Source organism: Curcuma longa, chromosome 19 (genome assembly GCF_044706935.1).
Source record: "Curcuma longa cultivar G26 ecotype Majalengka, Jawa Barat chromosome 19, ITB_CL_G26_1.1, whole genome shotgun sequence".
Taxonomy (NCBI): Eukaryota; Viridiplantae; Streptophyta; class Magnoliopsida; order Zingiberales; family Zingiberaceae; genus Curcuma; species Curcuma longa.
In genome coordinates, this window is record NC_133879.1 from 3,472,347 (window position 1) to 3,544,435 (window position 72,089).

Below are 72,089 nucleotides of genomic sequence, written 5' to 3' on the forward strand. Positions count from 1 at the left end.
TCACAAGTCCAGAACTGACCTATGTCGACCTGACTACAAAAGCAAGACAGTCATGGAAGAAGAGGTAAGCCTATTTCGCACACCTTTTTCTAAGAAAATTCTGGAGCAAGAATTGCCTCGGCACTCTCACCAACCCTAGCTAGGAGAATACACAGGATCTTCAGATCTAGAAGATCATCTGTGCCGCTTTGAGAATGTTGTCTTACTTCACCAATACTCAGATGGAGTCAAGTGTCGAGTTTTTTTGACCACCTTATCAGGCTCTGCTTAGAGATGGTTCAGCCGTCTTCCTCCCTCATCCATACATTCTTTTGCTGATTTCAAGAATACCTTCCTCCATCAATTCGCTAGTAGCAAAAGATATTAGAAAACACCCCTGAATTTGTTTGCCATGAAGCAAAAACTTCGAGAAACTCTCAAGGAGTATATCCAGAGATTTGATCGGATCATTTGGGACGTTCCTTCCACGCCCACGGAGGTGTTGAACAATGCTTTCTCCCAAGGATTGATAGATGAAGAGTTCTTCCGATCTCTGGTGAAAAAGCCTTCAACCAATTATGCTAAGTTATTAGAAAGAGTTGAAAAGTACATACATCTAGAAGAAATTCAACTTGTCCGGCGAGATGACAGCTCGACCAACTATAGATCAGAGAAAAAGACTTCTCTACCTATACATCACAAGGGGGTCATCTAGGTACTGTCTCTGATAATAGACGTCAGTTTCAAGGACGCAAGATACAGGATTAGTGCAAAGAATTAGGAATTATCCAAGCCTTCACTTCTATGGCCTACCCACAGAGCAATGGACAAGCAGAGGTAGTTAACAGGGAGCTTGTCAAAGGTCTCAAAATAAAGTTGGATCAAGTACAATGAAATTGGGTAGATGAGCTGCCCGGTATATTGTGGGTTTACAGAACTACTCCAAGAGACAGTATCTAGATGATTCCTTTCCACCTGATATATGGAGGGGAAGCAGTGATACCTGTAGAGGTCGGAGAGGAATCAAGCTGAATCCTTGCTTATGGAAGTGACAACAATGATAAACGACGTACATAATTGGATCTCATTACGGAAACTAGAGAACTTGCAGCAATTAAGTTGGCAGCATACCGACGGAAGATGTGCCAGACTTACAACAAGAAGTTATATCTCGCTCTTTTCAGGTTGGAGACTTCGTCTGGAAGAAGATTAAACTAGTAGGTGATGTCAGAAAACTGGAACCTCAATGGGAAGGATCTTATAAAGTTACTCAGCGGCTTAGCAGTGAATCTTATTATTTGGAAGACGCCAAGGGAAAAAAGCTCGGTAGGCCTTGGAATGTCATTCATCTTCGACCCTATCGTATTTAAACTTATATAAATTTCTTTATCATTTTTTGTATGAACATTTTGTGATTATTTAATGGAAGTTTTTCTCTTCCAAGCCAAGCCCCAAGCTCAAAGAACTTGCCTTATGATAGGCCAAAACATCGAGCCCCAAGCTCGAAGAACTTGCCTTACGACAGGCCGGAACACTGAGCCCCAAGTGCAGCTTGGGATCGCTCCAGTGTAATGCGCATGTTCTCACATTTCAAAAACGTACGCAGCGGAAATAAAACAAACAATTAACAGTAATTATTACAACACACACATGCAAATAGGAAATAACAAGTGTACAAGGCATGACAAGAAATTAAAATTTTTACAGAATAATAAATTATTCTAAGCGTACCTTTCTGATGACGTTTGAGCAGGATTGATATCAATCGAGCGATTTTCGTCGAAGTCCCGCCTCTACTGGTGATACACGCCAAGCTCCCGTCTGAACGGCTTCGGAAGCCATGAGTCGTGTCATCGTCTTCGGTACTAGCCGATGATCGATGACAATCGAATCGAGAGAAGTCTTATTCCGAAAATCACGCAACAATATTTGTCGCGATCGTTCTGGGACTTTCTAACTATCACCGAGAATCGTATTCCCGATGTAATTCATCGGTGGTCAACCATTAACCGTCGATTAGGACAAATAACCAAAAACTCTTTTCGATAATGATGGTAGAATAATATTCCGGCAACGATTTCATAAACGCTTCGAGAAAAGAAAAACTAACTGGGTTTTTTTGTTCTCTCCCATGCAAGCACGGCCCAAAACAGATACAATTTTTCTCTCCTCTCCTACGCAACCAAAACAGAGGAACCAGCAGATCTCTGGTTTCTCCGGCCACCTCCTCCTCCTCTCCCGCACTACGGCCGAAACCAGCTGACCTTCTTCTCCTCTAGCGATAGCCATTGCAGCAAGAAGGAAAAAGGAGCAGCGATGACCAAAAGTGGCTTCTCACACGCGGTGGCCGAGCAGCAAAGAGAGGCAGTCAGCGGCGCATTGACGGGGAGGAAAACAGCTCTGTTCTAAATCACGATCACCTCTGTTCTTGAAAGAAATCGCGCGTTGCGATTGTCTTTGTCGCGTGCTGGGAAGAAGCGTGCGGCGGTGGCGCTGCTCCTCTCCCTCGGCCGGCGAAGTAGCCGTCAAATCCAGTGGCGCCATCACGCCGGTGGTCAGCCGCTGCAGCGCTGCAATTTTTCCAAGCTGTGCTCTCTGTTTTGTCACGCGGCTAGGAGAAGGGCGGCTGCAGGAAGAAGCTGCTGTCGGGAGGGGTGCTAGGGTTCTCCGGTTTGTTCCATCTCCGGCATATGGCCGGCCGGGCGGGTGGCGGCGTGTCGACTACAAAGAAGAACCCTCAGTTTTTCTCTCCGGTCGGTGCGCACACACAAGGAAGAAGCACAGATCCTAGAAATTTTGTACGAGAAGAGACGAAATTTCTTAGCGAAAATTCTTATAAAAAATTTCTTTCTTATTCGAATTTTTCCCAAAAAAATTCTAAATAAAATTTCAGAAATTTTCTTTTATAATTAGAATTTCCTATCCGAAATTTCACACAGAATTCTTTCAGATTTCTTTCGGAGGTCTTCCAAGGTCTTCTGAGGTCTTCAAGAATTCTTCCGAAGGTCTCCAAGAGGTCTTTAAGAATTCTTCCGAAGGTCTCCATGAATTCTTCCTGAGGTGGATTCGAGGATTTCCAGAGGCTACAGTAGGAACCTAGAGGAGGAATTGGTTTTGGTCTCCCGATGGGCTTAAGCTTCCCATGTTCCTCCTGAACACACAGCTTAAGTCTATCAATAATAATTCATTCCACTAGAGAGTTATTATTGCACTACTGCACCAATCACATATTACAATGTGAGCTCCTTCTTACTATAAGTACATTAATCTCCCTGTGTTTAAGATATCGTATGTCCGTCAATTAAATGAGTTACTGACAACTCAAATTTAATTAACTTCTAATCCAAGAGTAGTATCACTCAACCTTATTATCATGCGGACAAGATCCACCTACAGGGTTTACATGATAATCCTTATGAACTCCTCAAGGGGACATCATCAACCTATATTTAGGACACAGATTCCTTCTATAATCAACAACACATCATGTATATAATACTACTTTCCAACTCATCGGACCTTTTGATCTATCGCTCTAAATCTCACCCTTTGATGAATCAAAGAAGTACATACTAAGTACATGTGTTTGTTATTATATTGGGATTAAGAGCATGTACATCCATAGTAACAGAGGTTTAGTTCGATTATATAGTCAGTATAAATCGAACAATCCTCAAATGGTCCTGCTCAATACACACTGAATGTACTAGTGTAATTCTATAGTCAAGACAGACTAAGATCAAATTACACTACAACCAGTCTAATGATTTGTCCAATCCATCTTGGTTGTGAACACTGTTTATAATCTAAAAAGGAACTGATAACATGGTCTTCTGTGTGTGACTCCACACACCATGTTTATCTATAATATAGATTAAATGGACACTTGCATAAAAACTAAATGCAAATATTGACCAAAAGTAATTCTCATTTCAGAATATTTATTTACATAGATAGCTAGGATTCTTGTATACATCCCAATAATACCTCCTGCTCTGGTCTCGGCATATTCCCTGTAGTATGTGCTGACCTCCTTCTCCGGTCTCGGCATACTCCCTGCAGTATGTGCCGACCTCCTACTTCGATCTTGACATACTCCCTGCAGTATATGCTGACTTCCTGTTCTGGTCTCGACATACTCCCTGCAGTATGTGCTGACCTCCTGCTCCGGTCTCAGCATACTCCCTGTAGTATGTGTCGACCTCCTGTTTCGATCTCAACATACTTCCTACAGCATGTACCGACCTCATGCTCTGGTTTTGGCATGCTTCCTACAGCATATGCCAACCTACTGCTCCAGTCTTGGTATGCTTCCTACAGTATATGCCGACCTCCTGTTTCGGTCCTGATATGCTTCCTAAAGTATATGCCGACCTCCTGCTTCGGTCTCGGCATGCTTCCTACAGCATGTGCCGACCTCATGCTCAGGTCTCGGCATGCTTCCTACAGCATGTGTCGACCTCCTGCTCTGATCCTGGTATGCTTCCTACAGCATGTGCCGACCTCATGACTTAGTCTTGGCACACTTCTTGCATTACGTGCCGACCTCACAACTCGGTCTGGTTATGCTTCATACATTACGTGCTGACCTCACAACTCGGTATCGGCACGCTTCCTACATCCAGGGTCAACCTCCAACACGTGATTCTTATCTGGAGACATGGTCATTCCGTTTAAATCGGAGAGCACAGAATTGATTCTTCCGTAAAAGTGGGAACACATCTTCAAATATATATATAAACGGACAGAATCTTTTTAGAACAGAACAAGTATGTCAGAATATTTCTGAAACGGTTGCTAATATTTCGAAGATCAACTACTATAAAAAGGTAACTCATGCACATCGATACAGGTACGCATACATAAACCCTAACTTTCCCAAGTCACTAACTCCTTCCTCGCATCGAACCCTAACTTGAGCGTCGGAGTGGCTTGTCGAGACCCACCCCCGGCGCCATTCTAACCCTTTTTTTAGTGCTTTTCAGGTTTCTTCTTCTCCTTCCGCGACTTCACCTTAGGAGCGTGTACGTTGGCGATCCTTGAACCAATGTTGGAACTGTCCGTGGTGTATTGGCTAAAACGATATACATTAAAGCCTCAAAGGGAAATTAAAATATAATGGGAAACACAACCATGAAGGTTTAAGTATATATCTCATAAGTTTGGACAAGCACCAAATCAAGAGTGGCTTTGATTGGGTGATTTGCAATGGCAAGTTAAGTGAGCTAGCTAGATGCTAGGAAGACTAACTACTCTTGTTGTAACATGTAGAAATAGTTCACTAAACTAGCTAGCTAATAATGGCTTCTTGGAAGGGTGGAAAGGTATGTCAATATCTGAGATGTGCATTGTATTAGTAGTAGCCCTAGAGTCAATTATGTAATGATTGACTAGAGACTTTTATATCATATTCTATTGTTAATAAAGATAAAGTTTAATTATTATATTTATTTTATATTTATGCCAAATGACTAAATATAATAATATCCTTGAGTAGTATGTTCTAATCTATATCATATCAATTAGTTGAATTGATAGTGAGATGATGTAGATAACACTACTCTTAACTATTCCTAATCACGTATTAATATTCAAGGACAATATTAATGCATGAGACTAGCATGTAGGTCAATTGATGACTTGATCTCACAAGTCATGAATATGTGATATCACGTTAACACATAGGTATATATTAGAGAATATATACTGAATTAATCTGCCATGAGAAAGTTTCATAGATCGTTATATGAGTGCCAAAAATTTTCTCATATGACTATTGGTATGAATAGTTCTTAGATCTGAAGTCACTACGATTCCCTACATAAGAAGTTGTGTACTTTGGTATCGTCAAACGTCACCCGTAATAGACTGGACTATAAAAGTGATCACTGGGTATGCAACGACATATGCGGAGGGATGTGAGTGATGTAGATGTGATTTATCCCTCCCATATGACGGGAGTGATATCTGTGAGCCCCTTGATCGAGTAGGACTACTAAATGCATGATCATGCTCAAATGAGTGAATATAGAGATTGAACTCATTTACTTGAGTAAATCTACTCTGGGATCAAGAAACACAAAGATTGATATTGAGGATGGCATGGTCTATGCCTCATTGATCAATCTAGATATCGAGGATAGAAGGACATCATCATACATTATAGTAGTCATGGAAAGGTTAGGTCGAATCTTGACTTTCTCATCACTTGGGTATCAATGATGCATTGCTAGATGTCGCTCATTGCTTATATGTCTAAAGCGGTTTAGACACATTACCAACGTTACAAGAACATATTGGGTCACACACAAAGGATACGATGCTTTGGAGATTGATTGATTTTAGTTTGACTAAAATAAAATCCGAATTGGATTAATTGAGTTAGACTCAAGTAAATCTAATTAGATTATAGGATTGAGTCTAATTATAGGATTGAGTCTAATTTGAGTTAGATTCACTTAGATTAGACTTAACCAAATTTGAATGAGATATTAATTCATTAAAATGTTTAATGAATTAATAATAGAGGAAGATCAAGGGTTTTCTCTTCATTGGATGAAGAAAAGATGAAGAGCTAACACGAGAAACATGTGCTCTATTTGAGTTTTAATTAGCTTTAATATAGGGGAGCTAAAGAGGCAAAAACTCTTCATATTCATGAGATGAATATAAAAAGGTTTTTCTTACAATTTTTAAGAAGAACAATGCATTTTTGAGCTCTCTTCTTCCTCTTGGCCAAACACACATTTTCTTCCTCCTCTTTGTTTTGGTCGAATCTCCTTTTGTGGCTAGCACCACAAAGGTGATTCTTCTTTGAAGTTTGAGATCGTGTTCGTGTGGATACGCATAGAGGCACAGATGCTTGAATGTGCAAGAGATTTGACGAACCGATGACGAGTGGGATAAGCGAAGAGGACGCTTTAAAGGTATAGATCTATCAATAAATCGAACTTTATATGAGTTTTCTTTCTCATGGATCGCTCGTTGGGATCCTATTTCCGTTGCGAATTTTATTGTTTGTCGCATAGAATTCCCTACACACTGAAAGTGGTCAATGGCATTAGGATAGGTTTGAGAGTTATGAGCCAACCATAACAACTTCAAATTGGCACGACCAATTAAGAAATATAATTCACAAAGAAGATGATGCACTTATCAACTCCTTCAATCCTACTACAATATACTTAGAAAGCTAAATAACTATATATCTCTACCAAGATTCTAAGAACCTCTCTAAGGTGTGGAAACAAATTTGGAGCACGAAAGGCCTATAAAGAATGTAAAATTTGTTTAGAAGGTGCCTAAAAATGGTTACTAATGAACCTCGAGACATGCTTGTGGGGAATGGGGTATAGTGATGGATGCCTAAGATGTCTTAACACTTTGAAGTAGATCCGATCACAGTTTGGAAACGACAGTTCGATGATTCGAAATCGTTGGTTTGACGGTTCCAAGAATGCTGATCCTTAACTTTAACCTTCTGAGGTAGTTATGATTCATGGTTTGAAAACCATTGATTACGATTAGGTTTATAGTTCACGGTAATTCAAAATTATTATTATTTTATTTTAAAAATATAAATTAATAAAAATATAAAATATAAAAAAGAGTTTGTATTTATTTAAGTTGTCTATGTATCCTCTTAAGATATGAAGAATTAAAGTTACATAGTTCGTTAGTTATTTCGGTGTTAAATTTTCTACTTCACCCTTTGAAAGTTATATATTTTTATTTTTTTATGGCTTTCACTCAATCATTAATGTTTAAGCTTTCAAAATGTCGAAAGTAAAGTAGATCGAGAAGAATATTATATTAAACATTAAATCATTTTTTATTTTTTGAAACCAATAGCTTTGTTAATCCAATATTAATATTATTATATTTTAATATGATGAAATATACATCACATATATTTTTTAATTAATTTTTATATGTTCAATCATAGTCTTTACTATATATATATATATATAATTTTATCGTTAAATAAATTATGTTCTTTCATAAATTTATTATTGGATATATCAAACAGGGGTGCCTTCGAGGACACAGATATGAGTGATGTATGGTTGTCATCAGCTCGTGTCATAAGGTGTTGGGTTAAGTCCCGCAACAAGCACAACTCTTGTGTTTAGTTGCCACCATTAAGTTTAAAATCCTGAATAGACTGTTGGTGATAAGTTGAAGTAAGGTGAGGATGATGTCAAATCAAATAGTTTTTATAAACTTAATATTAACTGAATAAAATAATAAAATAAGACCAATGAATAATTAAGAGAGTTAAATGAGATTAATAAATTTAATGAGTTAAAGGTATAATTCAAGAAAAATCAATTATAAAATTTACTTTAATAGAAGGGTAAAATAGTTCCACATTAGAGAATTCAAGGTAAATAGATTGAAAATTTAACTATAGAAAGGTAGAATAGTCCCAGAATTAAGATAAATAAATTAAAATGTTAACTTTAATAGAAAGATATAATATGTTAATTAATATTGAACCATACCATTAATATTATTAAAATAATATAAATATTATTAAATAAAAAATTATAATTAAAAATTCTAAATAAAATTTAAAAATTTTAAATTTTTTAATTAATTGACGATTAATCTCACATTCAAATCGGCATTTGAACCACTAGTTTGTTAATTCATTGAGGGCCCAACTCGTAACTGACCCGTTGAATCTGACAAATTGGTAATTGATCCGTTGAACCCGATCAATGAGTAACCGACCCATTGACTCAGTTTAGATTCTGAAGTAATTATGGATTGGGCCAGTTGAACCAGATCAATAGATAACCGACCCATTGAGCTAGTTCAGTGAGGCACAACCTTACACGATCCTTTATGTCCTAAAATTGGAGGCAAAATATGAGAGAACGAGTGACTTATAACCAATTAAGAAATAATATGCATTAATAGAGAATAGAAAATAAAGTAGAGAGAGAGAGAGAGAGTAGGAACTAAAGAAGTTATTTATAGCATTTTTTTTATAAAAATGAATTGTTTCGTAAATAAAAATATTAAATTACTTTTTGATTTATTATTTCCAATTAAAAATTTAACAAATTTAGTGGGAAAAGGGAAATAAGCTACAACTTGGTCCATGCCTCACATGCAAATCAAACTCTTCCAAACATTAATCATGCATGCCTTATCCAATTCACGTGTTGAATTTTTCATAAGTTTATGTCAGACGTCTTAGACTAATTTATGGGCGAGTTTATGAGTTACGTTGTTGCCTACTATGAGCTCTAATAACCCCCTAGCACATGGTCAATACATGGAGGGGTATGATCATTGAATGACACCACAAAATGAATAGCAAGTTTTTCTTATTATAAATATAACTTTTATATGAACTACTCCGACTAGCATAACTATGACACGGGTGCCTTGATAACTTCTTAAATAGAGCAGTTTATAGTAACTAATTTATTTTAATAAACTCTTTATTGATTCCATTAGTTTCAAAAGTATAAATTGTTAGGATCTTATGAAGGGGAAGAGTTGAATAGCTCAACTCGTTCAGATTGGATCTATGTCGATGAAAACTTCTTGCTATCCAGTCACTCAATGAACACAATGCTAATTTGAACGATTTACTTGGTATCCGCCTTCTTGAGATGATTAATCTAAGGATCCACACTCAGCTTACTACTTCCACTATATCTTCTTCTTCTTGAACAAATCCCAAAGGTGGAAAAACCTCTTACAACAACAAGATTATAGTTGTATAAGAATAATAAAAAATCATCAAGAAGAAGAAGAAGAAAGGTTTTACAATGATCTTGATGAATTTGCTTCTTCTTCTTCTATGAATTGTTCCAAGTTGTGTAGTTGAACATCAGATGTGTTCTTCAGTACTGTAGCAAGAAGACTTGGAGCAAAATTACATGAATAGTATCCATCAACGACTAACTCTCATCATTTAAATAGGTTTAGCTTCTCTTGAGATCAATCAATTTATTTTTTTTATACCAATCGACTGATTTGGTCAGCGACAAATAATAGTCTCTGGACCTTCTGAAATCGTGTCTAATTTTATCGAATTTTAAATGATAGTCAACTGATTTTACTCATCAGTAGACTGTTATGGATGAATCGAGTCACCAGTCGAATCGATTCGCTTCTATTTGTTTTTGAAACAGAATCAGTCGGCTGATGTGAAAAATCAGTTAAGTTGATTCTATTTTGTTTACTTCCGAAATAGAATCAGTCGACTGATATAAAGAATCAATCGAGTTGATTCATAATCAGTCGATTGATGTGAAAAATCAGTCGAATCAATTCTATTCTGTTTGCTTTCGAAATAACATCAGTCGATTATAAAATTCATTCAATTGATATGAATATCAGTCGACTAGAATTTTGAATCTGGTTAAAAAATTTAGTATCAGTTGACTGATATTTCCTTCAGTCGATTGACATCAATATTAGTTGATTGAATATTACAATCAGTTAAGATTTTTACTGCATTCATCTAACTTACCTTTCACGCATCTAATCCGTGATGCACTCGTTCTTTTCTCTCTTGTTCAAAGTCTGATCGTCGATCTTCTTAGACTTCATTTGCTTTACATTCAACCTTCTGACTTGTAAAGACTTTCTTATACACTTAATGCATAAGTAATATTTTTATATTATACTCTAAGTTTTATTGATGTCAATCATTAAAATTATAACTAATGGACATGATTGCATCAATATAAATAACTAATAACTCAATTAATATTTTGTTGCTGTTACACTAAGCCATCAGACACATATAGTAAACTGATAGCTCGAGGGTTAAAAGCAAAATATGTAATAGTAAAATTTTACACATTTCCAACCATTAACATCTCAAAACATCTTACTATAGAAACTAAGGGGGCGTTTGGTTTGGAAAATATTTTCTATTTTCTATTTTCTATTTCTATTTTTCTATTTTCTGATCCAGTTTTTAGAAAACAGAAAATGTGTTTGGTATGTAATTTTCTAGTAACGTTTGGTTTGTTAATATTTAAACTAGGGTTTTCTTCGATTGTTCACGCGGCTAGGAGTGCACGGAGTAGCTCGGGCAGGATCGGCAGATGCCGCGTCGGAGGAGGAAGAGGAGAGGGGATGAGTACACGGTGGGGAGGAGGAAGAGGAGAGGAGGAGCACGCAGGAGCGTGCGGCGGGAGAGGAAGAGGAGGAGCCGCGCCGGAGGAGGAGCGCACAGCAGGGGAGAGGAGGAAGAGGAGAGGAGAAGCAGAGGAGGAGCCGCGCCGGAGGAGGAGCGCACAGCAGCGAGAGTACCGCACGGCTACGAGCACACGGCAGGTGCGACGGGAGAGGAAGAGGAGGAGCCGCGCGCCGGAGGAGGAGCGCACAACGGGGAGGAGGAAGAGGAAGAGGAGAGCACGCAGAGCAGCGGCGGAAGAAAGTCCGCGATTTTGGGGAAGGTCGCGATTTTGGAGGAAAAATACCGCATTTTCTATTTTCTACCGCCTTTTCCCATTCTCTAATCGGATGGAAAACGATGTTTCATCGTTTTCCAGTTTCTTAGAAAACAAATTTTCATTTTCCAGAAAATGAAATTGAAAACACAAACCAAACACTTATTTCTAAAAAACTGGAAAATGAAAATGAGAAAACACCCTGGAAAACACAAACCAAACGCAGCCTAATGTTTTACCGCTCCATGCGAGGTAGTTTTTTTTTTTTGAAAACACTTATAAAATTAGAAATATTTACAAGGGATGTTTAAAAAATAGAAATCCAGGGGCTAAACCAATAATTTCTTTATTTTTGTCGTTGTTATCGTCTCTGGCTCCCACGTAACAAAGCGAGAGGGAACAGATTGGTTCGGGTCGGTCCGGTTCCTGATTCGTGTCCAAGATCGGCAAAGCCGCGGCGGCTTTGGCTTCGAGTCGGGAGACGAAGGCGGCGGCGCTTCGTTCTGTTGCTCGAAATGGCTTTCCTCTTCCGAAAATTTCTGGAGGTACGAAACTTTCTCCTGCTCGCATCGAGTGGTCTAGACTTCGACGTCTGAAACCTTCGTCGGTTTATCGATTAAGATCTTATCATTGCGCTCTTTAAATTTGGTAGGCATTCGAGATCGTTGCGCCAAATAGAAGTCCAATTCTTCGAGTTCACGAACCATTATTTGATTTTTTTTTCACGATTTCAGTGTATTTGTGGAATCTCTATCAGTAAAATATTTAACAAGCATTCCCTTGGATTATTTTAGCGGAAGAGGCAAAATGGCGTTTTAGCTAAACAACAGATGTCTGTTCTCGAGTATAATCTCCTTCGGGTTTCTTAGAATTGGGATTAGGAGGTCACCTACTTGTGTAAAGATCGAATTTGGGGGCTGAAATCACGTGGATGTAAGTCAAAAAGACATTCATTTTTGTTATTTTGGCATCAAAGACACTCGTTGAGGAAATAAATAAACTTCTACTGGAATTTATCGTCCTTTAACTATCTGTATCTGATATTGTGGAGGTCATCAAATTGCCACTAATTTTTAATGTAAAAAGGTGGCGGCTTTGTGTGCAAAGCTGATGATTCTAGAAATAGTCTTAAATGCACGATTGCTAGCTTCAATAGAGTTAGTAACATTGACAATTCTGAGAGGGATTGGAAAGCTCTATTTCTGACATCTATATCAGAAAAGTTTCTGGACTTAAAATTGTCTTTGGTAAAAAATGGGTTGCAGCCATTACTTTTTTGGTTCGTTTTTCTCTATATTCATGAAATCTCCCAGTTCATGAAAGCGTACTAGTAAAAATGTTAAGCAACTATGTTCTTGGGCTAATGAGTTTTTTTTTTTTTTTTTTTTTTTTTTTTGTGGAAAAAAGCAGCTAAAGTTATTGTAAAAGTGTAAGAGGATGTGCCTATCCATGAGTTCATCTTCTTTGGGTTCCTTAGCTGTGGGATAAGGAGGTTACTTGTAGTAAAGACCAAATCTTGAATGACTGAGATCATGCGGATACAACTCAAAGATGCTCAATTGGGTATGTGAGATGATAATTTGAGATATATTTTTAAGCATACAATGACTACCTTGAGTTAGGAGCATAAGTTATGAGCATCCGCCTCGTGCATTATCGCTACCTAAATGGCTCCCTTCCATGGATGAGTGGGGACCACTTGTCAAATAAGTTCATTGATATTACCTGTACAATGTGTGCAGGTCCTTATGGCATGACATTACAAAATATATTCACCTTATTCAACCTAAAATTGAACACAGTATCGGCATATGGCTCAACAATCATAAAATAGCTGAATACCCGAATAATTATATTCATTGAACATTTGCCTTAGTTTAACGCTGCTGGCAACCTAATGCGACCCTCCTCTTTTATCCGGGCTTGGGACCAGCCATGACGAGGTTAATTTGTCATGGGCGGAGTTACCCGAATAATTATATACCAAATATAAATTATTTAAAATACACTGACGATTAAAAGAGAGACTGAATAGACAAACCAACTAACACTCACTGAAATACCTTTAACACTAAATGTTAACAAAAAATCTGGCTTTAAGACAATGAAAACTACAATAATTTGGACAACAGGCATATGCCTTAAGGTGACTGTAACATCACCCTAAGTAGTAGGATTGCTGAGTTGTGATGTTGGAGTTGCTTTGAGACAGGTTGCTACTGCCTCGATTATGAGAGATTTCATTGTCATGTGGTTGCTTGTTTTATTTTTCACATTTTGCTTTCTATGTACTGCTTTGTCTATTTAATCTCTCGTTTACTTGTTAGCATATTTTAAACAATTTACATTTTCTATATAATAGAGTTCCCATCTAATCTATGGAAAGGGAGCCATTGGGGTTGTGACATGGATTCTTTGAAGGATGTGAAAACCTCACTTCACAAGCAGTATTGGAAACTGTTACTGAACTTAAAGTTAACTTTGTTAACAATGAGATATCACTATATCTAAATCATGCGATTTTTTAGATTATTTTTTGTTTATTAGATTTGATTTCTATGGTGTACCTTATCCATTTTTTTTTGTGCCTATCAAGTTTCGATGTGCTTCTAAACAAAACTTAGATTGAGACATATGCATCTAGCATGAAAAGAACTTAGAAAACTACATATCTGTTAAATTATGTAACAGTTGGTTGATGTACCTTTGAATTGGAAAATAAAGAAAAGCGATAGTTCCCAATTATTTTAGGTCAACGTGGATTTTATCCTGCCATTGGCCACCAAGGCCATATATTGCTTATGATGATCCATCCTCATAACAAATATGGTTTAGGTCCCTTCTCTTTTATCTTATTCATCTGGACTTGGGATTGACATTGATGGTTTTAATATGGTTTGAAATAATTCAGAAATTATCAAATGCGGCTATGGATTTGCTTTGATATTCTGAATTTATGCTGAAAAGAATCTGTTAGCTTTCTTTGATGAACTGTATTTTCTGAACATTCGAGGACCATTTTCTGAATTTTGATGCTCCCACATAGTTCAATTTATGCTTGGTTCTCATTCAAATTAATACCAAATAATCACAGGCTGCCAATGTACTTGCAAAGAGTTCAATATTTGCTAGAGATCCAAGACATCTTCAGTTTGAAACTGACTTACATCGTCTCTTTCTTTATACCAGGTTAGTGCAACAAAAAAAAATTGTTTTAGTTTAGTATAATTAATAATTTATCAATCTCTACCATCTCATTGGTGAAGTAAACAAGACTTTCAGAAGGTTAGTTGATGTGATTAATTATTTTCCACATTTTCTTGTTGAAACAATCAATGTTCAGAGGATCAACATATTAAGAATGGAATCTTCAATGTGCTACTTTGTGTCTATTTTGAGCAATTGAACAGTCTTATCATCTTCAGTTTGTGCTTCAACTTTCATGATTTATTATTCATTCTGTTATTTCCATGCTGGAACCTTAACTGTGTTGATTAAATGTAAAGAATGAGGACAATACTTTTCCTTGATTTTGCAAATAGTTCCAACGATTTAATAAAAAATATTGTTCTCAGATAAACATTTTGTTTTGCAATATTGCACAAACTATGCATAGTGTTTATAGAGATAATTAGTTATTCTTTTCTCATTGAGAATCTTGGTAATGTCTCAAGATTTAAACTGTGATTTTAGCTAGATTTATAGTGCCTTGTGAGATTCTTTATATACTACTTTATGGAACTAATTTTCAAGCTTGCTGCCGACATCTTGATGATGAAGTTCAACTCTTGGCGGATTGGAGAAACTATATTTTGGGATTATAGAGATAATTAGTTATTCTTTTCTTATTGAGCATCTGTTCATAATAACTTAAGATTAAGGTAGTGTTACCATTGGACTTCTTATGAGAATCTGTTCATAATTGTTTGGACTGTTTGGAAGGATAAAAGGAAAATGATAAAGACTAATATACCATTTTTTCATCACTAACCACTAGTCACCATTGGCCGTCTGACCACCATCAAACCACTAGTGGTGGCTGTTGGTTGCCATCAAGCCTTTGCGTGCCATCACCTTCGATAATTATTGGTTCTTGTCTATCATCAAAGGAATATTACTTCTTGTTGGATTCAATTTTCCAGCTGCTGCAGGATGCCAAATGTCATGTCAGACCACTGTTAGCAATCACTCAGACCATGATGGCTATCAAATATTCAGATCTGTCTGCCATATCAACGTTGGCCATAGACCGTCTATGGCCAAACAATTGATGGACCAGCATCGACTCATGGCTGGGACATGGTGGGCCACCACACCATTGCCAAACCACACTTGAACGTCAACCACCGTCACCACCTTTACAAATGGAGTAGAGAAGTCAAATTTAGTCTCCTCCCCTTCCAAATAGACATCTTTTAATCACCCCTCTCCTCGCCCCTTCTCTCCCCCACTTCCTCCTATTCTCCACTTCCTCCTCTCCTCCCTTACCTTTCTCTCCAACCTCCCTTCCTCCAAGTAGCCACTCTATCATGAAACTGTGATTTAGCTATATCGATGCCGCCTCTTGAGATTCTTTATATACTATTTCTATGGAACTAATTTCAAGCTTGTCTACTACTTCTTGATGAAGAAGTTTAACTGTTGGTAGACTGCTAGAGGGGCTAATGGAGCTTTATCTGTTTTATTTGCTTGAAGTTTTCAGCTCTTACAGAAATTTATAATTTCACAGTTCATAATCGTTACTGTATGCCTTTCTCTTCTCAGTTTATTGAAGTTACTTGCTATCTGATTAGTATTGAGCTCGTTTTGTTCTGAAAATTCTTTGGTTTGAACCTGTCAATTATGAATCTCACAGTTGCTGATTCTAATTCCAGCTATAATCGTTTGGGAAAGAATGCCGATGAGAATGATATTGAAGAGATCATTGATATGGCAAACAAAGCCTCTGTTCAAGATCGATGGAGACAAGTCCAAGAAAATGTTCATTTTCAATTCAAAAACATGTGCCAGGTCATGGATGCAATTCTTCTTCCCGACACAAGAAGCATAAATGGTAAACCTTGTTCAAGTCCATCCTTCCAGAATGGTCCTCTACAAAGTGGATTGAGTTTTTCTGTCGGAAAAGGAATACCTAATAATGAACCTGGTTAGTGGCTTGTACAACTTGGTAATTACTAATTTCACTATTTTTTAAAATTTTCGTTATTATTTTATTATTTTTCTGTGGAAACAAAAATAAACTAAGATGAATCAAGGTTCATCTTAGTTTCAAATGCATTTACTAAGTTGCTTTTATATAAACTTTGTATATTGTTCTTATCTTAGTTTTAAATGCATTTACTATTAAAACGTCTTGCAAATAAAATTGTTGAAAACACATACTTGACCGCACAAGCTATATTTAAAACAAAACTCAAAATATCTTGCTCTGTAAAATGTAAATTTTGTGTACTCTAGTTTGAGTTGGATCGATTTTGTCTGTATCTGTTTCACAAATTATATGTATTAAAAGCTAGATAGAGAAAGTGTAATGAAAATGTCATGTGGACCTGATTTTAGAGAATTTTCTACTGCAATACTTGCACTCTTTCAACTTTGTAAGGAATATTATTGATGATATAGATTAAAACGATAATTTTTTTTGTTTCTCATTGGAATATAAACTCAGAATTGATAGTTGTATCAATACATGCAAGCAGCTCTAATGTCTGGATATACAAGTCTAAACCCTATGTTGTGTTAAGGAAGTCTAGCTTTGAAGCATTCTGAAGTTTGCTACATAACCAAGTGGGTAGCACCGCTATCTAAGAACCACGTCAGGAGAAAAACAGTCAATCAATATAGTCAGGATTATCCCACACATTTATTTCTGTCCCTGTTGATGTTTTCTCAACAGGAGATTGCCGGTTTTGGGATCGCTACCAGTGGCGGTCGGTTTCGATCGGGGAAGGACGGTAGAGGCGGCGTCGCCGATGAAGGTTATGGCTAGGGCATAGAGGAGAGGGAGAGGGAGGGAAGAGGGAGAGGAAGGCGGTGTCTAGGGCTACGCAAGGAGAAGAGATGGGGAAGAGAGCCGATCGACTTTCTCCTTTTCTGGCTGTAGGGGGTGCCGCTGGATAAACCGGGGGAGGTACCTCTGGTGGTGCACTCGGATGTGCTAGAGCCGGTACTGCTGCATAAGCAGGGGTAGGTATCGTAGGTGACACTATAGGATAAACATAGGCAGGAGCGAATGGAGTTACTGCAGGTGGAGGTGCCTGGTATGCAATAGCAGGCGCTGTCGGTGGGGGTGCCGGGTATGCAGCAGCAGGGGCTGCCTGGTATGCAGTAGGCACCGCTGGAGGAAGTATTGAACATGACAGAATTCGAGGCACCTTCAGGGACTAGCGGTGCGGCTCTCCAAATAGACATCATCCTAAAAAAGAATAAACCAATGGGATGAGTTCAATGAACTCAGCGGGTATCTAGCAAACATGCATAATAAGCTATTCCTAGTAGTAATAATCATGTCAGTATAGTCTCTTGAGAGGTAGTAAGAAATACAAAATTGAAACTACGGAAGAGTTGTACTTACCAGAATCACCTATCCTGACACAACGGCACGAACAATGCAAACAGATGCAAGGTTGCCAAACCAAATTCATAAGGCCTCCTGAATGTGCATGTCAAACATATGCAGCAACAAAAAATGCAGCAAGCATAAATAAATGCAATCCATGTAACATGCATGCACATGATGCAATGACATGGTCATCCCTGACGCCAATCAGCCACCGTCATCGATAATGGTGAGGTCAAGTGGGTAGGGCTACGACAACTATGCACTCTAACATCATTGCTCCTGCGAGATCGAATGGACAGGATGCTGGCATAGTATACCTATCCTCCTACCCCAAATAACATGGTGGAGCATCGCTCTCATCTCCTCGTCTCACAGTAAGGAGGAGGGATCCCTGTCTGCTATCACGCTGTAGCACCACTACCCCTGAGCGGCCGAGCGGAGCCTTGACAGAGCAACTATACACGCCCTCCTGATGTACCACTAATCCGTGAGTGGCAGTGTGTGCAGATCATGTAACGGGCGACGAGCTCAGACTACATAAGAGCTGATGATCGCTAGTATGCAATCATGCAAGGATGGTGCATGACACTAATGGATGCAACACCTACTAATCTATGCATCCATATAATACACACCAATTTAGGTATATCAAATGACCTTAGTATCATAAGTCTAGGTATACATGCAAGGTATATTTAGTAGCTAATCAATGCCCGGTAAAGAACAATATGTCACTACTCCAATGAATATATATATACATGGCAAGTATCAAGATGATATAGAACTAAACAAGTAACAGATAAAAAGGGCATACAACATGTACCAAGTAGTGTCATACCAAGGCAGATATAAAAGCATAAAAATTACTACTAGCTATAGCAAAATCATACATATCAAAATGACATATCTAAAAAGATAAGTCAAGATACCCCCTTCAGAAGGTAGTCCGTATCAGAAGAGGGCCTTTGTCCAGAAGTCCGATAGCAAGTCAATGTCCTGTACCATGGGGCTTAACCTTAGCTATTTACATATCAAGGTGATTAGCTAATGAGAAATTAAATCGTATCAAGTCCGATCCTAGACATTCCTATTCATTTAATTAACTCTTAATTAAATGACAAACTCCTAATTATAATACCTATTGAAACAAATACAAAGAGAACTATTATAACTGACCTTAGCACATTTTACTATTAATTTCATCCCAACATTAATTAAAAACCTAACCTAATTCGTCTTAAGCCACATACTTAACACATAGTTTCAAAAGAAGTCCTTAGCAGTAATAATCAAGCTAAGCTAAACTCATAGCAAATTTAAACTGACCAATAGCCATTCATGGCAGCTAATATCACAAGGGAACAGTGTTACCTCCTTGAAAATCGTAGACCACTTATCTGCGTAGGATTTTTATTCAAGAACCAACTAACCCACACTACAATGCATCACCAACATCAAACTCAAGAGATCAATTCCCAAAATCCTAAGAAGACAAATCAAAACATCACCAAGATTTTGGGATTGCTGGTAGTGGATGTTGGTTTCGATCGAGAAAGGAAGGTAGAGGTGGCGTCACGGGTGAAGGTTGCCGAAAGGGCACGGAGGAGAGGGAGAGGAAGAGGAAGAGGAAGGTGGTGTCGAGCTTCATCCTTCCTTGGCAGTGACTAGGGCCATGCAAGGAGAAGAGAAGGGGAAGAGAGAGAAGGGGGAGAAGAGAGGGCGTTAGTTCATGAGGAGAAGGGGAACGAGGTGTTTTTTTATTGCGTTGAGAGTGGAGGAGTCGGGCACGCACACGGAAGAAGCCAACGAAGGAAGAGAATGCAAGGTCTTTAGGTTTAGCCATTTATTTTTATTTTTCACTTTAACCCACAACCATTGGGTCATTCCATTCTCATCCCTTTCAAGTGAGGGCTTTTAGTATCTTACCCCCTCTTGTTTGGCTAACCACACTTACCCCCCCCCCCCCCCCCCCCCCCCCCCCCCCCTTAATTTCTCAACTAAGGTGTTACTAATCCCAAACTCCAAATAAAAATTAAAAATTTTCCTTTAATTTCTCATTGAAATTTTTATTTAGCCAAAATATAACAACAAGAATATTGTGAAAAAGAGTTTCAAATTGGTGACAAGGTGCTTTGGTACAAATCAAGGCTCAAATTTATCAAAGGTAAGTTGAGGTCTAGATGGGAAGGCCCATTTTTTTTACTAATGGTTTTTCCTATGGTGTGATTGAGATCAAGGATGAAGCTAGGGGCATACATGGAAGGTTATGTTGGTGCAGTCTTGCCCAAGCATCATTGGATTTTAATGTTTGGCTAAAATGAGCTTAAGTTAGGCAATGTTGGTGATCTAACATGTGTGATTTGAGTAAACAGGAAAGTCCAGATTTGAAGCCTTAGTAATTGGTGAAGTCCCAGAGGTGCTGCCTCTTGGCAAATGGTGAAGTCCCGGAGGCGCGGCCTCTTGGCAAATGGTGAAGTCTTGGAGACGCGGCCTCTTGGCAAATAGTGAAGTCTCAGAGGCCTCTTGGCAAACGGTGAAGTCCTGGAGGTGCGACCTCTTGGCAAATGATGAAGTCTCGGAGGTGCGGCCTCTTGGCAAATGAAGACTTAGCACGATGAAGCTGAGAGAAGCATCTCAAGCAAGTGCAAGGAAGGGCACGAGGCTTGTGGAAGATGTTTGAAGGCTTACGTCAAGGCTAAGGGATGAAGAAGAAAGCTGAAAGGGGATTTTAAGCTTAACCAGTCGACTGACACTGCCATCAGTCTACTAGTGACTTGATCCAGAAGCACACAAAAAATTGGTTGAGTGATTTGCTTAAACCAGTCGACTTATGGATGGAGCAGTCGACTGACAGAAGAAGGTTGGGCTGATAGCTAGAGAATTAAACATGAATTAATTAGTCGTTGAAGCCCATCAGTCGACTGCTCCCTGAGCCAGTCGACTGATGTCGAGAATTTTATAAAAATACAGTTTGACGATTGGAAAAAATGGTTCACATTCTTTCATTCTTGCACGAACTCCAATCTTTGTAACCTTTATTCCTTTTCCTCTAAACTTCACTACACATCTTGTGAAAGGAAGAGATCGGTTTGTAAAGGTTTCTCCTGATGGGAAACACTAGAAAATCCGTTCCGGTGAACTCTTGCAGAACAAATTTTTTTTCGGAAACGGATTTAAGTTGCCCTCATAGTCAATCAAATAAAGTTTGATCGACACATTTAGATCATTGGGCTCTTGTGTTTGGTTTATAGGATCCAAGATAAGAAGAACAATTTATTAAAGCGGAAACATAAATTGTACCTCATTTTCGGGTTGTCTTTGAAGGAGGTGGATGACCCCTTGATCTTCTGTTGTATATCCTCTCCTCTTCTCAAACGTTGTGTGGGAAACGGTCCTTCGAGATGATTCCACACTACAACAAAAATGACTTTCCGCAGCGCGCAAATATGCTATCCGCAGCGCACATCGCACGCTGCAAAGTTGCAAGCTGTTAAAAGTTATTAGGCATCCACAGCGTGCATTGCGCGCTGCGGATGTGGACAATCGCAGCGCGCAATGTGCGCCGCGGATGATCTCATCCGCAGCGCGCATTGTGCGCTGCGGATGCGATCATCCACGACGTGCAATGCGCGCCGCGAATGAGATCATCCGCGGCGCACATTGCGCGCTGCGATTGATCACATCCGGACAATCGTAGCGCACAATGTGCGCTGTAGATAAAATATGCGATCAATCACAGCGTACATTGTACGCTGCCGATGAAATCAATCACAAGTCAAACCATTCAAATCATTCCTGATTATACCTGCGTTTCAAACCATTCAAATCACAATTTTAAATTCAAATAATTAATAACAACATAGATACTACACACAACAACAACAACCACACACAAATACCACAATAATAATATCATTTCAAACTAGTGTGTAACATCCAACAAAATATAAATGACTTAGTAACAATGGATCATAATAACAAAAAAACTCTTTAGTTCTATGTTTTTTTCTGAAAAGATTAAAATCAAAATCTAAATTAGTTACACAATAATATATTTAGATAACCAAGCAATCGTGCTTCCTATTGCATCCTCAAGAAAAAGCATTTCTTCATTTGGTCGAAGTATGTCCACCTTCTCAACTAAAACTCTATCAATCCAAACTTTCCAGCAAGATCCACCAAGAGGAACGTGATGTACTCTTGCATTTGGATCTGTAGATGCAATTCGGCCTTCTGCCACAACTCCATCAAAACACCAATGAATTAATTTGCATTTGCTGTTCTCACTGATATCCCCACGACTCGCATTCTTCACTTTTGTCTGAAAAAAAAGTGTAATTAAATTAATTCAAGAAGCTTGAACTGCAGAAAAATTTAAAAACTCAGCATTATAAGATAAGTAGAACAAAAGTTTAATACACAAAAGACAACTCCATCTGTTCCACACTAAAGGTGTGAAACAGTAGACTAAACACCTTAATTACTTCCAACAATAGTATTCGCATATTACAGCAACAGTGAAATCAGGTGAAATCGTAGCGCACAACAGTGAAATCAAATGGACAATAGGACATTTGATCCTTAATTACTTCCAACAATAGTATACGCATATTACACTTCACCTCCATCATCAATTCCAGAGTCAATAGGATTGATGCAACTTAAGAGATGAATAGGAAAAAACAGTAGCAGAACATAAAGAGAGGGAGGAAAAAACAGTAGCAGAACAGTAGCAGCACCATTATGTTTCAGCAAGTTATATTCCTATGCATTAGCAATTAGCAAGTTGATACTATATCAAAAATACACCAACATGTTCAACTCCTGTTGCACTGATGATTGCCAAACTATATTCCTATGCATTAGCAATTAGCAAACAAAAGGGCATTTCAACTTTATAGAAGGCAACTAAAGAACTTCTTAAGAGACATACGTACCTTGCCATTGTTAGCACTATCGCCACCAACATCAATGCCAATACCGCTACCAATGCCACCACTATTAACCTAATTTCACAAACAAAGTTGTCCACTATTATCAATAACATAAAAAACATACAAGACAAACTTATATTGTTTAATTACAAACCTGTTCTTGTTCATCTTGTTGTCTCATATTTTGGAAAAACATGGATCTCATTTCATCCATTTGCATTTGAAGGTTATGCACTTTACATTCAAGCTGTTTAACAGTTGCTTTTTGTTGCATACAAGCTCCAACTTTCGATGGTGTAATTCCAAAGCCCATTTCACGCACTCTACCTCGAGGTTCTTTACCAAATACACGACTAATTGCATCTTCCGCTATGTTAGTTGTGCTTAGAGACTCAGGTGGACATTCTTCTAATTCCTTCTGCAAATAATATAATACAACCGTTGTAAAATGAAGATTTAATAATGGGATGTGGTTGCACCGGTATAAAAATTGTTGAACATAATAACAATAAATATTCATAATACCAATTTCTCTCCAACAGCTTGACTACTAGGTTGTCCATTTTTCTTTTTATGACCTTCAATCCAAACTTTTGATCTTGTAATTGGTGTATCTGTAGTATTTGTTTCTTCCTAAATGAAGAAATAATAGTATGTAAGTGTATCTACATAATATTTTATAAATAATAATACTCACCATCATGCTAGCCAAACGTGCATAACCTCGCCGGCTCATCGTGTGAATGTGGTCTTGATTTGACCTCATTTCTCTATATTTTGCACTTTTTGCCTAAAAATAAAAATATACTTAACATATTCATATATAAACATATTAATTTGAAAGTATTTCTAATATAAAATTTCAGTAAAAGGAACACTTTTAAATTAATGCTTACTTGAAATTCAGGTGATAATGTCCTCTTTATAAATAATTTCCACTCCTGTTGATCCATAAATTCAGGCTTCAAAAGATCAAGATTCTGTGTAGCCACTTTACCAGCATTAGCTTCTCGTACAAGTATTTGCAGTTTCGATTTTCTATCACGCCATAACTTAGCTAACTTTTTAAAGATTGCTTTCTTTTCCCACTCTTCAACATTATAATTCACCTGTGCAAATAAAAATATGTTATTTTACCTACATTCAAGAAAGAAACCCAAAAAAAAAGTAACTCGAGGCAATACCTGAAGAACACTCCACATCTTATTCTTCACATCTTCGTGTACGTCATTCCACTCATCTAGCGTATATGACACAAATTCTTGTACAATGCAACCTAAAAAAGAAGCATACTTCACAGAATTGATGCCGACTGGTTGTCCAAATTCATTACGTTCCAACTCTTTGGGCTTTTGTTGAGCAGTGGCTAATTTCAACTTTGTTGGACCTCGACCCTTTTTCTTTTTGAAACTGTTGTCATCATTTTGCTCTTTGTCATACAAATCTTCAGAAGAATTAGGTGATGTATTCGATTCCACCCTCGATATCCTCCTCTTAGTTATATTTTCCTACAAAAAAAACATAAAGAAATTGAAGTCATGTGAAAGCAAGACAGTATTGAAGCAAGACAGTAAAAAAGCTTTGCTGCATATTAAAAAGAAAATACCTTTATCACCTGGTTTTCATCTATAGATGATTTGCTGCGTTTTTTCCCATTTTTCTGCAAGTGTAAATTTTATGTAATGACCTGTACATAAACAATGACATCATACATTATTGAGAATAAATAGTTCTATAAACTAAATTAAAAAATAGAAATGCATATAATGGAACTTATGAAGCACTCTGATTACTATAATAAAATATGAAACTATAAAAACTACACCTGATAAATTATGTCATGTATCAATCACATCAATTCCATCACAATCATTTCTTGCATATGGTTCTTTTTCAGTAATGTTAATATCAAGTGTAGACACATCAAGAGGTGTTGATGAAAAATAAATGTTGTCTTCAATCAAATTCATGTCATGAATACCCCGAGGTGGCGCCTTTAGCACTACAATGTACAATGGCTAGCAACATACTATATCACAATCATAGGCTAGCTATACATGTATAACAATAACAAAATAAATATGCTGAAGTACATTCAAATAATTTGAGTACATGTTGACATAATGTAGGTGATGCAAACAAGCAATCAATTTTGATTTTTAATTGTGTTGATAATTATTTTATTTTAGGTGCCAAAAGTTTAGTATCATTCAATTTGCTTGAAGGTTAATGAGAGTTATTGTATCTAATTAGTACTATTTATTTCCTAATTCAGTTGAGTATATAAGGAAGGTGTTGTTTCCACTTATTTTTCATCTTTTCAGATGATAAAATTCCCCTTTGATTAATTTCTATATGAGATAGTTTTCCCATGCTTCATAATTTTTTAAGCCTTTGATTTGGTGTTGCATCATCCTAATTCGAAATTTGTTGCTGCATTATTCTATTACCCTTAATTCCTCCTTTGTGCATTCATTGTCCACCACCCATCTACGACTCCATCACAACCAACAGTCATTTGACTGCCATGCATGTCAACTATCTGTTGACTGCCTATCACGGTATGTAAGATTGAGAGGTTGTGACCGATCAACTGCCACATCCCTGGGTGCCAACAGATGACTCTGCCTTTTGCCGAATTCCATCTTACAACCTTCCTTCTTCAGCCTATGATCTCAGTGTCTCTTTCCTTGGCAAAAAGACAACCTTGGTTACATGAGATTCCCTTCAAATCCTGCAATAGGAGCTTCTTCCTCTCCCTTGTCTCGAACAAATTCAAGATTAGTGCCCTCCCTGACTGCGTCCTATCGAATCCAATAATAGCAGCGCCCTACACCATCTCTTTTCTCGAATGACTTTCTTCCATGATATTCTTTTTCACTGTAGCTTCCCATACTTACCCGCTCGATGCTTAACACCTGTATGAAGATGTGAGGTACAAGACAGGAGCAAGAATTGGATCCCAAATCTGGTTTTAGTATGATTGATTCAAGTCCCTAGTATTTGAAAACAATGGCTGTCCTTGGGAAAGAAAAGAACAAATCTCTTGCAGGTTAGTCTAACTTGTTTGCAAATTTCTAGATTAGTCCCCTTTGTTTATTAAGGAAATAAAGCAATAGGAGAAAAGAAGGCATGAGTGATAACTATGTAATTATTTGGGATATAAGAAACAAAGAAAGGAAGCTGGAACCTTTTTCTAAGAAGTGGCTCCACTTGTTGACACAATAGATTTTGTCCAAAGTTCATTGTTAAGCAAATCTTAAATAGCTGGGATCCAATGCAAGAATAGGCTCCAAACTGCAAGAAATTAACTTTAAGCTTTTGGTAATCTCTTCTCTCTTGTGTTTTTATTGCACCTTTAAGGAGAGATTGAGAAGTGTTTAAGGAGAGATTGAGAAGTGTTGTTCAATTCTTGTTGAGAGGATTTGCTCTTACAACTCTAGGAATTGTTTCATTATTGTTTCTTGGATTGTACAAACTCTCTGTCTTGTTAGGTTTCTACCTCGTCTTCTCAAGTGCAAATCTCATTGGTTGAGTCAAGGTCTCATTCTCATTGAGGTTTCATCTGCATTCATGAAGACTTACTTCATTGCCTCATCTAAAGGAGCGTTTTAATGGAATTTGGGGTGATGCACTAAATGCATTAATGCCCAGGAGTATGAGTCTCTCTTGTGTTTTTATTGCACCTTTAAGGAGAGATTGAGAAGTGTTTAAGGAGAGATTGAGAAGTGTTGTTCAATTCTTGTTGAGAGGATTTGCTCTTACGACTCTAGGAATTGTTTCATTATTGTTTCTTGGATTGTACAAACTCTCTATCTTGTTAGGTTTCTACCTCGTCTTCTCAAGTGCAAATCTCATTGGTTTCATTGGTTGAGTCAAGGTCTCATTCTCATTGAGGTTTCATCCGCATTCATGAAGACTTACTTCATTGCCTCATCTAAAGGAGCGTTTTAATGGAATTTGGGGTGATGCACTAAATGCATTAATGCCCAGGAGTATGAGCCAGATCTTCATACTACGTTACATCCTCGTGATAGCATAGTTTTGATATCAATTTTACGTTTACACACATTTCTTATTTGCACACATGGTGAACTAACATTTCCATTTAAATGTTATTTTAGTAAGAATTTTTTTGTAGTTGTCTATGCATTCCTCTCTTCGATTCTACCCTGAATACCCATAAAATGATAAATTATCATACCTTTAGATGTTCCTCAGCAGAAAAGAATATATAAATGTTTATTTTATCTTTAGGTTCAATTTCTAACTCTATTGTGTGCTGGATTCCACAAGAATGCATGGGATTGAGGATGGAAAAAAAACTTTGGTTTTCTTTTTAATTCCCCCATTTTGTTTTCTTCACAGTTATGACCATTGACTTGGAATTCTATATCTATGCATCTGGTTTATTACAATTATTATTATACTTGTGGAAAATCAAATACTTTCAAGTGGTCAAAATTTCAATTCTCAACAGGAAATTAACTTTCTAAACTTAACAACTACATGCTTTCCCACAATGTAAGTATACTAGTTCAAACTTACAAACTACAAAAGTTGGATGGTTGAATAGAACAAATAAGACACATGCACTTAGTTAAGTCTGTGCAACTTAAAACATTGAGTTAGCCCAACTAATTGTCTGATTCAATTGGAGGAGTTGATCCTTGTGGTCCATGATGTTTACGAACATTTGCTTTGTTTTCCTTGTAGGCCACACACAATTATGATGGGAATTTAGGCCTTTTTATGTTAGGCATGATATTTGTGACTAGCTTATATTACAAAGTTGAGGATCAAACTTAGGAATCCAAATTTTTGACCGATTCAACTTGTATGTCATTCAATATGTTCTAACTAGTTGGTGCTAGTAACATGGATCCTTTTGCTGTTTGTTGAATTACTCATCTATCTTCAGATCATATAAAACTGTTATATAATTTGCAAAAGGTGAGAGAGCATTCTGATATCTCATAACACAAACATTAGACCAATGTAGCTTGTCATGTTTAGCAAAAATACAGCAAGAACTTCATAAAATCTATACTAGATTCAGGTCACAGCATTACCATCAAAGACTAACATAAATTATGCTGCAGTACAGTTGTTCCTGTGACACAGCCAATGAGACGCGAGGAATTATCTCACGGTCTGAAGGAATGCATTGGCTATACACTTGATATAAGACCATCTGAAATTCCTCATGAGGAAGCTGGCCAAGGCTTGTTTCTAGACGGTGAAGCTGATGCTGGATCTATCATAGGATTTTATCCTGGGCTGATATATTCACCAGCTTACCACCGGTTCATTCCAGGCTATCCCACGGTTGATGCTTCCAACGCCTATCTTATTACAAGGTATGATAGAATCATGATTGACGGACAAACTTGGGGTAGAGGTGGTGAAGCCCTAGAGTTGTGGGATAGTAATTCACAATTCAAGGAGCCTCTTTCTGAAGAATCCAATAGAAGATCTGATGGGATTTGGAGAATTTTTAGTAAACCAGTTGAAGGTAACAACATAGGAACCTATGGGGAAGTACTTGAAAGGCGCAATCCTCTAGCTTCTGCACATTTTGCCAACCATCCACCCAAAGGAGTAACACCTAATGTCATGGTTTGCCCATATGATTTTCCGTTGACTGAGAAAGACATGAGAGTTTATGTTCCTAACATTGTTTTTGGACTTGAACAAAGTGTCAATATGAAGAGATTTGGCACTTCTTGGCTCAAATCAGGAAATGCGGATGTTCAATATGGCAACTTTCTGGCATTAAAAACAATTGTACTCGTTGCTACAAGGGCTATGTGCAATGAAGAAGTTTTCTTGAACTATAGGTTGAGCAACCAAAAGAAACATCCATCGTGGTATACTCCAGTTGAGGAAGAAGATCCTTGTTGATGGGGATAGTAACTGGGTCTTCAGTAACATTTTAAAAAGTTGTTTGCATAGTCTGCTGATCTAGTTGCCCCTGTCAGTTAGGTAATCATGCCGAGAAGTTTGTTGCTGCATTTTTCCTCAACAAAGTACAAGAGAAATAATTTATTTCCATTAAATGACGATTTTCTGCAGTTTCATATCTAAACTGAGAATTATGAAGTTTTTGGCTATTGCAATATGCATCTATAGTCAAACATATTTTTCTTGCCCTTTTGATTTCATATTTTTACAATGTGACTCCTGTACTCTTAAATTAAACACATTGTTGAATTGGAATAAATGGTTGAAACTTGATTAGCATGTAATGCATGTATGCATAATTAACTACGTAGCTGAGAATTTCTACGACTAAGTTTTTGTTGCTTCTCCTTGTGACACTTTTCATCACTTTGTTTTAGAAAATCATTTGGCATGATGACTTTCTGCATCATTTAAAAAAAAAACTTGGGCTTGTTTTGTAAGAGGAACTATATATCTTATTTCGGTTGGTTTCTGATACTTCAATTACTAGGTGGATGTGTATTATATTTTGTTGAAGCCTTTTGATGGAAACACTTGAGTGGAGTAAACTCAGTTCTATAGTTTAGGATGCGTACTCTATACATTTGGGTTGGACTTGCAATTAATTTGTAGGCTTCCATCAATAATGAAAGCATGGCAAGAACTAATGTATCTGGCAACTTGATGTGATCTGGAAAACTAATGGATCTAGCCACCTTCAAGGCACGTAACTGTCAATGGTGTTAGGTTTGCAGATGAAGTTGTTGGATGAGTTTTGGTGGTTGTTGAGTAGGCTTATTCTGATCATCTCTATCTAATAGGGTCGTCTTGCCATGGATCTTGCTGACATGAACAAGAGAATTCAAGAACTTATGGAGGCTGATCTGATGAACTGCTTGTATGGAAGGTCTTGCGGCATATTCCATCATTAAATTTGGTAAGCTTAGATCTGGCTTGATGGTGGTGGTGGATTTGATTGTAAAGTTTCTTTCTGTGCTTTCTTTTCTGATAATTTAGCTGAGTGTCTCCAAATTCTTTCTCGGAGGTTATGATTTCTTAGTGGTAATATTCCTTAGTGACTGTTTTCGATCAATGGAGCATATTTATTGTTGATATTCCAGTCTGCTTGTTTTGTTGTCTCTTAGGCTTTTAATCCTCTTTCATCAGAACACCCTGCCGCAATTCGCTGCTGCGGTGAGCAAAGTTCATTAGGTTCTGTGCATTCAGATTTGCAGAAATCTTTACAAAGAACCCGCCTGAAACCATTTTAGTTTCATGCCTCTTCGATGGAGAGAAATACCGAAATGCTCTTCAGGGTAAAACTCAATTGGCATCGGTTGATGATTTGAAGCATGACTTGTATATAATGAAATGTCATGGTAGCTGCATACGTATTCAACTTTGTGGAGAAAAAACTAACTTCATGAGAGCATTGTCTAAGTTGAAAAGGTGATAATATAATATTATGGAACGATTAAAGGAGTATTTCTCTCTTAAGAGTCTATCAAATTAAGATTATCATCGCCACATGAAGATAAGAGAGTATGACCCAATTTGCAATTGCAAAATTGGAGAAAAGAATGTGAAAGGCAATGGCTGATGCTACCTTATTAAGAGAGGCAATGGCTGATGGTAAGAGAAAGAGAATGGAAGAAATGATCCACCATTGTTTGTGGACATTGATTGTGAACTAAGAAAGGGTAAACTATGCAACCATTATAGGAAAATGAGAAGAAAAGAAGAGTTGTTGAAATGCTAAGAAAGGAGGAAAGCCAATTTGTGGTCGTTTTGGCAAGACAAGCTACAGAAGAGAAGCTTCTTGAGAGGTCTAGGAGGCAACAAGGGGAGTTTGGAGCTCAAATGACTTAGACTCCGGAGTTATGATGCTGTAGTAAGAAGTGAGACGAGCAAATTTTCTCATATAAGATATATTATATTTAAAGATTTTAAAAAATTTATTTATATTTTTTAAATCTATTTTAATTTTGATGATCGATCAAAAATTTTCGAATTTTTATTCATCTAAGAATAAAGTCTAAGGGGACTTGGTGGCCATAAACCATTCATGCGCTTGTGATGCAACGCGGGTCAGTACGAGTGCGACTTTGAGAGCAATTCTATTCCCTGGGATTTCCGAAACTACCCACTGGGTTTCTTGGACAAGGGTCCACCATTGCAATTCTATTTCATCGCCGACCCTCGGATCGGTTCGCCAATCTTTGTTCGCAGTTTGATCAGATCGCCGGAGATGGGTGACAGCCAGTACTCCTTCTCGCTCACCACCTTCAGGTATGCTGTTGCATCCTACCTTTCTTTCTCCAGACTCTACATGCTTCAAAACCCTCTCCAATTCTATCTTCATGAATTCGTTTATATTTTTCTTCACCCCTTTCTTGATCTTTCGGCGCGCAGCCCGTCCGGGAAGTTAGTTCAGATCGAACACGCCTTAATGGCAGTCGGATCCGGCCAGACTTCGCTTGGTATCAAAGGTGAGATACGCTCTAGTTTGTTAGATCCTTCCTTTGAAAAAAAATTACTTTTTTTTTCAACTTAAGATGGTTGAATATGAGGAGTGGTCGTATGGAAAAACTTCCATTCTGATTGCAGAATAACTTTTCTGAATGAACCGATTTATATCACTGTTATAATTCGGAAGGAGTTCATGCATTTTGTGTGTGATGACTGCAGCGGCCAATGGTGTTGTCATAGCTACCGAGAAGAAACTTCCTTCCAGTTTGGTGGATGAAACGTCAGTAAGTATCTACCACTTAGCTATACTTTTTCCCTTGGATATTATGATTTCTTCATTTGCAAGTTGATACATTCTGGGAGGCGCGTTTCTTCTATTTTATCTTAGTGTATTTGACAATGTATTATTTTGCTTTTTGTTCAAATATCAAGGTTCATAACTCTAGTGACAGTTTTGCTACGGTGGGTTAATTGCATTTATTGTTTACATACATCAAAAGGTTTTAGTGTTTTTCAGTTGTAAAAATTTCCCTATTTCAGTGTCTATATATATGCATTTTTGGAGCAGAAAGGCTTTAGAAAAATCTGCATGATAAAAATACCAGAAGTAGCTACTGCTATCTAGCATATTTAATATATGTGACTTGGAGTTTTGAATCTGCCTGTAGGATGTTATTAGTATTCTAAAGTGTGCAAGGTTGTAAGACTTTCATTTTCATAATGTCTATGTGTGCATCTACTAATAACACAGTTAACACGGGTTTACTCAAATATTTAGTAGAATTCTAACAGTTCATTGTTTACTCAAATATCGAGTTATCAAGTTAAAGTTGACAATAAAGTTATTTATACAGAACTGGGTTCATAGAAACAGAAATGAAACCTTGAATAAGTGAAAGTGTTGGTAAAATCATCTAATTGTAAGTTATGAAAAGAAATTTTGATACTTAAAATGTAAACAGAATTCAATATTTATATATGTTTCTTATGTTGAATTAACTTTCTGAGTTTGATATCTGATGATTTCACAAGTAATCCATTATCATATTGATTTGATTTATTTGTTCTTCACAGCTTCTCTTTTCAAGTTTCAGCTCAATCAATCATTGATTTTGTTTTATGTATAGTATGCTTTGATGTTGCATCATTGTAATCTGTAGCTAACAAATTTGTTTCTTTAAATTGAATTGTAGGTGCAAAAGATTCAGCTTATGACAACTAATATCGGGGTTGTTTATAGGTGAGTGATCCATTCTGTTCTTTTCTCTTTTTATTTTATTTTAGGGTGTTTATCTTGGCTGTTCTTCTTCAATACTCATGCTTAGTCTGCAGTTAGTTGTAAATTGTGCACAGCTTTGAACGCTACATGAAATGTTGTGCACAACATTCAACATTCATTTGCAGTTGTTACCATGACTAAACATGCCACTTCTTTTCCTTTGATTTTGTTTTCTTCGTTCTTTCTTTCTCATACATCAGATTTTCTTCTGTTGTTTATTGCAGTGGAATGGGCCCAGATTCTCGTGTTCTAGTAAGAAAAAGCAGAAAGCAAGCACAACAATATTTTCGGTTATATAAGGTACCCCTTAATGCAAGGCCTCATTTTTTTGAAAATCTTTTTTCTTGAAACCTGGCTGTTCATATTTGACATTGTTTACAAAAATCGGTATATTTGAAATCTGGATTTTAAGTAGTGCCATAGCACTTGATGTTTCTAGATTTTTTTTTATTTCCATTTGTAGTTATTCTGATTTGTAAAACAAAATACATTTGGGAAGATTGTTTTTTGTTTTCAAAATAGTCTTGCATACTGGAACTTCTGATCATAGCTTTAATCCAACATCAAAGTCCATATATTTCTGTACATCTATATTATTATTAAGGTTAGTTTTGGACAATCAATACCACTCCTTTTATGTTTCAATTTCATATAGTTTAAGATCTTTTCACTGGCTTACACCCTGATAAATATTTAATTATGCAGGAGCCTATCCCAGTAACGCAACTTGTAAGAGAAACTGCAGCTGTTATGCAGGAGTTTACACAATCTGGGTACCATTTCTACATCTTATGTTTTATCTGCACTATGCAACCTAAATTCACTTCAGTGCTTAGGCCATGCACATGTGATGATAGAAGGGGCAAGATTAGGATTCACTGGATAAACTGATTCTTGCATGGCACTAATACTTCCACAATGCACTAAGTTGGTACCTCTTTTGGGACTTTGCAATAACACATTGAACTGTATGATCACTGCTGTAATACAGTGCTTCTCAAATTAAAGAACTTTGAATAATTGTGGGGTGCCTTTGTTATTTCAATGTGAATTTTATCATCCTCACTTTTCTGGTTATGTAGCTATTCATATCTCTCAGACACATTGCTAAAAGGTTTGACATGATGTTAGCTATGCTATAAGGTATATGATATTCATGGGGGATTTTAAAATCAAACTAACTAATCACTTGCTTTGGATTTAGATAAGCTGTTAACTTCTATCCATCTTCCTCTTTCTGATTGCTTGTTGATTCTAGTGGTGTAAGGCCATTTGGAGTTTCTCTTCTGGTTGCTGGATATGATGATAATGGGCCACAGTTATATCAGGTATGCTTTTGCTTTGTATGCAGTTAGTTGTCTATTTTTTTAGACATGTCATTCTAGTGAACAAACAAGGGTGAGCATGGGTCCTGTTAGGTTTGGTTTCAAGAAAAACCTGACCTGGATTTTAATTCAGAGAATATGGAAATCCCCTAACCTGATTTTTTTCAGATCAGGTTATATAAAACCCAAAAGCTTGATCCCAGGCCCTTGTTCTGCAATATTCAAAACCAAATTGAGATTTTTATTTTATTTTTGTGTTGGTTTAATTTTCTTGATTGGGTGAGACATGATGGGGTTTTGCCCCACCAATAGTTTTGAATATAATCTACTTTATTGGTTGCTCTAGTCTAGAAATCATTTTTCTTATGGGTGAAAGGAACTGCATTATATCTGCCATGGGCATGTTTAGTCATTGCTATTAATGGGTGTATGGCTAATTCAATAAATCAGAATTATCTTTGTTTATTTTATGGTGTAAGATCATGTGCTTGTTCAATTATTAGTTTTCAAAAACTATGAATGATTACTTGGTCATATTTAAAATGATAATAAGCAATAAAATGTGGTGCACTGGACTTTGATCATCCAACTTTCTTTTTGACAGGTTGATCCATCTGGTTCATACTTCTCTTGGAAGGCGTCAGCAATGGGGAAAAATGTTTCTAATGCTAAGACATTTCTTGAGAAGAGGTAATCACTACCTAATGTTGGCTAAGTTGTTTCAAGTTTGTCCTTGTTATTGCTATCAGTTATCCACATTATGTTGACACTTGGTAGCCATAGTCTACTTTGTTACCATATTATCCTGGTACAAAATGCTTCAATTTGATCATCTCTACATGTGCTAAACACCAATAGTTGTTACACACCATAACAAATTGTCAACAATAACGATGGCAATATTCAGCTCTATATGTGAGTTTGCCATCATCCAGCATGATAGTTTTGTCATAAAAACCATGAGGTTGATACTTTGATTGATTTGTCTGCTTCTCTACTTAGAAAATAGAAATTTTGAACAAGGGTTGTTACTGATAGATATCAATCAGGACTTGTATTTCTTTCATCAATTATAATTACAGAAAGAGACAATGATTGAAGTTTTAGTTGTTACTAATCAGATAACAATCAGAGACTGTTGCTTCTTTCACAATTCCTTCCCTACCAATTAAAAAGAGGAGAGGGAAAAATGGTACATCTCCATTTATCTGAATGTGTATGCTTAGGCTGTCAAAGAGAAGCTGAAATCTATAAGACCTTAAGATTTGTCTTGTAGCAGTCTTTAAAGTTTTTTAAACGTATGATTTTTTCCTTTGTCCTTAAAACAATGCTATTCTTGTGATGATTGCTCAATAGATTCTAGTGAGCATTATCGTCTTTAGAATTGAATGTTAATCTACTGGTTTTACTTGAGCTACAGGCACAAGTGAACACAACAGTTCCTAAACTCGTGGTTCTCTTGCAGTCCTGAGCAATTTGATAGTTCGTGTGATTGGGTGCATATACTAATTGTGTATTGTGGACCACGACATGATATCAGTTTTCTAGGTCAATACAATAGTCACTGCATTAACCAAGATCATTCAATTTTCTAATTTTTCCTTTCTCCTGTATCCTTAGAGATTTCATGGTTTTCCCCATGTGAGCTTGATATTGGATATGTGGTATAATATATCCCATGGTTATTCTTTTGAATGTCATGTGCATGTCACCATCCTATAATAAATATTTAATGTGCACTATGTGTTTATATTGTTGTATGTACTGTTGTTTTGACATAAATTTAACTCTTTCTTAGGAATGGGATATATGGACTTTTGAGCATACTTGCTTCATGCTCTTTTTAAGGCATTGGTTTAAATTTTTTTCCTGAAGGTATACTGAAGATATGGAGCTTGATGATGCCGTTCACACTGCCATATTGACTCTTAAAGAAGGGTATTTTCTGTAGCCATTCTCATTTTGTGTTGAAGCTCATCAATCTCGCGATCATTATTTTTACAAAATTTTGGGTAAACCTTCCAGGTTTCAGGGACAAATCTCTGGCAAGAATATTGAAATTGGAATTATCAGTGCTGACAGAAAATTCAGGTGCTTTATTTAAGATGTTCAATGACATAATTTTGGATTATTAAAGGTTGCTTGTTTTCTAGCGAATTACTTGTATTTTTACAAGCATTCCTTCTCTTTGCAAGTTTTATAAAATCTTTATTAAAGTCCATAGGTTGGTAATATGAATAATAGAATGTAATTTGCGTGGTTGATGCAAAGTAAGATTTTCAAAAACATGTTTGCCTTTGCCCTTCGTTTACTGAAGACGTGACACAGTGCTTGAGGCGTCTTGCGTTTCTAGGCTCTGGCGGCACACCAAATTGATGACCCTAAATTAAACCCTGCAAGTCGAGAGCTTGTTTTTTCATCCTTTGGTTCATGCACAATACTGGATCAAACTATTCGAATTTTATAATGTTGGATGAAATCCATCTTGAAATCCTTATCAACCTGTAACTTAAATGAGAGGGTTTGATCCTAATCATGTTTGCCCTTGGATCGCAGAGTATTGACTCCAGCAGAAATTGATGATTACTTGGCAGAGGTGGAGTAGCTTCTTTGAAATCGCTCCATACAGAATACGATCTTCCTCTCAGCTTTAAACATGTTAGTTCATTGGTGGTTCTGGACATGCCATCGAACTTATTACAGATCATCATTTAAGTCGAGACTAATTTTCTTTTTGATGGTGCAATTGAAATTTCCTAGCTTGTTCTGAATGTGCTCAGGTGATGCTGACGTTGATAAGCGGAGTTGTCCAGTGCAATTTTATTGAAGTTAAATGTTGATCAAATCTTAATACCCGGCCAACGTTAAATTAGACTTTAAATTAATATCCAAGATATATTAGCTTTTATGTGTTACATGGTTGTTACATTTTTGTGGTGAAGCACAATTTAATTTTCATTTGTAGTACTTGAAGATATCAAAAAGATGCAAACTTTTTAGTAGATTTAAATTGATTATTGGATTTGGTTTAAAAAATTATTTCCAATTTTAGTATTGTTTAATTCTATATATATTTTGGATTTTATGGTAATGTCATCACATGCACAGGCTTATTTAAATTCCCATAATAAGATTAATTATAGGTTTGGAGGTTTGCTCAACAATGCCTGCCGCGCGTAGATATCTGAGATACTGCGATCAAAATCATTTTGTTTAATTTAGATATTTAATTTTTTAAATTAATTAATTTTGGAGATGGTCATCCTGTTCATACTCTCCCAGAGTTAGTTTAATTCAAATTTTATAGAGATCTTATTCAATAAAATTCTAAATTTTTTTATGGAGAATATCTGCGTATTCATGCCTATTTTGTTATTTGTTATATCTACTATCAAACACAAGATGTTAACTATAATAAGATTTGTTTTTGTTAGTGACCATAATTAAGTCAATTTGAATTTTGAACTTTATGTGCGTTAGAAGGTAAATGAGAGTGCAATTACTTTTCTAGTCGTCTATGTGAATTTTACTTTGCTGATCGGAAATGCTGTTACAATGTTGTAATCTACTAAGATAAACTTTTGAATGAGATTCTCTATGAAATATTTGGGAGAGACAACTTCTTATACATGTTAAGTATAAGGATTAGGGTTTAGGGTCCATAAGGATATAGTCAAGACATTACTAGGATTTTTTTTTAAAGTTTACACCTCAACAACGTACTCTTGATATAGTGTCCCAAAACACAAGCTAAGAGAGGGAATAAGTTATATCATAGAATTAATCATTTATATTCAATTTTTTTAAAAAATAGATTCATCCTCTCTAGTAATATTTAAAGATTTCGTTGAATGTCAATTTCCTAAGGAACAACGGCTCGATCATGTTCACAACCAAGCACTAATTGCTCATGACAAACTGAATGTGTACCTGGATACTATTATAGGGAAAACAAGAAGATATGCCGAGCAGAGGTCTCCGATACAGAGGCGAAGAACGTGGACAAGACGAAGTTGGATGGAATTCATTGTCCTATCTGTTCTTCCTTTTGTCCAAGGTAGAAATCTCTTTAGATAGGCTTGTTGCCCTGGCAACATTAAATAGTCGAGTAATGGCCATTCACTACCTCCATCTACCCGGGTCGAAACGGCAACAATTGGTCATCAATGGTCGACCATTAATGTTGGTTCATTTTCAAGCTTAACTATTCATGTGTACGTTACACACTTGAGTAGGTAGGAAAAAGTAGTTTGAGTGGCAAAACGTTAGTTGCTCTGCTTGAACAATCTTTGCCTCGATCGGTAATACATTCGATACGCACAGGTCATGCTCACACACAAGTTAACTGGGATTAGTGCAATTCGAGCCCTAAATCTACACCCCCTTGGTAGGGGGGGGGGGGGCACGTGAGAGAGAGTTTGTCACCCATATATATTCACAACATAAAGAGTTGTGATTCAATATAAACCAATTTCAAAGCTACAAAACTCCTAATGTGAGACTAAACTCTCATACACATTAGAGTCATTTTTCTATCTATATTTTATTCAATTTTTTAACAATTCTTCACATGAATGAAAAATGATAGAGTACATGATAGCATTCGACATTTAAATCATGTATAAGATATGTAGATTTTACCTTTGAATCTTTTCTCATGAAGATATGTTTACTTTACTGGTTGGCTAGTAGACGTAAGTTCTCCATATGTAAATGTTCCATTGAACTTGAAATTTGTGCAATGGACAAATTACTGGTGATAAATGTACATATGAGTGGCAAAAAGGACGTTTTTAATAAGGGTAAATAAGTCCTTGAAAAAATACAACTGTTCTGTCATTTGTGTAAATGATGACATATCTCACCTAGGACTCTCCCTGATACAACTCAGTTCTTATGATCGTGTTCATTTTTTTACCATAAATACTTTTCTTCTGTGAGAGGTTCTTAGAACTGTGTCTTTTAATTCTCCTTGATTGACTCCACTTTTCTCTCATATAGGTGATCTCTGCTTAAAAGTATAAGGATGATTAAAAGTCATATGCTTAACCTCCATCCTTGATGGGTATCATTAGTCCATTGGGTAATTCTTCCATAGTGATTTATTAAGTTAGTGCAATTAGATTGTCCCATTGAATCTAATTTTTGAGATCTCCAAGTTGGGTTTCCTTTATGCCAATTTGTTTCATAAGCATTAATTTCATTTCCTTGAGCTTGCAACTAACGCTCTATTAGCGGATCTATCATATTATCCTTTGATTTTACATAATCAACAGTAATAACACACTAGTTGAGAGTAGTTGTTAAATGATATTATGACATATATATTTAGACTTACCATTATAACCGACATACTATCACAATATATACAAATTATCAGCATGAGCTCCAGCCATTTAGGAATATTTTATAAAAAATGGCATAGTAATTCAATCTCTTCACCACACTTGTCAAGGGTTACAAATTTAGATTCCATCGTGGATCTAGTTATTACAGTTTGCTTAAAAGATTTCCATGAAATGGTTGCACCTCCCAATGTGAATAAAAATTCATAAGTAGACTTTGAGTCTTTCACATCAAATATCTCGTTTGCATCACTATATCCTTCAATCACAGTAGGATATCTTGTGTAGTGTAGTCCGCAGTCACGAGTATATCTTAAGTACCTTAATACTCTTGTTATTTCTAGTGTTCAACATCGGAGTTACTCGTGTATCTATTTAGTTTGCTCACTATGTAGGCTAAGTCTGATTATGCATAATCATCAAGTATATCAAACTTTTAATAACTCTGGAGTACTCTATCTGAGAGACACTCTCACTTCTATTCTTCAATAAATGTTAACTCATTGAATTTCTCAAGAATCTTATCCATATAATGAGATTGACTCAAAATAAGTCCTTTTAAAGTTCTAAGAATCTTGATTCCAAGAAGTACATCAATTAGACCCATGTATTTCATATCAAATCTTGAGTTCAACATATTTTTTATGGATTTAATTATCTTATCATTATTCCCAATGATAAATATGTTATCTACATAAAGATAAAATGACAGTTATTTCTTATGTCTTTAATGTAGACATATTCATCACATTTATTAATTTTAAATTTACTTTTCTTCATTGCATTATCAAATTTTTCATGCCACTTCTTTGAGCTTATTTTAAATTATATAATGATTTTACCAATCTACAAACTTTATTTTGCTTCTCTAGGGAAAACCCCTTTAGTTTTCTCTATGTAGATTTTCTCTTCTAAATTCTCATTTAAAAATATTATTTTAAATTCATTTGATGTATTTTTTAGATTTCATAAAGTGACAATAGCCAATAATACTTTTATGAGGTTATTCTCATAATTAGAGAATAAGTATTAAAGTAATTAAGACATTCTCATTGTCAGTAATCTTTAATTACAAATCTTGTCTTGTACTTATCAATCATTCCATCTGATTTCATTTTCCTCTTAAAAATCCACTTGCAACTCATTGGTTTACTTCTAGGAGAAAGATCCGCAAGTTCCCAGTATATTTTGCAAGATTGAATTAATCTCAGATGCAATTATCTCTTTCCATTGAGGTCCCTCAAAATAACTTATAGCTTTTGAATAACTTTGAGGTTCACTTTCCAATATGAAAGTAAGAAAATTTACTCCGAAAGTTTTTTCCACACAAGCTCTTTTACTTTGTTTGAGCTCAACCTCATCTTGTTCTTATTTTTTATGTTTCATACACTCGTTTTGAGGAACTTGCTTTCTCTTGGATTTTAAATGGAAATATATATTCGAAAAATGAAGTACTCCTCGATTCAATTATCGAATTCTTGTGTATGTCAGGTATATGAGACTCATACATAAGGAAACAATAAGAACTACTTAATGTGCATATACAATAAATAATCAATAGTCTTTTGTTCTATCTTTATTGTCTTCGGATTAGAAATCAAAACCTTAGCAAGACACTCACACACTCGTAAGTATTTATAGGATGACTTCCTTCCATTCCACAAATTATAAGGACTCTTTTCTATTTTCTTCTGGAGCACCTTATTTAAAAGGTAATTGATTTTTAATACACTTCCTCCCACAAGTTCTCTGGCAATCTAGAACTCAATAAAAGAATATTTATCATCTATTTTAGAGTACGATACTTTCTCTCAACATGTTGAGGAGTATAGGGGCTATTGTTTTGTGTTTGATCCCATGTTTAGCATAGAACTTAGTGAATGGTGATATATATTAACCTTCTTGATCACTTTGTATCACCTTAATCTTCTTATTAAGATAATTTTTTGTAAGACTGAATATAGTGCTAGAGAGGGGAGGGGTGAATAACACTCGCACTTTTATCGTTCATTCTCATCTATAACTTAGTTACGCAATGAAATATAAAATAATAAAAGAAAGACTCTTACACAAGGGATTTAATTGGTTCACACACCTCAGGGTACTACTCCAAGGCGATGTATGGAACGTTGTCCACTATATTTCTCCTTTTTGAAAATCTTTCGGAGACAGAAAAATCTCTTACAAAATTCAAGTACAAACACAAAATAGATATTAAAATGAAAGCATAAATAGAGACTGCAAACAAACGTGCCGATTTGGTCTAGAAGCCTTGAATGCCGAGCACTCTCCTTGCGCTTCCCTGATCGCACGAGCAAACTTTTGAGCAAAAAATAGAGAGGATTGATTGATTGAATTGATGTTCTGAGTCTTAGGCTTGAGGTGCTTTTATAAGAATTTTCTGATAGACTAAAAAACTTTGTTTGGTCAACTGATCAAAATCTTATCCTGCTCAATTAGCGTTCAAATCTAATTTTTGGTCAATTGATCAACAGTAATGGTCAATCGATCATTATCTACGCCAACTTTTTGTTGGATCGAGGTGGACCGGCAAGAGGGGGGTGAATTGCCCCTGAAAATAAAATACGAATCTCTTGCTTTTCCTTACAAGGATAGAAGTTAGCAACAATCAATTAAATAAACAAACATTAATTAAATTAAATAAATTGTAAAAGGAAAATACACACAGATGTACTTGGTTACAACCTAGGTGGTTGTAAGCCAAGGCAGTTGAAGCTCGACTATGAAAATCTCCTTCAGGTGGAGAAACCTTTTACATAACTTTGAAAAACAACAAAAGTTAGAAGAGAATACAATTTCAATGTTATTTTTCTTCTAACTTCTAAGCCTATTTATAGCATAAGAGAATATATCTGGATCGTTGATAAATTTTCTCTTGGCCGTTGATCTGTTGATACAATCCTAACTGTTGATCGGAGATAGACTTTGATCGTAGCCGTTGATTAAATAAGGATAAACTTTATCTTTAATAAAAGATAAAGAGATTTATCCTTAATAAAAACTAAGTATTTATCTTTTATATAATAAAAGATAAATCTTATTTTTTTTCTTCTTTTTTTTTTGCAACCGCCACATCCAAAAAGTCCAAGTCTTCTTTGTTGGTCAAAGTCAACAGTCAAAGTCAATGACCAAAGTCAATAGTTTGACTTTTGTTGACTTTTCATAGAATCTTCGGTTGGGTGATTTCTGACAACCGGAGTTAGGCTCACCCGAACCCGACTCTGGCCTTTTGCCCCTCGAGCGTGCTTCCTCCCGGCTTCTCGTCCCTCGGACTTCGTGCACGTCCTTCTCGCTCCATCGGCGTACTCTTCCGTAGCTTCCACGTCCCTCGGATTGCACCGAGCCCGTCGGCTCACTTCCCCGCGCAACCCTTCTCGTCCGCTACGTCTTATGCTCGACTTCCTCTGTACCTAAGTTCCTGCACACTTAGCAGAAGAATTAGAACAACACAGGACCTAACCTAACTTGGTTGATCACATCAAAACTAACCAGGACACCAACAATCTCCCCTTTTTTGATGTGCATCAACCCAAGTTTAGTTAGGATAAATAATAAAACTAATAAAACATATTGTGATATTAAAATATTGCAATTATCATCCTTAACCTCCCCCTGAACCTAAGAACTCTCCCCCTTTGATCACAGCAAAAATGGGACAAAACAAATTAGGGAAAGGAAAAAAAAAATATTTTGAAAAAATAATAAAACCTTTTTTTTCAAGCCGATTTAATTTCTAAGAAATAAAATGTTTAAGTATTTTTAAAATAAAAATATGATTATCACTTAAAAATTCATAGAAAATAATTCATCTGTTGGAAAATTTTGAAAATTTTTCTACAGGTAGAAGAGGAAATTTTAACTTGGTACAAAAATTTTCAAGTCAAAATTATTGTTTTTCAATTTTCAAGAATAAAGAATTTAAATTTCAAACATAAAATCATAGAAATTTAATCTTTATCTAAAAATATTCAAAAATTTTGATCTTTAAGGAAGATAAGATTGTGAATATATAAAAAAATTTCTAGGCTAAAAAATTAATTTCTATTTTCGAAAATAAATTAAAAACCTTCATAGTAGAAATTTAAGAAAAATATTTTTTAAGATTAAAAAATTCCGTCAAAAATTATTAAAAATTTTTACTAAGTTTTATTGGCCATTTGTAGATTCTAAAAAATCGGATCTGATAAAATAAAATATTTATCTATTTTTAAAATTAAAATCTTATTTTTTGGGTGAAAATTCATAAAAATTCAAACATTATCGAAAAAATATTCAAAAATTCACATTAGATAGTAAAACATTCGTATTAAGAAAAAAATATAAACATAATTTTCTCAAGATAAGGTATAATCGAAATTATTTTCATAAGGAAAAATATAATAAAAAAAAAGTTTAGTCAAATAAGAGACACATAATAAAGAAAAAACTATTAGTCAAAATAAAAATTTTTCAAAAATAATCAAAAAATTAATTTAGAAATGACTTTGGGATCCAAAATAGATTTTCATCTACGGGGTTAATCAGAAACTTTGGAGGAATATAATTCTTAGGCACTTTTCTAAGTTGACCCGTATGATTTTTAATATACCAGTTCAAATTTCCAGGATAAAAATTCTTTTTAGTTCGTAAGCATGCAATATCGTTTTCTAGCTTTTCAACTAAATTTTTCAAGTTTTCATTTTCTATTCTCAATTTGTTAGATAAATTAGACGAACATGCCGTGCTTAATTTTTCTTTTAATTCAGAGTTTTCCTCTTCTATTTTATTCATAGACTTCAACAAGGATTTTATTATAGAATAAATTTGAGCAGGTGGAAGTAGACATACCTCACTTACTGGGTCGGTCTCGAAGTTAGGGACTCCCCCTTCGTCGCTGCTCTCTTCCGAGACGCTTTCATCATCTTCTTGGTGACTTGCCATTAGCGCAAGTCCGACGTACTCTTCAGCTTCCGATTCGTCCGACGAGGTCTCGTCCCAGGTGGCTTTTAGTGCCTTCTTTTTCTTTGGCTGGTTCTTGAGTTTGGGGCATTGATCTTTCAGATGACCCTCCTCGTTACAGTTGTAGCATCAGATCGTGCGTTTCTTCTTTCTCTACACCTTTTTAGAACGATTAGCTTTAATAAATTTAGACAAGTTTCTTACCGTTAGAGCTGTTTCTTCATCGTCCGTTGAAGATTCTTCGTCGAGTTGGATCTTCCTTGTATTCAGTGCGACGTTGTCTGTTTTCCTGTTCTTTTCTACACATCGAGATTCGTGAAGTTCTAATGTAGAAAATAATTGTTCTAACGTACTCACCTCTAAATCTTTTGAAATATAGTACGCGTCGATTATCGAAGTCCATTCCGGGTTTCTTGAGAATGCGTTTAGGGCGTACCTTTCAGCATCGCGATTGGTCACCTTTTCTCCAAGATTTTCGAGGCTTGTGATTAATTCTTTTACCTTGGCGTGCAATTTTGCAACTGATTCTCCGTCTTCCATTCGGAGATTGGTCAGTCGGCTTCGAAGGATATCTCGTCGCGTCAGTTTTGCCTCCGAGGTGCCTTCATGCAATTCCAGGAATTTTTCCCAAAGTTCCTTTGCCGAGTCGTACTTCCCGATTCGATTGACATCTTGTTCGGGGAGGACGGTCAACAGATGGAATTCTGCCTTTCCGTTTGCTACAGCGTCTGCTTGCTCCTTCTTGTTCCAGGAGTCAGGATCCTTGATCTTTCCTTTGTTATCTTCTGGAGCTGCATAGCCATTTTTCATGATAATTAATAATTCATAATCTGTGGAAAAGAATACCTTCAATTTTCTTTTCCATGCTCCAAACTCTCCCTCAAATTTCGGCGGATATATCACTGGTCCAACCATCTTCTTGAAATTTACTGCAGTTGGCGGTTAGTCCTTCTGCGACGTCCTCGGCTCTGATACCACTTGTTGGATCGAGGTGGACCGGCAAGAGGGGGGTGAATTGCCCCTAAAAATAAAATACGAATCTCTTGCTTTTTCTTACAAGGATAGAAGTTAGCAACAATCAATTAAATAAACAAACATTAATTAAATTAAATAAATTGTAAAAGGAAAATACACACAGATGTACTTGGTTACAACCTAGGTGGTTGTAAGCCAAGGCAGTTGAAGCTCGACTATGAAAATCTCCTTCAGGTGGAGAAACCTTTTACAGAACTTTGGAACACAACAAAAGTTAGAAGAGAATACAATTTCAATGTTATTTTTCTTCTAACTTCTAAGCCTATTTATAGCATAAGAGAATATATCTGGATCGTTGATCGTAGATAAATTTTCTCTTGGCCGTTGATCTGTTGATACAATCCTAACTGTTGATCGGAGATAGACTTTGATCGTAGCCGTTGATTAAATAAGGATAAACTTTATCTTTAATAAAAGATAAAAAGATTTATCTTTAATAAAAATTAATTATTTATCTTTTATATAATAAAAGATAAATCTTATTTTTTTTCTTCTTTTTTTTTTGCAACCGCCACGTCCAAAAAGTCCAAGTCTTCTTTGCTGGTCAAAGTCACACAGTCAAAGTCAATGGTCAAAGTCAATAGTTTGACTTTTGTTGACTTTTCATAGAATCTTCGGTTGGGTGATTTCTGACCAACCGGAGTTAGGCTCACCCGAACCCAACTCTGGCCTTTTGCCCCTCGAGCGTGCTTCCTCCCGGCTTCTCGTCCCTCGGACTTCGCGCACGTCCTCTCGCTCCACCGGCGTACTTTTCCGTAGCTTCCACGTCCCTCGGATTGCACCGAGCCCGTCGGCTCACTTCCCCGCGCAACCCTTCTCGTCCGCTACGTCTTACGCTCGACTTCCTCTGTACCTAGGTTCCTGCACACTTAGCAGAGGAATTAGAACAACACAGGACCTAACCTAACTTGGTTGATCACATCAAAACTAACCAGGGCACCAACAATTTTCATCTAGGTTCATTTGGTGATTGGATCAATATCTCACTCACTTCGCGGTGTTCGATCAATTGATCAACAGAACTGGTCAACCAATCCTCCTTCGATCTTAACTTCTGCCATGCACCATACTCCACTTATCTGGTGCCACGTCAACTTAGTTTGCCACCTCAACATAGGTTGATTGAACCCACTTGTTCGATTGTTTGAACCATTCGGTCGATCGACCATACCTTTCGGTCTATCGTAAGATCTATTTCCTATGAAATAAAGTTAGCAAACAAACAACAAGCATACAAACAAGCTTAGTTCTTAGTCTTCCTAATCTACTAGGCTTGCTTGCTTGGAGTTCATTCCTTTATGATTTTCCACACTACCTAGGGTTCACTCCCTAGTATTTTTACCTTTAGCAACCATTCAAATACCCTTGACCTTTTGAACTTTTTTGTTACTAAATATTCGATCACTTTTGACCTGGTTGGACTTATCCTTTGCTAGACATCCGATCAACCTTGACTTACGTACCTAGACTTTTCCCTTGTTAAGCATCCATTCATCCTTGACCTATTTAGACTTTCCTTTGCCAAACATCCAATCAACCTTGACTTGCTTAGACTTTTCTCTTACCAAGCATTCGGTTATCCTTGACCTACTTGGACTTTCCTTTACCTAGTTTAATCTTGACTTGTCAAGACTGTTGGTGCAATGAGCCCCTAAGATTTTGATGTTTGACAATATACCTGTGTCTGGTTAATTTGAACAAGGATTGATCTAAATATAACTTGATGTTTGGATATGAGTGAAGTCTAGTTAAGTCAAAGTTAACTAAATGACTAGCAAGGGAAGTCCTAACTGATGGTTAGACAAAGGAAAAAAAAGTCTTAGTTGGAGGCTACGCAAGGCAAGTCTTAGTTGAAGGCTAGGCAAAGTAGTTCTAACTGGAGGTTAGGTTTTCTTACATTAAAATAATTTGCATGCTAGTTAAAATTTAGAAAATTCAATTAATATTAACTTGAAAATTTTAATTAATAATTCTAAGAACTCAAAATTAATTAATTAAAAAATTCAATTAGTAATTTAGAAATTTTAGATTTAAAAAATAATTTAATTAATAAAAATATTAATTTGATAAATTCAAATCTAGATAGGTTAGAAAATTCAAAATTAAATTAAATTAATAATAATATTAATTTGAAAAAGTTAAATAATTCTCATAATTTGAATGTAAATTTAATTAATGAAAATAGTAATTTGAAAAACTCAAACCTAGATGAATAAATCTAATATGGATAATTTACTTAATAAATATAAATTAAATAATAATTTAACTAAGTTAAATTTTTAAAATTTAATCACTAATAATTTAAATTTAATTAATTATAATTATAAATTAATTTAGATATAAATCAAATTAATAAAAATTTAGATAAAATCTTTAACTCATTCAATCAAGATAACTCTAATTTGAAATTTTTAAATTTAATTAATTTAAAATTAATTAATAATTTAAACAACCAAGATAAAATTAATGTAAATAATTATTAAGATAAATCTAATAATTTAAATTTAATTAATTTAAATAATTAAATAATTAAGATAATCTTAAAAATAATTTGATTAACTAAAATGGGATAAATTTAAAACATAACAAGATAAATTCTAAACTTAATAATTTAATTACTAAAAATCTAAAATTAAATATTAAAAAATCATATAATAAACTTTTAAATCTTAAAAATACTAATTCAAATTTAAATACTAAAATTATGAATTTAAATAATAAAATTAATTATAATTGTATACCTTTTAATTATCAAATACGGAATAATTTTAAAAATTCAAAAATAAAATTAAAAAAATTCAAAATTAAATAATAAAATTCAAAAAAATAAATTTATGAATTTTAATATGTCAAATTTAAATTAAAAAAAAAAAATCTAAATTTAAATAATAATATCATCAAGGTTTATTTAATTATGGAATATAAGTTAATTCAAATCTAAAATCAAAAATTAAATCCACAACTTATAAAAATTCAACAAATTCAAAAGTACAAAAACAAATTAATAAGTAAAAAAACAAAATTTAAATACAAGTAATGAAATTAAAATCCACAAACATAATAATCATAACATAATACCCAATGAATTATAAAATTAATAAAAATCAAAATGTGTCAAAATAGGTTGACACATTCACGAGTCCACACGAAATGAAATATATCAAATCAAGAATTTGATATATTATTAGAAACTAAATGAAAAGTATTTGACTTGATTGACTCGTACATATTTGCTATGTACATGCATATGCTTAAGTAATTATTTATGCACATAAATGTCATATCATATATATTTATTTTTTGCTTAATCTAGTATGGTTAGTTAAGGATATATACTTGCTTGACACTTATCCAACATAGTATTAGGGTGGGGCGAGATGATAGTATATTATACATGCTTGATCTAGGTAGTTAAGTTTATTTGGTCTGCTTAGTAAGTGGAACTAACTGAAGCTACTTCATCACATCCTGCACTAGTTAGACTAGGATTTTTCAAGAAGTAGATTAAATATATAATTTTTTAAAAAGGCTTTGCTAAAGAAGTGACTATTATTCTGATAACTAAGAAGACCCTTGCCTCGTCACTACTTTGAAGTCAATTTTTGAAATGTGTACTTAACTAACTAACAGTTAAATTTGAATCCAACAAATGGTCAAACATTCATTAAAACTCAAATTAAATTAATAAAGATAAAATTGATAAAATATCTTATAAAACTCATAAGACAACTCCTGTATGCTATGTACTGAGATACTTAGAATGAGCGAGATGATAAAGATCATTAAATTAAAAAAGTTTTAAAAATATTTTTAAATTTTTTTATAAACTATTTTTAAAAATTTAATATTTACTTGAAATTCATGCTTGTTGGTTGTACTTATACTATAAAATTTTTAAAATTTTATATATGTTTAAAAATTGATTGACACACATAGGCAAATGTTCTAAAAGAATGTCTAGTTAAGGGGGAGCTCCTTCTTGAAAAATCTTATTTAGAAAAGACCTTTTTAAAAAATTAATTTCAAAAATTCCTTTAAAAAAATACTTGGAAATCATTTAAAAAAATTTAATTTAAAAATTCATGTTTTGAAAAATATAAGTTAATTGCTCTTTTAATTTGGATCAACCCCTAAAACACATAGAGAGTTTGTCTTATGGTTAACAAGGAGCCCTAAAATTATGTCATGTTAAGGGGGAGTTTTGATTAAAAGATCAAACCTATTTCAAAAATTAGTTTTTATAAATCTTTGAAAAATTCTTTTAAAATGCATTTCAAAATTACTTTCAAAATAATTTTCAAATTAGTCTTTTGATTTGGGTCTCAAACATTTAGGTAGATATTCCTTGTGGTTAACAAGGATTCCTAAAGATATGTTAGGAAAAAGGAGACATCCTGATTAAAAGAATAAATATTTTTTCAAAACATCCTTTGGAAAAGTTTTTTGAAAACCCTCGTTGAAACTAAATTCTATTATGATCTTTCAAGAGGGTTAGAATACTAAGTTTGACCACAGGAAATCTTATTGATTGTTGGTGCACATCTTTCATTTGATCTAACCCCTTAAGAGCAATTTTTTGATATATGACAAAGGGGGAGAGGAAGCCTTAAGTTAGAAAAAACCTAGTGAACTTCTCAATTGATTTAAACCCTATGACCTACACCTAACTTAACATGATTATCAAACATAAAAAAGGGAGAAATTGTTGGTGTAGTGAGCTCCTAGAGTTTCGATGTTTGATAATGTACCTGTGTTTAGTTAGTTTGACCGAGGGTTGATCAAAATAGGATTTTATATTTAGATATGAATGAAGTTTAGTCAGGTCAAAATTGATTAGATGACTAGCAAGGGAAGTTCTAATTGATGGTTAGGTAAAGGGAAAAAGTCCTGCTTGGAGGCTAGGCAAGGCAAGTCCTCACTACAAAAAAACCTGCCATCTGCGACGAATTTCCTAAAAAAATTCGTCGCAAAATCGTTTGCGATGAATTTTGCGATGAATTTAAATTCGTTGTAATAAAATCGTCGCCATTCTCTGCGATGAAAAATCTAATTTCGTCGCAAATTTTTGTGACGAATTTTCATATTCGTCGCCAATTGACGACGAAAACACTTTAAGTCGCCAATTGGCGACGAATTTGAAAATTCATCGCCAAATTTTGATGTATAGTAACTTACGATAGAAATGCGACGAACCTATTTTCGTCGCAAAATTCGTCGCATATTTGTGACGAAAATGATTTTCGTCGCAAAATAATTTTTTTTCTTCCAGATTCTACTTATTTGTTGATTATCTCGTATATACAATCAAATATCGATCCAATCAGATCGATTCATAACATACATAAGACCTGTCACATACAATCCATAACAATATATCAACATCCATATATCAATCTATAACAATACATAAATATAAAACAATCTATAACATCATTCATTCATTATACAAAGATCCATATATACAAATATCCATATCATAATCCATAATATGCATAATATACAAAATTCAAATGATGCAATCCATACAAAGATCCACAATAGACATGTACACATGTAAGTCTGAGGACGAAGAAAAGATAGAATAGAATCATCATGGTTGTTTGTGCTCTCCGGAGACTCTGCTTCTTTCTCCGTCACTATCTTTTCTTCTCCTGCATAAAAAAATATGATAAAGAGAAAGTATCATTCTTCAAATTAAAACTTAAACCTATAAACTAAATATGTAAAAACTTACCTCTTCTTCTATTTTTTTTTAAAAAAACCTGTTTAAACAAAAATAAATAATATTACTAAAAATATATAAATTATTAACTTGCAGCTCTAATAAAATGCTAAATAAATAAAATAATGATTGTAAAAAATTCATACACAAAAAAAAACTCATGAGGAATGAAATTTCTGCCCAATTTGACCAAATATCTGACCAAATTGAGCAATGAAAAGACTTTTGCTCTGGTTAAAGTGGAGTCAACTGCCTGAGATGGCTACCAATACATTCTGATGCATCCGTTAAATGAAATCTGACTCCAATTTCTTTAAGTTCTTCTATGTACTCCATTATCTTTTCACCATAAACTCTTTCTGAATTAATGGTATGCCAGGCAATTTCTTTAAGTTCTTCTGACTTCAAAATCTGAAGGGTTCGAATCCTGGAGAAGTCAAGCAATGTAACACCCTGTAAATTCATTCTAGACTTTATAAATGTTTTAAAATAGGGTTTTAATATTTATAAATGCTTAGAATAATTTTAGAAATTTTATAAAATTTTTCTAGAATTTTTAAAATTTTCCCAAAAGAAATTGGAAAATGGGTAAAAAGATGCATGGCCGAGATTCGAACTCGAAACCTCCAAGCAGATGTAAGTCTTAAACAAATTGTGCTAACCAAGTGCCCCAGCAGGGTGTGACTAAAGGGATAGGAGGTGAATTATTATTATATGAGGTAAAAGACGGAAATACCCTTAGTATAAATAGGATAAGTTAAAGAAAGGGGTTATTTTCTCTAACCTAATCCCTCTCCTCCACTTGCTGCCGCCCACTCCTGGATGAAAATACCAAGGAAGCTAGGTTTTTGGTGGTAGCCGGCCACGGGATAGGGAGATCCGAGAGATTTCGGTAGATTCAGACTCACCCAAGCGAGGAGAACGCGAAGATATCTTCCGTTTCAAGAGATACCGAGTTTAACGCAACCCTTAGAAGAGTTTCTTGGTTGTAAGTAAGAAGAAACCAAAGTAAGTACTGCTCACCTGCAGTAAGAGTAGTTTCGAAATAGATTTCTCGATTTTAGAATTTATTTTGCATGTTTCTTGTGGTTAAGATGTAGTAGAAATCTCTATTTCAAGTATAAGCATGAAATTTCAGTTTTAAGCAATGAAATTATGTCATATGATCAAAAGCATGTTTTTTTCATTATATGATCATGTTGTCAAAGTATAAGCAAGATACAAGGCCAAGGCCTTCCAAGAACCTCTAATTCAAGAATGTAGAGGTTTAGGCATGCTAAGTGTTTGAGAAAATGCCTAAGATAATTTCAAAGATAGTTTTTCAAGTATTTTACTTTAAAGGCATGTACTGGGCCAAGGCCCAAGGGATGGGCTCCAAGATGCCCCTAGACCAAGGTCTAGTACGGGATGGGCTCCAAGATACCCCTAGACTAAGGTCTAGTAACCTATTAGTTTTGGGATTAGCTACCCCGGGACTTCTAGGAAGCGCGCTAAAATATGGTACATTGCCAAGGGCCCAAGATGAGATATTATTTTCAAGATGCTATAGTAATAGCAAAGTTTTCAAAATATTTTATTTAGAAAAGAATTTCAAGTTTAAGAAAGATCATTGGTTGCAAACTATGAAGCATAGCATGTTTAAGTTAAAAGTGCATTATTTCCATAGCATGAATGTTTTCAAGAATCATCTATGCATTATTCGAGTTTTGTGAGTTAGAAGTACTTACTAAGCTATCCGCTTATAAATTGCATTTTCCTCTTACTGCAGACAAAGGCAAAGGAAAGCTAAACTAAGGAGGACAGCAAGGATGATGTGTGTGTGGTGTGTGCTGGACTATGGAAGAGATCTTTGGGGACATGCTGGAAATGTTTAGAGATTTTATGCATTTTCAGTTATGCATTATATTCGTATATCATGTTATGTTTCTTCTATGTTAGAATTTGCTAGTAAACTCAAGGTTGATCTTCATGCTATTAGACTCAATTATGTTTTATTACGCTCTAGCGTGTGGTTATGCAAGTATGGATTAGTGAGTAGAATGAATACATGCATGTGGTTCCATGTTTTAGATATTAAGGATTTTGTTAGAATTTTTATTTCATAAGTAAACATGTTTCGTATAGATAATACTGAGCATGTTAGAGAAGATCCTGTTCAAGTTAGAAAAAAAATGTATTTATTGCTAAATAGAGTAGCAATGCAAGTAATCAAGTAAGTAAAGTATAGTAAGTAACCCCGCTTTTAGAGAGAGATAGAAGGGCGATCGTTACAGGTTGGTATCAGAGCAGGTTCCCATTCTTCAGCTACACACACACATCAGCATCAGCCTTGCCGTCTTCAAGTAAGAATGTATTTATACTTTCTTTTATGCTTTTCCTTTAGTGCTTATAGTATAGAGAATTATGTTTAAGGGATATGCTTATATGTGCATAGTATAAAGAATCATGCTTGAGTAAGATATGTGCATTGTATAAAGAATTCATGCTTGAGTAAGATATATTCATATATACATAGTAAGTCCATATTGATTTCATTTCTCATACATGAAATAGAGAAAAGAAATGGCAAGAATCATCCTATGGCATAGTGGTATCAAGGCTATCTCACAATTTAAAGGTTCATGGTTTAAATCTTAGCTATAACGAATAATTAAGACGTGTAAATCAAGCTCGAAATAAGAATCAAGTTCAAGAAGATAGAGAGCCTAGAACAAATGAAGTAGTACCACCACCGAACCTTTTAGAAGTAGTGGCTCAACTTCAAAGACAATTGGCAGAGCAACAACAAGTCATTGATACTATGATGGCTAATCAGCAAGCCAATTCTGCTACTGCAAACATTGCTAATGAGGTGACACCGGTTGAAGCTGAGGTCCCACCAGCTACACCAGTGGCCCCAGTAGTGACAGTAAGACAAGAAGCATACCTGATTCAGTGGCAGAAGCTAAAGCCAGAAAGCTTCGTGGGGACAAGTGAGCCATGGGATGCTCAGGTATGGTTCAAAACCCTTGAAAGCATTATGGAATTATTAAATTGGCTAGAGAACAAGAAAGTAAAGTGCGCATCCTTCTACTTAGTCGGAGACGCAAGAATGCTGTGGGAAAGAATTAAAGAAAAATGAGTAGTCAATCAAATGACTTGGACCGACTTCGAGATTGAGTTTTTCGAAGAATTCTTCCACTTGAGAGTCACTAACAAGCACTAGGATGAGTTCATGGAGTAAGTACAATGCCTCCATTGAATGCCACAAAAGAAAAGTGGTATTCAAACTTGAAGCAGAGTCTCAGTTGAGTTAGTCGGAAGACCAAAGAGAAAGACAAAAGGGTTCTGTCTACCTTAACGGCTCAAAAGATGTAGCCAGTGGATGTCCTAGTTTTCTTGCACATTTAGTAGATGCAAACCAAAAAGAAGGGCTAAGGAAAGAAGAAGTCAGGGTTGTCTGTGACTACCCAGAGGTATTCCCAGAAGATCTACCTGGGCTACCTCCCCCACGAGAAGTTGAGTTCGAAATTGAATTGGTACCTGGTACCAGTCCAATTTCCAAGGCACCCTACAGAATGTCTCCAGCAGAGCTAAAGGAATTACAAGAACAACTACAGGAGCTTCTAGACAAAGGCTTCATCCGCCCTAGTCATTCACCCTGGGGAGCTCCTGTGTTATTTGTCAAGAAGAAAGACGGATCTATGCGGATGTGCATAGATTATAGAGCGCTGAACAAAGTGACAATCAAGAACAAGTACCCTCTTCCCAGAATTGATGATCTATTTGATCAGCTAAGAGGGGCCGCAGTTTTCTCGAAGATAGATTTGCGCTCTGGGTATCATCAGTGAAAGTCAAAGAAAGTGACATACCCAAAACAGCGTTCAGAACGAGGTATGGTCACTATGAATTTGTAGTAATGCCATTTGGAGTGACCAATGCCCCAGCAGTCTTCATGGAGCTGATGAATCATGTCTTCAGAGAATATCTAGATAAATTCGTGATTGTGTTTATCGATGATATTCTGATATATTCACGAACTCCAGAGGACCATGCTACACACTTGAGGATAGTGCTACAGATTCTTCAGCAGAAACAGCTCTATGCAAAATTCTCAAAGTGTGAGTTCTGGTTAGACCAAGTAGCATTCTTAGGTCACGTCATCTCAAAGGAAGGCATCAAAGTGGATCCTGCCAAGATAGAGGCAGTCAGCAACTGGCGTAGACCCAAGAACGCCAGTGAGATCAGAAGTTTCCTTGGTTTAGCAGGATATTACAGAAAATTCGTGGAGGACTTTTCCAGGATAGCCTCTCCACTTACAGCCCTGACCAAAAAGAATAAGAAGTTTGAGTGGTCAGATAAGTGCGAGCACAGTTTTCTAGAGCTGAAGAAAAGACTGACTAGTGCTCCTGTTCTGACTGTTCCAGAGAGTGACAAAAGTTTTGACATCTACAGTGACGCTTCCAAGATGGGCCTTGGAGCTGTACTCATGCAAGAAGGGAAAGTTATAGCTTATGCTTCCAGACAACTCAAAGACTATGAGAAAAACTACCCCACTCATGATCTTGAGCTGGCAGCTGTGGTCTTTGCACTAAAGCTCTGGCGACATTATTTGTATGGAGTTCAGTGCAGAATCTTCACAGACCATCAAAGCTTGAAGTACTTCTTCACCCAGAAAGACCTAAACATGAGACAGCGTAGGTGGCTAGAGTTGGTCAAAGATTATGACTGTGAAATCCTCTACCACCCAGGTAAAGCTAACAAAGTGGCAGATGCACTAAGCAGAAAATCTAGTGCAACCCTGATGTCCTTGTCATCATTAGCACTGCCACTGCAGAAGGAATTATCTGATTTTGGAGTTGAAATTATTTATGGACAACTCTCTGCATTGACCTTAGAGTCAACCCTGCTTGAGGATATACAGAGAAAGCAAAGTGAAGATCCAGATATCCAGAAGATCAAGCAAGGGATACAAAAAGAAGACAAGTCAGAGTTTCGAGTATCAGACAGTGGAATCCTTTATCAAGGGAACCGCCTTTGTGTCCCCAATGATGAAGAACTGAGAAAGAAAATTTTAGAAGAAGCCCATAGTACACCTTATTCCATGCATCCTGGTTCTACCAAGATGTACCAAGATATAAAAGAGAGATTCTGGTGGTCTGGACTAAAGAGAGATGTGGCTAGATATGTCGGTACCTGTCTGACATGTCAAAGAGTGAAGGCAGAACACCAGAAGCCAGGAGGAGTCTTGCAGCCCATTCAGATTCCGGAATGGAAATGGGAGGACATATCCATGGACTTCATAGTTGGCCTTCCGAGGACAACAAATGGATATGATGCCATCTGGGTGATCATAGATAGATTGACTAAGTCTGCTCATTTTCTAGCAATCAAAGTGTCTTATTCCATAGAGCAGCTAGCCCAGTTGTATGTGAAAGAAGTAATCAGATTACATGGAGTTCCAAAAACCATAATTTCTGATCGAGACGGCCGATTTACTTCGCGCTTTTGGGAGTGCGTTCAGACCGCACTCGGCACCAGATTGAAGTTTAGCACAGCCTTCCATCCCCAGACAGATGGACAGACAGAAAGGGTAAATCAAGTTCTGGAAGATATGCTCAGAGCTTGTGCACTAGACTTCAAAGGGAGCTGGTGTAAATTTTTGTGCCTAGCTGAATTTGCCTATAATAACAGTTATCAGGCCACTATCAAGATGGCACCTTATGAGGCATTATATGGTAGGAGGTGCAGATCTCCTATATGCTGGCACGAGGCAGGAGAAAGAAAAGCGATGGGAACAGAATTGGGTATGAGAACCGAGCTTATAGATGAGACTACCCAGGCAATTCAGAAAATACGCCAGAGAATTGAAACTGCCCAGAGTAGGCAAAAGAGTTACGCTGATATACGTCGTAGGCCACTGGAATTCGAAGTAGGGGATGCAGTTTTTATTAAAGTAGCCCCAATGAAAGGAGTCATGAGATTTGGCAAGAAAGGCAAATTAAGTCCCCGCTACATAGGACCCTATGTTATCACAAAAAGGGTTGGCAAGGTTGCATATGAACTGGACCTACCGCAAGACATGTCAGCGATACACAATGTATTTCATGTTTCTATGCTCAAGAAATACATTCACGATCCCAGCCAAGTGATTCAGCCACAGACAGTGCAAATCCAAGAAGATCTGAGCTATGAGAGTAGACCTGTACAGATAGTGGACCGAGAAGTTAAAAGACTAAGAAATAAAGAGGTACCACTAGTCAAGGTCTTATGGCAGAATCAAAGATACGAAGAAGCAACCTGGGAGCGTGAGGACAGTATGAAACAGAAATACCCAGAATTATTCTAAGTTCGAGGACGAACTTTCTATAAGGTGAGGGAGATTGTAACACCCCGTAAATTCATTCTAGACTTTATAAATGTTTTAAAATAGGGTTTTAATATTTATAAATGCTTAGAATAATTTTAGAAATTTTATAGAATTTTTCTAGAATTTTTAGGAATTTTCCCAAAAGAAATTGGAAAATGGGTAAAAAGATGCATGGCCGAGATTCGAACCCGAAACCTCCAAGCAGATGTAAGCCTTAAGCAAATTGTGCTAACCAAGTGCCCCAGCAGGGGTGTGCTTGAAGGGATAGGAGGCGAATTATTATTATATGAGGTAAAAGGCGGAAATACCCCTTAGTATAAATAGGATAAGTTAAAGAAAGGGGTTATTTTCTCTAACCTAATCCCTCTCCTCCACTTGCCGCCGCCCTCTCCTGGACGAAAATACCAAGGAAGCTAGGTTTTTGGTGGTAGCCGGCCACGGGATAGGGAGATCCGAGAGATTTCGGTAGATTCGGACTCACCCAAGCGAGGAGAACGCGAAGATATCTTCCGTTTCGAGAGATACCGAGTTTAACGCAACCCTTAGAAGAGTTTCTTGGTTGTAAGTAAGAAGAAACCAAAGTAAGTACTACTCACCTGCAGTAAGAGTAGTTTCGAAATAGATTTCTCGGTTTTAGAATTTATTTACCATGTTCTTGTGGTTAAGATGTAGTAGAAATCTTTATTTCAAGTATAAGCATGAAAATTTCAGTTTTAAGCAATGAAATTTATTTCATATGATCAAAAGCATGTTTTTTTCATATATATGATCATGTTGTCAAAGTATAAGCAAGATACAAGGCCAAGGCCTTCCAAGAACCTCTAATTCAAGAATGTAGAGGTTTAGGCATGCTAAGTGTTTGAGAAAATGCCTAAGACAATTTCAAAGATAGTTTTTCAAGTATTTTACTTTAGCGGCATGTACCGGGCCAAGGCCCAAGGGATGGGCTCCAAGATGCCCCTAGACCAAGGTCTAGTACGGGATGGGCTCCAAGATGCCCCTAGACCAAGGTCTAGTAACCTATTAGTTTTGGGATTAGCTACCCCGGGACTTCTAGGAAGCGCGCTAAAATATGGTACATTGCCAAGGGCCCAAGATGAGATATTATTTTCAAATGCTATAGTAATAGCAAAGTTTTCAAAATATTTTATTTAGAAAAGAATTTCAAGTTTAAGAAAGATCATTGGTTGCAAACTATGAAGCATAGCATGTTTAAGTTAAAAGTGCATTATTTCAATAGCATGAATGTTTTCAAGAATCATCTATGCATTATTCGAGTTTTGTGAGTTAGAAGTACTTACTAAGCTATCCGCTTATAGATTGCATTTTCCTCTTACTGCAGACAAAGGCAAAGGAAAGCTAAACTAAGGAGGACAGCAAGGATGATGTGTGTGTGGTGTGTAGCTGGACTATGGAAGAGATCTTTGGGGACATGCTGGAAATGTTTAGAGATTTTATGCATTTCAGTTATGCATTAGATTCGTATATCATGTTATGTTTCTGCTATGTTAGAATTTGCTAGAAAACTCAAGGTTGATCTTCATGCTATTAGAACTCAATTATGTTTTATTACGCTCTAGCGTGTGGTTATGCAAGTATGGATTAGTGAGTAGAATGAATACATGCATGTGGTTCCATGTTTTAGATATTAAGGATTTTGTTAGAATTCTTATTTCATAAGTAAACATGTTTAGTATAGATAATACTGAGCATGTTAGAGAAGATCCTGTTCAAGTTAGAAAAAATTTTATTTATTGCTAAATAGAGTAGCAATGCAAGTAATCAAGTAAGTAAAGTATAGTAAGTAACCCCGCTTTTAGAGAGAGACAGAAGGGCGGTCGTTACATATTTTCATCCACGTAAATTTGTCAACCTGCAAAAACAACATTAAAAAAATAATCAACATTAAATTCACATTGTGTATCATACAAAATCTGAGCATTGAGCATGCACATTTATCTATCGGACAAAATCTAAAAACCTGAATTATTAATGAATAAATTAATAAATGTAACCAAGAATAAAATATAATGTGTCACAGGTGTTCCTACTGAGAACCAGTGGAATCCTTCTACCACTCTACTTGGTAATGCGATTCATTGTAGCATTTCAGGAAGCAGAAAAAGAAGATCACTTGCAGCAGCAGCTTCATGTAAAGTTTTTTTCCCCTTCCTTTTACTTCCCTATTTTGTCTTGCTTGCTTTCTTCAAATTTGTATTGTAATTCACAATCCTTTTTTTCCTATCTAACAAATGGAGGAAATTTTCTCTACATAGAGAGAAGCTTTGGATGAGCACTATGAGCACAGAATTCAAATACGTTTGTGACTGCATATTTGTATCATTATTTTCCCAATCTTTCTTTCAGTATCTTTGACATCTTGTTCCTATTAAGACAGTGCTGAGGCAGAGTTTTCATTTCATAGTATATTTGTAAATTTCACTTGTATTGAGGTGGCCACACCTAATGAAACAGCTCCACCGTTTCTTCTTTTTTTTTCTCAGCTTAAAAGTAAAAGAGAAAATGAAAGAAACAAAGACAAGGCATCAAATGTTCAAACCTATACTGGTTGTATAGAATGCACTGCCCAAACCTGTAAATTTTATACAGTAAAACATTCTGAAGCACCGGCCAACGACGGCCAGCAGCAGCCGCGCAGCCAGCGCCGGCCAGCAGCAACCGCGTGGCCAGCACCCGCCAGCACCCGCCAGCACCGACAACGTGCACGACCCGACGCTGCCAGCGGTCGGCCGGCGGCGGCAACTGGCCCCTACAACGGTCAAGCGGCGAAAACACACTCACGAGGAAGGAAAAAGGAGGAAGGAGGAAACTTACCACACGCGAGGATGTAACGCCCGCCCTTACGTGGGCCCTTGACGGACGCTACAGTTCTACTATTCATTTCATTACATTCATTCAACTATCATATACGAACAACTAAAACTTTACTTTGCAGCGGAAACATTAACTACTATTAATCAAAACAGAGTTCATATATGATAGCAAAATAATATAAACTAACCTAATAATAATAAGGACTAACCTAGGTTGCATGGCAATTCTAGATTACAAAGTTCTAAACATGATAATTAAATTACTGAACATGAAATTAAGACATTGTTTAACATGCATATATAAAATTAATTGCATGGCCGAGGCTTGGTCAAGTCACCACCACACACATCTTCTCAGCCCTGTCCTGCTGCCTCCCATTGCTTAGTACCTGTTAACTGGATCTGCAATATAAGGAAAGTATCTATAAGCATAAAGCTTAGTAAGTTCCTTTCCTACTCACAAAATCCATCGTTACATAAAACATAACCTTAAAGCATACAAGCATGTCAACATTTCCTAAACAGGCATAATCAGTCATTTGACATTTACATCATATACATGAAACATAGTAATCATTTTGCCTTTTTGAAAAAAAAATATTATCTTAATAGATAAACATAATCATCATCATTTTGGGGATCCCTGGCTTGTACCCATTCATTTCTTTTGCGCGCATACATACCAAGTAGTACGAGGTAGCTAATCCCGACTACACGGTTACTAGGTCTTCTCAGATGTCCTTCGACCTAGGGGCAACTTTTGGAGCCCATCCCTTGGATCCCTTCCGGGTTCCGGTACAAGCCATTCATTTAAAGTAAAATACTTTTTATACTTTCCTTTTCCATCATAGCATGAATGTTCCATAACATCTTCCTTTCATTCATACTGATCATTCATGTCATACACATTCATTACATTCGTCATAAGGTAATTCATAACATCTTATGCTTAACAACATTTAAACCTTAAATTTAGGTTTGGTTGTACTTTCTCCCTGCGATTTAACTTTATTAACCTTAAACCGACCAAATCAGGAGATTTACATCCCTATCATCGATCAGAAGATCAATTGATAAGCTTAAATCGATCCAAGGGTCGATTCTGTTCAATTATTCATCACAGTGGCCTCTGTAATCGATCAACCGATCGATTACAGGGGCTTAATCGATCAGAAGATCGATTTCCTTAGTTCGGTGTCCACAGTAGGCTCGGTAATCGATCGACCGATCGATTACAGCCTCGTAATCGATCAGCCGATCGATTACAGACCTCTTAATCGATCGGGTGATCGATTAAGAAATCGCCGATTTCCTTCTCTTTAAAGCGTGTAATCGATCGGACGATCGATTACACCCTCTGGTAATCGACCAACCGGTCGATTACCATTCCCTCTGTTCTAAAACCTAGCGTACCACAATTAAACGTAACTTAACAGCATAACAACAACAACATTTAGGTCATTTAGGTCTAACAGGATTGTTTAACAGGATCGTAACTTAACTTAGCAACATATTTAATTAACTAACATGATCAGTATTTTAACCTAAAACATGCTTGAGAATAACCTGTTAACCGTAAGCACAATGCGTCGTATAAAACCTACCAAATCCGAAACAGATTAATCTAGAACAGATTCTCCACATGCATATAACAAAACTTACCAATCGGTTCTAAACATGCATATCTAAAAGCTTCGAAACCAAATTATATTATCAGTGCTAACACCTAAGTTTAGAGAAAACATCATACATACATTCATCATCCGTAGCTATTATCTTGCAGGTGAGGGGAACTTACCGTAGTTCGAAGGTTTCTACAGGTTCTACCCAACAAAAGCCAAATCCTTCTTCGCTAACCCTTCCTCCAAGCTCCTGTTGTCGATCCCCTAGGGCACCTCTCGGCCAGAGAAACACCAGAGCAGAGAGAGAGAGAGAAAGAAACAGCGAAAAAAAGAAAAGACTTGAGGAGGAGGGTTTATAAAGGGAAGAGAGGAGTTATCGATCGAGATCTCTAACTTCCCACTACTCCCACGTCTTCAACCCACTAATGCCTCTCCGTTTGGTTTAATGGAATTTCATGAACCCTTAGGTTTAACAAGCATTTCCCTCATGTCTTTAACAAGAATCGATTACTGTCTCTTATGGTTAACTTGGCTTGCTACATATTGGGGGTCCAAGGGTCAATCCCTGGCACCTCCACATTTCTTTTCTTTTTCCTCTTTTCTTTTTTTTTTTATAGCAAAGCCTTCATAAATTAACCCATTAAAGAAACATTTTAGGCCATTCTTAACATAAATACTCATTCCTTTCTATCATCATTAATCTATCATTCATGCATAATTATCCAGAAATTATCGAAGGAAATTTCGGGTATTACGGCATTTGTCTCTAAAAATTTATTTTTTTATAGTGGCATTTGGCGAGGAAAAAGAGTTCGTCACCAATTAGCAACGAAAACTAATTTTGTCGCCAATTAGCGACGAAAGCACGGTTTCATCGCCAATTAGCGATGAAAACTATTTTCATCGCCAATTAGCGACGAAAGCACGATTTCGTCGCCAATTAGTGACAAAAACTATTTTCGTCGCCATTTGGTGACGAAATTGGTGACGAACATCATTCGTCGCCAAATTCACTAAAAGTGGACCCACCCGTCACCCATTAAACTTCGTTAACTTAGCCAAATTGGCAATGAAATCAGAGTTTCGTCGCCAAAATTAGCGATGAAACTCTGAATTCGTCGCCAAATGGCGTCGCCAAATGGCGATGCCGAATGCCCTCAACTTCGAACCGTTACCCTCAGCACGGTTTAATGATATAATTTAGCAACCGAATTCTAGTGGGTCGCTAAACTATGGCGACGAAACCGGGTTTCGTCACCAATTCTGCGATGCATTTTGGCGACAAAAATATTTTCGTCGCCAAATGCCCTAACTGAGGGGCCGACGGAGGAGGGATCGAAGCCGGCGGAGGAAGATCGAGATTGGGAGGAAGGAATTAGGGTTCGGTGTGGGTAAGAAGGGGGAAGTGAAAAGATGCAGAGAAGTTATTTTTAGGGTTGTTTTTGCGATGAATATGAAAATTCGTCGCCAAATTAGGATGAATCTGGAATTCGTTCCTAATTTTTGCGACGAATTCTAGATTCGTCCCTAAATTTATCCTAAATTTTGACGACGAATTCAAATTGGACATCCAAAATTCATCAAAAATTTAGCGATAAATCTAAGATTTATCGCAAAAATTAGGGACAAATCCTGGATTCGTCCCAAAATTAGGGATGAATCCAGAATTCGTCCCAAAATTTTTGGGACGAATCCTGGATTCGTCCCAAAATTAGGGACGAATCCAGAATTCATCCCAAAATTAGCAACGAATCCAGAATTCATCCCAATATTTTTGCGACGAATCCTGGATTCGTCCCAAAATTAGGGACGAATCCAGAATTCATCCCAAAATTAGGGACGAATCCAAAATTCATCCCTAATTTTGCGACGAATCTGGATTCGTCCTTAAATTTGCAATGAATTTTGGATTCGTCATAAATTTGCGAATAAACAAGAATTTATCGCAAATTTTGACGACGAATTCAAATTGGACATCCAAAATTCATCAAAAATTTAGCGACGAATCCAAGATTCATCGCAAAAATCAGTGACAAATCCTGGATTCATCCCAAAATTAGGGACGAATCCAGAATTTGTCCCAAAATTAGGGATGAATCCAGAATTCGTCGCTAATTTTTGTGACGAATCCTGGATTCGTCCCTAAATTTGCGAGGTGGTGCCTTTTTTATGACAAAAAAATATTTCGTCGCCAATTTACGATGAATAAAAGTTTCATCACAAATATGCTACGAATTTGGCAACGAAATTTATTTTTACAACGAATTCTGCAACGAATTTAGTTTGTTGCTAATTCAGCAACTAATTTGTTTTCGTCGGAATTTTTGTTGCCAATTAGCGACGAAAATCATATTCGTCGTAAAATTGGTTGCCAATTTGCGACAAAAAAAATTTGTCCCAAAAATTCATCGCTAAAAACCAGTTTTTTTGTAGTGCCTAACTGGAGGTCAGGCAAGGAAGTCTTAGCGGGATTAGGGACACCAGGTGGGAAAGTCTAGGCAGGTTAGTGCACCGGACATCTAGCAAGTCAATGGGTCAACTGTTGGGTTGCAAAGGTGTAAACATAGTCCCACATCTAAAACACATGAGAAAGATCATGGGTTTAAAAGGATGGAAAGTATCTCCATTGGCATGAGGCCTTTTGGGGAGAGCCCAAGAACAAAACCATGAGGGCTTATGCCCAAAGTGGACAATATCATGCCATTGTGGAGATGTGGACATTCTTTAGACCCTACAATTGGTATCAGAGCGAGGTCGCTCTTCACCGGACTAACCGCCAGATGAGCCATGATCCGGATCTAACCATGTGGGTTGAACCTTAAAAAACAAAGGAAGTAGGGGCTCCCGTGTTTGAATCAAGAGGACCAGACACCGGGTAGGAAGTCCTAGTAGGTCGGGTAGACCGAGGGGCATGAAGTCCTGGTTGCGGCTGGGCAGGAAGTCCTAGTAGGTCAGGGTGGACCGAGGGGCAGGAAGTCCTGGTGGGTCGAAGATTCAGACATCAAACGGAGGCTTTCCGTTTGAGGGGGGGTCTGTGGTCCTTTGTTTGAGGGGGGGATTGTTGGGTTGCAAAGGTGCAAACATAGTCCCACATCTAAAACACATGAGAAAGATCATGGGTTTAAAAGGATAGAAAGTATCTCCATTGGCATGAGGCCTTTTGGGGAGAGCCCAAGAACAAAACCATGAGGGCTTAGGCCCAAAGTGGACAATATCATGCAATTGTGGAGATGTGGATATTCTTTAGACCCTACATCAACGAGGACCAAACATCAAAAGGAAAGTCCTGGGGGTCGAGTGATTGAGGCTGAGCAAAAGTCCAAGCATGTCAAGAGTGATCAGATGCTTGACGGTGAGAAGTATACTGAGTGAAGTTCTAACTAGAGATTAAGTAATGGAAAGTACAAGCAGGTATGAAGGATTGATAAGTGACTTTTGGACAGGATAATTTAGGATTATATTGCATTATTGTGATCATTTTTTGTATTGATAATTGAGTTTTTAGTCTATTTCTTTAACTTGGATTAATTTGAGATCTTCATCTTATTTCTTATTAATTTAAGATAATTAACGAGTATTAATTTATGGTATTTACTTTTGCAAGAAATTAGGATGAAGATAATTGCAATCAATCCCAGTTGCAAAGAATTAAAATCAGATCAAGAAAATCAATTCAAAAAGTACACTAAAAGGCTTAATTTGGGAAAAAAAACTCAGTCAGGTTCGAGTCTGGTTCAGTTCTGGCTCAGGTCTGGTTCAATCCAATTCACGCCTGGTTCAAACCGGCTCAGTTCAACACTGATTTTATAAACTGCATCCAGTTCGTGCAAACGAGGGGCTCGACCGATTCTAGGTTTCTCCTTCTTCCCAAATCACGACGACTGTAGCTTCTCATCGCGATCACTGAGCTCCCTTCACCGGCTTCTTCACATGTTATCTTCTCCATCCTCCTTCCTGATCGCCATAGAGCATCAGCGGCAAGATCTAAGGTCAACGAGCATTGACACACCCACAGGAGATCTCGCTGATGTGGTTTTGAACACGAGAGCCTTCTTCATCCCCGTCGATCGCGGAATGGTCGCTGAGAGTGGTCAACTCCGATGATTGGTAGCCTGTAAGATACCATAATTTTTTAAGATTTACCAATTAAAGACTGAGTTGTAATTGGGCGGGATTAAGTGGGTTGAAGCCCAATGTAGAAAAACCCATTTAGGATAATGGGTCGGATCTAGAATTAGGTTAAGATTATGATAAAATAAAAGGGATGAGAAGATTCGTCTCATGAAGACAAATCGAACAAAACTGATTTGGATCAAATCGGAGGTCGTTTGGTTAGTAAACCAAGAAAACAAAATTTTGAACCTGATTCGCTACAGTAACCAGTTCAAACCGATTTAACCCAAACCTGACCCCGGTTTGGAATTACTATTTATTCCTCATTAAAACTAAAAATCACTAATTCATTCCCCCCTTTTCTGCGCGATTCGCGCCCGCCGCGCCCACGTCTGCCGGCGATGATCTCGGCAAGGAACTCGGGGAGGAAACCTATAAAGACGGCCAAGATGGATTCTTAGCCGGCCCGCGCCGCATTTGCCCTCGCGATCCTCCGCCCAAGTTCTGTTCGCCCTCCGCCCGACGCCGTGGCACCCTTCACCGTCGCGCCTTCTTCCTCTGCCGCCGCCGTCGGTCCACACATCGCCACCGCCTGCCGTAGTCTACCGCTGTACCTCCCTTGGTCATGTGTAGAAGATCAGAGCCGTATCCCTTTGCTCGTGATCGCTCGACGCCGCCTGCAGCCGTCGACCCCGCGATCGCCCTTTTGCTCAGCACCGCCGCAATCCTGCTGTCGTCGTCCGCCACCCTTCTTCCTTCCGACCGCTCTCCGTCAGCCAACGCCCTCCAATTGACCGTCAACCAACGCCCTCCAGTTGAAGCTTGTAATTCCCAAATATCCTCTTTCCGTGGCTTACTTTTTTTGATTTGGTCGTTTTAGGTTGATCGCTCATGATCCTTTTAGGGTTTAGTCTACCCTTCTTCGATTCCGGGTGCTAGCTGTTTTCTCATGTGAAAATCTCTATTAAGACCGCCTTAGGAATATTGTCAATACAACAATTGGTTTAATTAGATTAAGGTTTATTAATTGGTTAATTGTATTAAGGTTTAGTTAAACAATTAAATTAATTTGATAATCAATGGGTCAGCTAAATTAGTTCAATATTTATTTAGTAAATTGATTTATCAGTTTAAGTTAATCATTAATGATGAATTGATTATCCAGTTAGGATTTGTTACCCTGATTAGTTTAGGGTTTGTTCGATTGAGGAGCTAGGTTGATCAGTTGTGGAGTTAAGGTTTGATGTGAATGATCCAGGTTTCGCCTTGTTGGGTTTTAGATCTCTGATGGTGATAGAAATCAAGTTAGTAATTGTTGGTTTTGAATTTATTTAATGGATCTGATTAGGTTAAAGATTAATTGGTTTAATACTTAATTAATAATTAATTAATCACATTTGGATGAGGTTTGATAGGGTTAATATATTTAAATGGATTATGATTTTTAATTGACATAGGTTTCATTTAATTAGGGCTTATGCCTAATTAACAAGGAAATTAATTTAATTAGATGAATAATTAATAACTAAATTATTAATTGATTTAAATTAGATCATTTGTAATTTAGTTTATCGGTGTAGCTTATTACAGAATTTGATTAACTAATTAATAGGTGATTAAGATGTAGTTAAAGAGGAATTAAGTACATAGGTTAATTTGATTAGTCGTTGGATTAATAAATGATGAGTTGATTTGGAATAGGGTTAACTTGAGTTAACGGGAGTTTAATTGAGTTAGATTAACCTTAGAATCAACTAGGATTTTCCTTGATAGAAATTAATATAATATTATACTTAGTAGTGTTGTATTTGTAAATTTCAAGATCTTGATTGATACGGAGAGATTCTTATACGATGATTCATCAATCAGGTGGGTACTCCTGTGCTTGGTCAACACATGTCTTATTTTCGTAGTGCATGATTATCCTGTTGCAATTCTTATTACATTTATGGCTTAATTCGTTGCTTGACACTTCCCATTGACCTTGATATGATCTGTTTATCTTCAATATAGTTTTCTTAAGTGTTGTTTATCTGTGTTAACTTATCATGATTGATGTTGCACATATGTTGATGTCATAGTAGGTATCTATTGAATTATGCATCATAGAAAGTTGTTATTGTTAACTCTCACTACACAGGTTGGGTGAGAGCATTATAGCACTGCACAGGTTGGGTGTTACCAGGACTAGCTAGATAGCTCTCCTGAAGACTGCTCCTCCCCTTCGCGTGAAGTGGTCTGTTGTTGGAGTCGGTGATTCCTGCCGTGCATCCTAGTTCACTGTACAGTGTGGGTGTCTAGGAATGTTGATGACAGAAGGTGATATTTTCTCTGCTCCCCACTCATATGTAGTGGTCTGTTGTTGGAGGGTATACAGTTGTCCTCTTTGGCGCCCCAGTTCACTGCACAGGTTGGGTGACTGGGGCTGACGAGTGCAGATAGTGACCATGCATGCATTTGTTGTTGTTTACTACATTTATAGCTGATGCACTTGTTGTTATATGGTTATGCACTTGTTATTATATGATTATGCATGTTATTATATGATTATGCACTTGTTGTTATATGATTGCTGTATTTATATGACATGGCATACATGATTATCATATTGTATGTTGACCTTGCTCCTGTAATATCATGTTGAACTGTATACCTTTTGATATCCATGCTTATATTCCTTTGATACCTTGTTATATTGTGCACTTTCATTTTAGTACCCATTGAGTATTTTTATACTCACCACCTAGATCCTGAGATTTTCTGTCTCCTCAAGTAGTAGATAAGGATAATGAAGCTTGGAGTTCTGTCGGACTGCCCCCATCTCACAGCAGCAGGAGTTGATTTGATTTGTAGTTTTTGGATTTTATTCAGTGGTGTAGTTCGGTATTGTTTTTGATATGTGGAGTTTATCATTGGATTTTTTGTTGTGTGCACTATCGAGGTGCTTTGACGTTTTCATTATTTGGTTTTATTGTAGTAGTGGATGTCATGTGTGTATATGTAGTTATGGTCGTGTGGGCCCTTGTGTATATATGTTATGGCTGTGTGGGCCCTTGTATATGTATGTTGTATTGTAGAGCGGCTGTGTGGGTCTACATATTGAAATGTATTCAGAAAAAGTTAAATTGTTACAGAGGAGATGCTGCCAAAATTTTTCAGATGGCTGTCTCTCGGGATGTGACATAGCCGATGGCATTCTGGACAGTAGGAATGATAGCTGTGAGTGGTTTCTTTGGCAAGCTCCCTATCCCTCCACATCCACCAAAGCTCCCACGTTGACTTTGTTGACGTGGTTTCAAACGTGAGGGAGGTTCTGTTTGGAACTTCGATCATCCCTCATCCACTAGAGAAGCAAGGTAAGGATTTCTATTCTTTCATTCTAACTCTCTGTTCATGGATAGCAGGGTCAGGGCAGAGGAAGGAGCTTCGGATCTTGGCTTCTCCGATCAAATCTCGCTAGAATTGTCCAGCTCCAGGAGCATGAACAGACATGAAGAACAATTAGATGGAAAACAACAAACTACCAATCAAATGAATTAAAATCCAAATGCATAATGAATTTAGCCAATATTCTTCCAACAATGCAATTACATGAAAAGGAGAACTACAGCTCAACAATGAATAAATATATGAATTCAAATGGCGCTTGCAAGTCAAGCTAGGGCATCCCCTAGCTTGTATCAATCGGTTATGTGGTGAAGAAGAGGAAGAAGAAGCTTGGCAAGTGAGTGATGTGAAGATGGCATTGATGGTGGCTGAGACGGAGACGAGGGATGAAGGTTGATTGGACGTAGATGTATAGGAAAGGGAATCCCCTTAACCCTAATAGACTTGAATTCTAGTGAAGGTGGTGTTGGGGAAGAAGAAGACTCTCGAAGCTTGAATGAAGATGGATGATGAACCAATGAGGAAGAGAATCCTCTTAACCTCCTCGGAGGACTAATTCTTGCTGCTTTCTGACAATGGAAATCCCCAAGCTCTGGTTGAAGAAGAAGAATCCTCGACAGATGAAGTATGGTCGGAGAAGGATGAAATGGACTCGGCTGATGGCAGCTGCGGTTGAGGAGTAGATGGATGGGCAATCGGAGCTAGATGAAATGGATAGGAAAGGGAAATCCCCTTAATCCCAATGGTAGATGGTTCTCTGGTCACTGACGATGGGTGAAGGAAGAAGAAGCTCTGTTCGCGTGCCCCCTCTGCCCGATCAAAATTGCAATCTTAAAATACTATAACATTTGAACTAAATTTAAATGGACGACTGAGATGATCGCAGATCGCAGATATGTGGATGAGATGAAATCTAAATGGATGGTTAATATCAACCAGATTTGAATAAATGGTCAAGATGGCTAGATCTAGATGGATAGAGAGGATCAACCAGATCTAAATCAATAGTTCAAGATTAGCCAGATCTACACAACGACCAGAATTACTCCGAATCTAGATCAACAGTTGGAATCAATTCAAATTTAAATTAAATGCTCCAAATCTTAATCTAGGATGGTGATCTACTCTCCCTTGAGTTGGATGATCAGGATTGTAATGGGCGATCCAGATTTCTCCAATATCTGAATGAACGATCCAGATTACTCTAAATTGAATTCCTCATTTAGCCCTAGTCTTAAGTTCAAATTGGATTGATCCGGCTCAAGGTCGTGATCCCTCAATCGCCTACAAAACCAATTCTATAAAGTAGCATATAATTTTAAAAATATAAAGGAAGTCACCTTAAAATCCAAAATGAATCCAACTCATAAAAATATGATATAAATGTGAATTTAAATACATGAGAGGATTAAAATCACGAGTATATGAGCCTAAATATTATGAAAAAAATGATAGTTATCATGCACCCCATACTAACCCCTCTTCGCTGAACTCCTCTCTATTGAACCCCTCCGTCGACTCCCTCTTCATTGAACATCTTTACCAAACCCCACTCCGCGAACCTCTCCGATGAACCCCTCTCTGTTAAACCTCTCCTCACTAGATAGGGGTGACACACTTCTAGGTTTCGACTCTGAAGGTCCCATGGTGGAGGCTGCGATATTGCTATATAGGTATTGCTATATAACAATACCTCATCTAAGATCTGTGATAGGTCGGCCCCCATATGATGGCGGACAAGTCTTTCAATTCACTCAGAATAACACCCTCGATGTTTTGTCATTGTCATATTTTATTATGTTTTATGGCGGTAGTATTTTAGTGTTTTGTGAGGATGAACTATCGTGGTCAAATAATTTCAATCGGATGGAAGACTCCAATGATTTCATTTTTTTCTTCCTTCGAGTCTAATTTGGTTTGCTTCAACGTTAACCATTTCCCGCACAGATTCTCAGCTAGGTATTTTCTACCTCCGCTGTTCAGTCAGCATGATAATTGCTAAGACTATCATTTTTCTACTTATTTGTTTTGGACTAACCTTGTGATGCAAGAAAGGATGAACCGAAACTTTAGGTTTCGATGCCCTTATTTGGATCCAGGCGACCTGACGGTCCAGGTGCCCTGATGAGATATAGGAGCCCGGACGTCAGTCGATTGGGTTAGCGAGGCAGATAAGGTGGTAAGTTCCGAGTGGTTGGAACACCTCACCCTTTAGACACTCAAAAAGGCTCCAGGCGCTCGGAGATGGATAAGGTATTGCAAAGTCAAAGTTGATCCGGCAACTTCCACGTTAGCATCCAGACGCCCGAAAGGGATACAGGCACCCGAAAGATGTCAAGTCAGGAGTTCCAAGCACTCGGATCGGCCTATATAAGCAGTTGCGAAGACAAACCCTAGGAGACATAAAATGCTACTACGACGATCATTTTGCACGTGACCAACACATCCGAGATGCCATTGTAACACCGAGAAGCTGCACCAACTTCTACATAAATCTTTTCCTTCTGTTGGTAATTTAATTTCGCTTTTATTTGTACTTAAATTCTTTAGGACGGTAAAAGTTTACCATTCCTAACATCTTTGTAAAAATGAAAACTCTCTCTCGTAAGAGGGGAGTTTCATAGTGAATTACCCATCGAAAATAGTTAAAGACTGTGAGTCTTGGAGTAGCAGCCTGCGGCTGTGAATCAAGTAAACAAAAGTGTCAATACTTTCTTTTCACTGCATTTCGCACTCTGATTTTTCGTAGTTTTTACAAACAAATGAAAAAGCGGCAAACACGCTATTCACTCCCCCCTCTCGCACT

At 36.6% G+C, this 72,089-nt stretch overlaps 3 protein-coding genes and 1 long non-coding RNA gene across 8 annotated transcripts; 2 read left to right on the forward strand and 2 right to left on the reverse strand.

The window, feature by feature from the left end:
- Window positions 1-11,867: 11,867 nt before the first annotated feature.
- On the forward strand, window positions 11,868-29,310 carry LOC141812568 (uncharacterized). 4 transcript variants are annotated; one of them, XM_074700573.1, is made up of 4 exons: window positions 11,868-11,950; window positions 14,500-14,594; window positions 16,280-16,551; window positions 28,009-29,310. In XM_074700573.1, exons 1-4 carry the CDS (start codon window positions 11,921-11,923, stop codon window positions 28,803-28,805), a joined length of 1,194 nt encoding a protein of 397 aa, XP_074556674.1. In that variant the 5' UTR covers window positions 11,868-11,920; the 3' UTR covers window positions 28,806-29,310. The 4 variants fall into 4 exon arrangements, with proteins under 4 accessions (XP_074556674.1, XP_074556676.1, XP_074556675.1 ...); XM_074700575.1 differs by lacking the exon at window positions 11,868-11,950 and adding an exon at window positions 12,209-12,338; XM_074700574.1 differs by lacking the exon at window positions 11,868-11,950 and adding an exon at window positions 12,947-12,968.
- On the reverse strand, window positions 22,203-23,124 carry LOC141812569 (uncharacterized). Its single transcript, XR_012600312.1, has 3 exons — window positions 23,056-23,124; window positions 22,905-22,973; window positions 22,203-22,288 (listed from the first exon to the last, which is right to left on the reverse strand). It is a non-coding gene; the product is annotated as an uncharacterized LOC141812569 (long non-coding RNA).
- LOC141812685 (uncharacterized) lies at window positions 23,128-25,503 on the reverse strand (the record flags this gene model as incomplete). Its single annotated transcript, XM_074700699.1, has 7 exons — window positions 25,414-25,503; window positions 24,508-24,561; window positions 24,086-24,409; window positions 23,798-24,010; window positions 23,599-23,691; window positions 23,427-23,534; window positions 23,128-23,319 (listed from the first exon to the last, which is right to left on the reverse strand). Coding segments are annotated over exons 1-7 (1,074 nt in total), but the record flags the coding sequence as incomplete, so codon positions are not given.
- Window positions 29,311-31,008: 1,698 nt separating the features above from the next.
- Window positions 31,009-36,832, forward strand: LOC141812541 (proteasome subunit alpha type-2-A-like). 2 transcript variants are annotated; one of them, XR_012600310.1, is made up of 12 exons: window positions 31,009-31,133; window positions 31,257-31,333; window positions 31,533-31,597; window positions 32,507-32,553; window positions 32,817-32,892; window positions 33,298-33,365; window positions 33,851-33,920; window positions 34,522-34,607; window positions 35,793-35,855; window positions 35,943-36,008; window positions 36,474-36,575; window positions 36,698-36,832. XR_012600310.1 is itself a non-coding variant. In XM_074700534.1 (11 exons), exons 1-11 carry the CDS (start codon window positions 31,093-31,095, stop codon window positions 36,520-36,522), a joined length of 708 nt encoding a protein of 235 aa, XP_074556635.1. In that variant the 5' UTR covers window positions 31,009-31,092; the 3' UTR covers window positions 36,523-36,832. The 2 variants fall into 2 exon arrangements, 1 of the variants encoding a protein (XP_074556635.1); XM_074700534.1 differs by having other exon boundaries at window positions 36,474-36,832.
- The last annotated feature ends 35,257 nt before the right edge of the window (window positions 36,833-72,089 follow it).

Excerpts from the sequence above, each read along its gene's own strand:
- LOC141812568 (XM_074700573.1), top strand. The coding sequence starts at position 11,921 with ATGGCTTTCCTCTTCCGAAAATTTCTGGAG. Across the intron at positions 11,951-14,499 it reads TCTTCCGAAAATTTCTGGAG|GCTGCCAATGTACTTGCAAA; the intron begins GTACGAAACTTT and ends AAATAATCACAG. Across the intron at positions 14,595-16,279 it reads CGTCTCTTTCTTTATACCAG|CTATAATCGTTTGGGAAAGA; the intron begins GTTAGTGCAACA and ends TTCTAATTCCAG.
- LOC141812541 (XM_074700534.1), top strand. The coding sequence starts at position 31,093 with ATGGGTGACAGCCAGTACTCCTTCTCGCTCACCACCTTCAG. Across the intron at positions 31,598-32,506 it reads GTTTGGTGGATGAAACGTCA|GTGCAAAAGATTCAGCTTAT; the intron begins GTAAGTATCTAC and ends ATTGAATTGTAG. Across the intron at positions 33,921-34,521 it reads ATGGGCCACAGTTATATCAG|GTTGATCCATCTGGTTCATA; the intron begins GTATGCTTTTGC and ends TCTTTTTGACAG.